A 72,089-nucleotide genomic window follows, 5' to 3' on the forward strand; every position below is an offset into this window, starting at 1 on the left:
AGAGGGAAATGAATAAAATTAGAGAAAAACTTCTCTCATAAAATACAATAAGAATCAGCTAGTTTTGTATCAGAAGCTACAAAAATGTCCTGCACATGAAAGTATTGGATGATTGACCTGATTATATACTTGAGACATAACTGAGTCTAACTGATATCTCTTCTCACTGTTAAATAAGTAACAACTCCTCAACAGACAAACTAAATATCCTTTAACTGTAATATACACATAATATCCCAAACAGTGCTGCACCATATAAAATAATATGATCATTTGTCAGTTGTCTGGAGGACGGAGGGTGTGGAGAACATGGCAGACGATGACCTGTATATCTCCTCATCTAGTTATAATGTTGACTTAAGTATTCAATATTAATAACCCGCTGTCAAGGACACTGGAAGGACATCTCAATTTGACACTTATAGGCCCAGCATGAATATGTATAGGCAGCGAGACGCTTCAGAATTACCAAGTAAAATCATGGTCCACACGTGGGGACTAATGTGATGTGGCACATGCATTCTGATGAGCCACAAATACAGCGGCTGATAGGTCTCAAAAGACTTGTTACAACTCGGTATTGAACCTGAGAACAGTCAGCTGTGTGTGTGTGTGTATATATATATAGAGACAGGAGCTTCATATAAGGCTCTGTACAGACAGTAAACGTCCAGTATTATCTATTAAGTCGTTCTTAACTCTTTAATAACTACATGCAGCATGTACTGTGTGTATATGTGTGGGTGGTTTGTTTGGTTGGATGATTGGAAACATAGGACACTGCCAGTGAGCAAACTGCAGAGCAGCAGGAAGCTGTTTCCACACCGACGGCCCAGTTGGTTGGTTTGTGGTTCTCTCTGTCTCTATTTCTGTGACTATTCATCTCCAGGCTGCTGCTGGTTTGAAATCGTGGAATAGAACATGCAATACAAGCAGAGATTTGATTTAACCTACACTTTGAGACAGATTCTGTTTAAATCCCTGTTCAGATCATATCAAGCTCTACAGTATTGTTTACCCAGCTACTGGTCTGTTTGCATCTGGCTTTTGTCTCGTCTTGATGACCCCTCAAAGTGCTTCACCCGTTCACACTCACATTCATAAAGTGCATCAATGTGCAGCACTATCTCTATCACACATCACTCACACTCGAGCAGCACAGCTGTCAGGGGCAATTTGTGGTTCAGTGTTTTGCCCAATGGGCGACGCTGGGATCGACCTGCCAACCTTCTGGTTAGTGGACGACCCGCTCTATCTCTATAGAGCTGCTTGTACAGTGTTAGTCATATCCTCTGTGTTCTAGCCATCATTTCTCTCTGCACACATAGTAATAGATCGAATGATGAGGACATTTTTCTGAGCATTGGAATCACCATAACCATCATAGCTGTTGACCTCTGGCTAACAACTGCTAATGTGTTTTGATCAAGAGGAGTTTTTCAGACTGCAGGGTTTGAGTGAGCAGTTTGACCTGAGCAGCTGAACACACTTTTCAATGAACTTCTGCTTTCAATTAGAGAAATAAATAAAGCAAAGTATAAGGTTAATGAATTTAAAGTGGCAATAGACGACCTTTCCCCCCCTCAATGTGTCCAAGTGGTATTAATGTTGGCGCCAGTGTCACAAAGGCCAGATCACTTTGCATTCAATCAACAGAATATAATAATTTTCACTGGTGCTCAGTTTAGAAAGACCAGGAAAGGTTCTCTTTATTCAGATTATCAAACAGACAAGGAATCATTGGTGACTGTTAGCTGCAGCATTAGCAGCGTGGCCACTCATAGGCTGTCTATAAAGGTGGACAACGCCTCTCTATTTCCTCCCACTATCCAGAAATGAACTACTACAGCACATGATGGCATAGTTAGGGGTACTGGGTTTTAGCTATCAAACAAGCCGTCACACCGTTTTTTTGTATCATTAAATAACGATTAAATCAAATTTATCGGAACAAACATCAGTGTGATGAGAACAACCTAAAAAGACGGAAACCATTTTAGCGAAAAATGTATTTGATGAGGTTTTGATTTTTTTAGTCAAATGTCCATGTCCGATCTGGAGACATGGAGGAATTGGGGTTTATGACCCATACTGCAGCCAGCCACCAGACCAAACACCTTGGCCTCACTTTTGGGGAGCCGACATGTCGTCCATCTTTATTTACAGTCTATGCTGCCTCTATTACCCTGATTACGAAATAAAACAGGAAACATTTTAAACTAGAAACCTCGATCTCAATGCCATGGTAAAGGCAGAATAACACATGTTGTGGTATTAATAAGTGGGCAGGTTGATTCTCACCGATCTAATTATAATTGTCCCACAATTCTCTCCATAGTCGGATTGAACATCAAGGCGACTGTAAACGCCTTCATTTTTTTCAATAGATTTTATTCCTAGCAGCAGACACAATTACACCGAGTCTTATAGTTACCAATCTACTGGCTTCAGATCAGAAACTGAAGCTACGGGAAGTTCCTGCAAACTGCCAAGTCTCTTTAATCACTGTAAAACTGAAAGGTCTAATTACATTAATGGCATCAAATTAGTTCTTTAGAGGTGCTGGTAGATGGTGGAGTTACTTTTAGACAGAGAATTAGTTTTGTCCACTCTTCTCCAATCTTTGTCCAATCTTCTCCTCTGACCCTCAGCAAGAAAGTGAATGAGCTTATTACCAAAAATAGCTGATTCTTCTTTTAAAAGATTATTATCTAGAGTCTTCGATTTGTCAGCGAAAGACTTGTTTTTTCTACTGTCAACAGTTTCAACTTATCTGTGATCGACCATTTTGTCATTGCAAGTCTTAATTTTTTTAAAATATTGAATTCCTCACAAGTCTTGTCATCTTCAGTCAGCAATCGTTAGTTGTGTGTTGTTCCTGTAATGAGCTTGATTTTACACATGCAGAATGTCCACATGCCGCCCCACCGCCCCGCTCAGTGTTAACAATCCTTCAGGGAGTCTGGGTGCAGGTAAATCACAGACGCTGTGTGTAGTGACTGAGCTGCTGCCCAGAGGCTGCGGGGCCACTGTGGCGTCTCAGAGCTGGACGACATCAAAGCTCTTGATCCAGAAGAGCCTGAGGCTACGAACAGCCGAGAGCTCTGACTGACAGAGGAGCTGCAACATGAATGTCTGAGACAAACCAATATAGTGATGTTAGATGGGCCTTTTGTCTGAGCTTTGTTTGTCTGTGCTAGAACTGTGTTAGAATCTCACACTTTCAGGTCTAAAAAGATTAAAAGTTCACTATGCCACACAGCTCACTGACTTACACAGTAAAATGATGGAGGGGACAGCAGACCTCGTACTGAACTCTGGAAAAAACTGGAACAATCACAGTCGTGTTTTTCAGTTTGTTGCCATATTTAAATCTTTTGAAGTGTTTATTTTTGTCTATAGCTTTTGCTCTCCACAACAGGCAACATCCATTGATCCTCAGGATGTGAATGATTAACTTGTTCCTTTGCATAATTATTTAAATGTATTACATCTACACCATTAGAAGGTTGTAGTCATGAAAATAAACTCCTTAACTCCAGAGATTTTATTTTTTATTTTTAAGGATCAGGCTGGATCAAGTTAAGTTTTTGTTAGTATAGCAAACCTCATGGAAAAAGTCAAAACTGACTCCAGTATTTTTGGACCTTTCCCACCTGCCTGTGCCTCTCAAACCCCAGTGCATTACTAATTTAAAAAAGCAAAAATAATAGAATTTTTCACTCAAAATGTTTGTGTATACTGCATTTGTTTGGGACTATTTTCAGTGGTGGATTGATCCTGTGGTGCAGCACTTTCTTTTTTGTCCAATGTACCTCAGTACTAACAGATCAACTCAAGCTCCGCTACGTCAACTCCACTTGTTCCAAATTTATTTCCAATTATTGATTTTATATAATATTAATGATCAATAGTCAATTTATATATATATATATATATATCGTTCCATCTACAACTTGTATCTATGTCTTTAACCATTTATCATTTAAAAGCCAGCTATTCTAACTAACCTTTACTTCTATTTGAGTGTTTTTCGTGGTCTGATCATAATTTATATTTTGTCAAATCAGTTGAGCTACCGTACTGTCCCCATGCAACAGCTGGAGAATATTTATATAGCACTTATAGAACTGCTTTTCCAGTGTAATAGTCCAGTCAAAGCACTTTACAGTTCAAGACACATTCACCCATTCACGCACACATTCATAAAGCGCTTCTATACGAAGTGCTTCTCTTTGCTACTCTTTTACTATCACACATCATTCATACACATTTTAAGGTTCAGTGTTTTGCCTAGGGACACTTTGGAATGTGGACTGGAGGGATCGAACCACCAACCCTCTGGTTAACTCCTGAGCCAAAGCCGCCCAGTCTGACTCAAAACTGGGTGAGTTCATGCTGATGGAGGAGTATGGATTCTGTGCAATGAGCTCTGTAGCTCAGAGGAATCAGCTTTTTCAGGCTTTGAATATGAACACATTGCTAAGTAAGACAAACCCATGTTGTGTTTTAGTTTTGCTTGGATTTATTAGATTTATAAGTCAAATGACATATCATTGACATGTTTTTACACTCAATCCATTATCCTCTTGCCTTAGTTGTGAAAGAATATAACCAAAACTTGTACTTTTGATTGAGCTACTTTATTTTCTTGAATGATAACTTTAATCAGAAGCTTTGTTGTTAGCAGCCATAGAGCCTGTTGATCCTCATGACGTCCCAGTAGGACATGCCCTGCCTCTGGCCGATCTGGACGTTGGAGTTGGGGATGGGGGTGATGCTGTCCCTCCCCTGCTGGATGGAGAAGGCTGTTTTTCCGTAGTGCATGATGGAGGAGTAGTCGTAGGGAGTGTTCAGGTTGTTGGTGTCCTGCTTGTGGAAGTTGTAGGCCATCCGCTGGTTGATGTTCTCCCAGTTGATCCTGACGTAGCTGTCGCGGTCGCTCCTGGTCTGCTCGTGCTGGAAGCCCAGAGCGTGGTTGATCTCGTGCTGGATGATTCCGTGGTGTAGGCAGCCCTGCCTGTTGAGAGAGAGCACCTGTCTGCCTCCCACTCTGCCCAGAGAGGAGAAACATCCACCTTTGTTCTCGATGCCCATGTAGTCGTACTCGTTCTGACGGGGGACGAAGCGGATGCAGGTACTGCTGTGGAAGGCTTTCATGGCACGGTCGACCTTCTGCCTCTCATAGCTGGTGAACTCGCTGCTCACGGTGAAGGGGATCACCACCTGACCGTTGGAGGCTTTCTTCCACAGGCAGCTCTGGGACCAGCACTTCATGGCGTTTCTGGTTTTCGGAGCGAGCAGGTCTCCTTCCAGCAGGATCTCATCTGTGGCGTTGTTTGAGGTCAGAATCCTGGTGGTGATGTCCATGGTGTCCTCTGGGATGTCTTCTTCAACTACCTCCTCCTGGAGAGGATGAGCCTGAGAGAGGCCGAGCAGGAGCAGCAGCAGCAGGCTGACACTGGGAGTCATCTTCAGGGTGGGTGTGGAGGCTGTGGAGCTTCTGTGGAGAGGAGAGACTCCTGATGCTTTATGTTTGACTCAGTGCTGTCCAGGCTCTTTATACTCTCCTCTACAGGTGTGTCTGCAGGATTATTATGGGCTGGGGTCCACACTGCTAGGCCTAAATAAACCTTTGAAGGGAGGACTCCACTGACAAACCTTCTTTTTAAACATAGCATCTAATCCGCCAAAGTTTTTGTCTATTTTGTCTTTGTGTGTCAAATTACCCTTTATCTCAGCTGGTTTTATGTCCCTGTTCTTTACAAATGGCTTTTTAACAACCTTTACCGAGGCATGTACGTATGTAAAAATCTAATTTGTGTGACCCAAATAGCATTCCCTCAGTTTTTGATGACCTGCGTAATTGAAATCCCCTGTGCACCTTTTATGACAAGCTGTTAAAGTTGTACCAAAAGCTGCGTGTCCCTCTGTGAGGATGATAGACGGCCTATTGAAACTCTTGCATATGTAGAAGATGGTAATAGGTTCCTGTGGGACATGTTGCTGTGGCCGTGCCCGAGACGGCTCTCTAGTCAAAAAAAAGAAGAAGAAGAATACTAAATTGTGGGGAACAGTCCAGTTCATTGTATAAAACCATCATGGCTGCCCGTCCATCAGGGACACTCAGTGTGTATGCCAGTAGCATTTGTTTACCGACGCATAAATGCAAATGTATTATGTTTTCTCATTAAATTTGTTTTCTATTGTTTAATGAATCTGGGTTTAAACTTAAGCATCTTTTATTTTCTTCTTTACTTTATGTTTTATTAATTTTAACCGAATGCGTCCAGACTGATAAACGATTTTAATTTAATGTCAGGTCTAATCTAGATTTTTAAAAGTAAAGAATTAAATGTTTTCTTGGTTCATAACAATATTCCCTGAATGTAATTTGTTCTCTCGTCTCTAGAATATATGAACTCTAATTTGTTCGATTTAATTATCACATATAAACCTACTACACCTCCCTTGAATCCTGGCCTCAAATAAAGTGTAAAGATGAATTGTGAAAAGAATGTGTTTTCTCTCAAACACCCCCCTCCCTCTCTCTCAATCTCATCAGCCCTTGTGATTAAGGTTTGGCATTGGGGATTGTGCTGTCTTTTTGGAGAGATATTTCAGCTGCATTTCTGACACTCTGAAAGGAGAGGAAGATAAAGGAGGCGTCGGGGAAAAAACTCCTTCCCGTTGTGTGAGTCCTAGAGAGGGCCTTGAACCCTGCCATTCACGCCTTTCTCTCCATCAGCTGAGTCTAATTGCCAGAGAGGACAGGAGACCCCGGGCCCGATCGTTCCTTATCCTCTTTAGCGCTTTCAGGCGAGTGAAAGGCGAGCTTCTGCTTTTGATCTTTTCTCTGATTCGCTTTTTCTTCTCTGTCATCCCTACCATCCTCTCCTCAGGAGTGACACCAGCTCCTTTCACTGGCTGCCCCCGTCTCCATCTGCCCAAAATAATGACCAAGGCCCAGGCATTATTAAACAGAGGTGGAGAAGGGAGGTCAGCACTGGGAGAGGGAGAGGGGAGGTCTGGATGGGGACTCCAAACTCGTCTAAGCAGGGGTGCCCCCATTTCCAAATCTACTCGGTAGCCTCTCTGTGTTCCCCCAGATTCATCCCGTAAAGTTTTCATGGCCTTAGCCTGCAGAAAGCCCATTCTTTAGCAGAGCATGGACGTGAAGGTTCGTCCTTTCCCAGAGGCACTGCTACAATAAGACCCCAGGCTGTTTGAGACAATGGGGCCTGTGTGATCTCTCAGCCAGACTCGGGATGAGACGATGCCTTGCTTGCCAGTCCCATGGGAGGGTAGAGCCAGTGGTCATTGTTGACAGCTAATAGACAGCATCTTTCCACTGGCAGGCCCCCCAGCAGACTGTGTCATTTCAGGTTGCTTAATAACAACACTCTGGCCGGACCCACGCAGGAATTCTATCGAGAACAGCAGTTTGTTTGCAGATGAAAATCATTCCCCTCACAAATCTCAAAAGCCAACACTGGGGGGTGATTGGATGAATGCAGCCAGTGAGCAAAGGCAGCATTCAGCGGGGGAAATTCAATATAACATGTGAAAAGAGAAACTGGTCATATGTCTGAATAGAGCAGAATAAGAAGCACGTCATTCAGCAGGAACAATAATACAGACGTTTGGTTTTTCTATGAGCGGAGCTGAGGCATACTGACAGCTAATAAACACGCTGACACACAGAGTGCAGAAAAACGAAACATAACACTGTGCAAATCCACTTTTAAACAAATTGTAAATGCAGACATTGTGTTTTGAATGAGTCAGATCAGTTTTAGAGATGATGTAACTGCTGTCATCTGTCTGACAGCTGGTCTAGTTTCCCGTTGGGATGAAGTACATGGGCTCTTTGGGAACGTACAGGGACACAAACTGTGGCTTTGACCGAGTCGATGTCCTCGTTTGACTTTTCAGACTGTTCACGGCCTCAGTGACACCTATGATGGACATATGTGACATCTGTCCCATTATTTGTGGTAAAAATCCCAATATTATAATATATCAAGCATTAGCTGTAATGTTGTCAGAGTACACAGCACTATCTGGGGTTCCTGAGGAGCGGTCAGGCCACGTGAACATTTTCATCCCCTGCATAAAATAACATAAGTCTTTCATCTACTCTGAGCAGAAGATATGGCACATCAATAATTTTACATCTGTTCCTTAAGCCATTTTACTTTTCTGGTGGTCTGAGAGAGAGCCACATTTTCACAACAACATGTAAACCTCCCGAAAGTCATCGTCCAAAAGCCCCATGCCTACAGACCCCCCACAAAAAACAGCTGTGCTTTGACTCCAACATTGTAATCTACTTTTCATGTGGATGAAAGCAGATTGAGAACTGAAGACAGAAATTACTTTTCACATCAGATCTTTTACTTCAGTTGCAAAATAAAATAGTCCAATAAAAAGTTGAGTATAGAATATCTTGCTTGACTATTATTAACTGAACATGCTTCAACTATCCCATTTAAAAGTACTCAAAGCAGAGAAATCACCTCTGTGAATTATATTACTGGATCATTATCACTGATGCATTCATAGGTCAATATCATTTTTACTGTTGTATTTGGCTGAGGTGCAAATCATTTTAAGTATTTTATTATCTGTTACTGAGTGCATGACATGGAAATTCGTACAAGAAACCAAATTTTCACTTACGTACAAAAAATCTAATCGTGGTAAATTCCACCACTGCTGATAAGACAAGATAAACTTTATTGATCCCACAGTCGTTACAACAGCAGATAGTCAGAATGATGTAGACGAAAGAACATGTGAAAGTATAAAAATAGAATAGTTAAAACAATAGGAAATAGAAAAGATAAAATAAATAAAAATACAGAGAACATAATATGCACCTTTCACAACATATGGAAATACTGGTTGTAGAGAAATGTCCTTGAGTCAAGTTGCACAGGATGATTGCACGAGGATGTGTACTGTATTTGTAAGGTAAACAATATGAATAGGAGTATAAAAATGGTATGGGTATAAATTCATAGTTGTGCACTAAATAGCTGTATTCTATATATAGTATAATGATATAAGGATATATATATATTATAATGTAATGTAAATAGTGTGAGATTTTTGCAGTTAAGTGTTTATTTCATGTGCTGTTTGTTGCAGTTGTATTTTTCTCTGTGCCTTCAGTGTTTGTGTTTCCCCCTGTTTTTTTATGTGCAGTAGTAGTAGTAATAGTAGTTGTAGTGTCAGTGAGTGGCTCAGGCCAGAGTGTGATGGATCCTGGAGTGCAGGCAGAGGCGGGGGGGAGAGGAGATGGAGGGTGGGAGGAAAAGGGCAGAGTGTTAGGTCAGGCTGATAGAGATGTCAGCGCTGCTTCAGTAATCTTGTGACGCCTAAGAGACCGGCTAAAAAAAAAAAAGAGAGAGAGAAAAAGCAGGGAGGGAGCAGGGCGGCTGAAAGACCAGCGGCTTGCTGACAGCAGAAACAGGGACCACCCCAACAACAGCAGCAGGGGATGCTGGGAGGGGAGGGAGGGAGGGCTGGGATGGAGGGGAGGAGGGTGCAGTTTGGTGGTGGTGGGGGTGGGGGGCTGGGGGGGGCTGAGGAGGGAGTAGCCTGGGGGAGGCTGATCTTCAGTTACACATTATAGCTGATAGTTAACCCTCCTCCTCTCTGCAATGTGTTGGAAACAGAGAGGTTGGCGAGCCAGTCGTCGCCACAGTGGAGGATTTAAGCCCTGTCTACCTCAGTTAACGTTTCCAGCAGACTGCAGCTCTCTGTTGTAGCACCCACTGCAATGTACCTAATGAACAACACGCCAGTAAGGACGCCACAGGAGATTAACAATCAGGAACATGGATTCTGAATAATGGAGCTTTCGTGCAAACGCCCTCTTTATACACATACAACCTCTCTTTTGATTTCAGGTTTAAATCTGACATTTGAATATATTTCCTTAGGTTAATAGTTTTTTTGAAACAGTTTTCCTCAACAATCCACACACACACACACACACACACACACACACACACACACACACACACACACACACACACACACACACACACACACACACACAAACACTATGTTTCCCGTGTTATACAAAGTAAAATCTCAGAGCAGAAACCCCATGTTGTGTATTTGAGTGTGAACGTGGAGCTTTTGCGGTCCACTGTTTAATGGCCGCCCCAGTAATGAAATGTGATTCAGGTGGTAGATGGATATCTGCAGTGAAATATCTCTCCTCATTTGCTGGCTGCTGCCCAGACATCGCCTTCCGCTCGCTCCGGCTGTAAAGTGTGATTTGCGGTGTTTGGCCTTTTGTCAGGGACAATTATGTTCACCATTAACAAGCTGTCTTCTGTTATTGTTCATATCAATTAGAGGTGGACAGTAATTTGAGCTGATGGTGGAGATGGTGCTGAGGGTTTGGTTTGGACGAGTATGGGGGACGATTAATGTCACAACAAAGTCCAGCTTCTGTTCAGATCTTCTGTGGCAGCGCGTGGACGTGAACATTCCTTTGTATTTACTTCTTCTCTTGTTCAGACCAACACTGTTGCTACATTTACTTACTCACTGTACTTAAGTATATTAGTCTTGTATCTGTAGCCTACTTTACTTAAAGTATTATTTGTGGTACTTTTTTCAGGTACTTTTCCCTTTACTTATCAGCAAATAACTGTACTTTTTACATTTTTACAATGCACTGTGTTACGTGTTCACGTCGTTTTTATGCTTTTATAAGTAATCAATAACAAGGGGGAATAGGTCCATTGATCCAATCAGAGCCATCAGGTAAAATTAGTCCCCGCCTCCTGCAGCAGCAGCCTCACTGAAATGGATTCAGAAGAGGCTAAGACAATATATAAAGAATTGTTTTCTGTAGCATCATCTGCAGCATTCTTTCATAATACGACTAAGTATTATTCTTGTAGTAACAATACAATATACACAAGAAAACCTGATTCTGACCGCCAGTAATGTCAAAAGATTTAATCTAGTTTATTTAATTGATTTTAAGGTGTAATTGAACCTCACTTATCTTTTGATAGGAATTTGAAAAATGTTCTGCACCTGTTTAAAAAAAGTTAATTTAATTTAATAAAAATTCATAAGAAAACGATAGGTACAATTTAATTGTCACACACTGCCCTGTCTGCGCATTCGCAGACAGTTGCCTTTGTTGGCGGCTTCCTTGTGCTCTCCCTTGTGTCGGTTAATCCTTGAAACAGACCATTAAAACCTGGATTTTCGGTAAGTAAGGAATTTATTACAACCAATGGTGTGTTATAAATGTACTTAACCACGGTTATGATTAAGTTGAAAAGGTTTTTTTCTATCAGATGTGTGTTTTGATAATTAACATTAGCTAATGTTACAGTTGCTAATTTAGTTTAGTATAACTTTAGCAGAGACAGGGTCACCAATCTGCAGCCTGAAAGGAGCCCTCCTCTATAGTTTGTTTGCAGAGTACAGAAATTCAACATTATCGTCAGCGTGCTTAGGAGTGAGTAGATATCGTGATTTGGTGTGAGCAGACAATTTATCAAGAGCTAACGTTAGCACAGTTAATGACGTAGTTGACCATTGCAGTAGAGAATAGGCCACACTTGGCAAGTACAAAGTACTTTGACTTTTAATGCTTTAAATATATTTAAAGGAAGTACTTATTTTTACTCAAGTAGAACATTTTGTAGGCCAGACTGTATGGTACCTTTACTTTTACTTGAGTACATTTTTGTCCATTTATCAATTATTCTTTTACTTAACTAAAATATTTGCATATTTCCTCCACCTCTGGTCCCAACGTATCCCGACCTACAGGACCTGGTCTTCGAAGGTCATGTGTTTAGAGACCACGAAGTCTGAACCTAATTGTTGCAGCCATTTTGAGATGTCTGATTATTCATGTCACCCTTTTAAATATGTACTCCTCACTCTGTGTTGTCTTCAGTGTTCGCTGCCATATTTTCCTCCAGAAAAGTGATTTGTCAGTGGTGCACAATGAATCCTGGGATAAGTTGGCCCATAGAGGATCCACTCATTGGATTCTCTCTTGCTTGGAAATTGAAGGATACATTTTGAAGGAACCTTGAAATGAGACAGCCCAGTCACGCTGCTGTCATCCAATCATTCTTCAAATGCAGCCCCCAAAGGACGCAGCCCCGGAATTGGGACACAGCTTATGTAAAAAAGACATGGCCATCTTACTTTAAAAAGCACCAGTGCTTTGGCACTGCTGTACACAGAAATACATAGTATTTGTCAAAGCACAGCAGGAGAAAACTCAGAGAAAAAACTAAATTAAATTCAAATAACTAAAATGAATAAAGTGTTTCTAGTGGAGATGTCTGCAGCCAATAAATAGGGAGCTGGTATCAGGGACATCGAGATAATTTAAAGGATGTTAACTAAAATTCAGCCGATCAAATGCAGATCCTTTTTTTCATATACTGTATGTTTGACTATTCATTTTTCAGTAGCACTGTATAAAACTGTCAGGTAACGTTCCCATTTTAAGTGGCACTAACTGTTGCTTAGACCACATCAAACGACATTGACTGCAATTATCAGTGACCCAACACATGTCCTCTATGATGACTTTCAGTAGCTGCCATCAGCCTGTGTGTAAATCAAACAGGAAGAGGTTTGGGTTTATTCTAGAGGCCACCAGATTGGTGAAGAGTAACAGTAAAGCCGATGGTCAATGCACGTGCACTTTAACCATATCCATCCTTGAGTTGGGATTTTTTAATGTGAAATTTTTTGTAATTTTTCCTGAACTTGTTTGTATTTCTAAATTTGTCAGTAGTTAGTCTTGTCCCTTATGTGTGTGGACGAATTGTCTTGAAATGCCCCTTGTTAATGAATATATTATTTTGAATTGAATTGCTGTCGGCAGGTCGCATCATCTGTCACTGCTTCATGTTAATTAGTGGGTAACTTGATGAGGGTCCAAAGGGAAACTTGTGTGTTGTTGGTTTGCTCTCTGTTAAGCTACCCAAAGGTGTGGCTATGTTAGCTCGACTGTCTCCCACCCCTGTCCGAACCTGAATGGACCAACAAATTCATCAGAGTGACACATCCTGTCTCCAGCTTGATCCCAACACTGCTGTAATTTATACTTCTAGACTTTATAGTTTTTAATCAGTTTAAATATAGTTTAAATGCTGTTGCAGTGTAGGCTGAATACAACAGTGCTCTATATTAGATACCAATTATGAAAAGACTTAGTACTGTTTGTAATGATACTGAGTGATCATAGAGTTGGAGGGTAAAATAACAGCTGTCAATGTAAATTCCTTGTGTCTGATCACTCTTGGACCTGCTCTACAAACTGGACTTCCTGAATCGAAGGCACTCTGGGTTTCAGAGGGGAGAAGGGAAACAATGAATTCAGAGGTTCTTCTACCAGAATAAATTAAATGCTAATGAATGATTTCCACCTAGAAAATAAGTAGAATTAGGATCATCTACATCTGCACATTGAAATCTAGTTAAAAAAAAACAAAACAACTAATTAACTGCATAATTAATGCACTATAATTTCATTTATTTTCCTTGACAAAGACCTTATACTTAATAATAAATATACATAATAAAAACACAGAGCAGTGTCCAACTGTATGATAATTGGTCTTCAAGTCCAGGTTGTAATCAGAGGAACGTTAACTGTTAAAAGGAAAAAGAAAAAAAAAAGACTTTACTTACATAACATTCAGAGGAGATTGACCTTTTTCAGCCCAGAGCAGTTTCTGTATTTAGCCCCGGTTTCTGTATTTATTTCTTATACAAGAAGATAAAAATACGTGTATTTTTCCAGAAACAGCACAGAAAGTAGTTGCTCCTAAATAAACCTCAGCTACCACACAGCAATAACTTAAGGGGACTCTGTGTGTGAACATTTTTGTAAACTCAGAGCTCCTTTCATCTTGATTATAGGGATAGCGTGTGTATAGATCTTATTAAGTAAATAGAGGTGAAAGTTTAAAAGTGGAGGGAGGCTTTAAATAAAATGAGAGGGGAGGTCCCTGCATCACTGTTTGAGAATTATTACCTTGTCTTGGATTAGATTTCCTTTTTAGACCAGGGCCTGCAGAAACATGCCCACACTGGTGCTGATTTCAGTGTGGATGATTGGTCCCGCTGCACTGTGGCATTAATAACACCTCATACATGGGCAGTAGTCCAGTGCTGGAGCCTCCTCCTCCTCCTGCCCCCTCCCTCGTCTTTGCCGGCGCTGCAGAGAGGGCTGCAGGATGCCCATCAGTGGCAGGGCTCAGATAATGACTTATTGATATGAAAGGATGCTGAGTGACCCCCGTGTGCATTAGCATGCCAGCTATTGGCACTGCCACTGCTTTACCACTCAGAGCTTTGCTAATGCAATTACCTGTAGATGACCTGTACACACAGGTTCTCCTGCTGACACTGTATGTTGCTGTTTGTGCATCTTACTCTTCCTTGTTCTTCGCCTTCATCTTCTCCTTCGTCTTTTTTTAAAAGACACCAGTATCTTAAATTTTGAGTGCCTCACATATCAAACACCTCTAACTAGAATAGCTAGTTAGAGGTGTTTGAAAATCCTGGATCCGCTCCCTGATCTGGATCTGCAGCAGAATTTCACAGGTTCTTCCCTGACCCATCCACCAGGTTCAATCCGTTCAGTTGTTTTTGTGTAATCTTGCTTATAAACAAACAAAGGAACAGGGGTGCTGTTGAGCTGTTGAGCTGTTGAAGGTCTTGCTGTTCTGGGTTTGTACCCTCATGGTTGAATGCACCTATTGTAAGTCGCTTTGGATAAAAGCGTCAGCTAAATGAAATGTAAAGTAATGTAATGGCTGACAACAGAACCTTCTTGGCTTGGATATAAATGGTTTATACAGCTCAGATTTTCAACTGAAAAGTTCACACTTTGCTGTTTTTGTTTATTTCTTTGTGTGGTTTCTTTGCCAGATTTCCTCAGTGTGCAGCCAGACAAATTTTTGAAACATGCTGCACTGACTGTAGACTGACATGCATCTAATGTAATGAGCCTTTAGTTTTCAGATAAGGCTCAAAAAACACATTTCAATTTCAGGATCGTGGATGATTCTCCAATAGATATTTATATTGATATAACCACATGTAGATGTGGTTTACAGATATGTTTTTGACTGATGTTTTGTCTCTGATGTGACAATAACAACAAAAGAATTCCTTCATGTTACCCGCTTGAGCTTCCTCGTACATCGAGATGAAAAACATTTCTAACTGGGCCAAAGAAATAATTCAAGGGGGCTTGGGAGAGAGAGAGAGAGAGAGAGAGAGAGAGGAGGTGGCTGCTAGATTTCCAGCATGTCCACATGTGACAGTCCTTCGCCCAGGGCCGCCCAACGCAGCGACATTGTGTGCCTGTCATAACTGCCCTTCAACGGCAGATGAAGCTGTCAGCAGGACGATGACTTTATTCTGACAGCTGCTCCGCCCTCTCTCTTCAGAGCTTTGCAAATAAATATGTTGGGTTTCAAAGCTGCCAAGCCAGACGTTGGACAGTGGGTCAGGGGGCCAAACGCAGTGCAAAGGCATTCCCTTCCCCTCGTAACCTGCTCTCAATGAGCCTGCTCACCTCGCCAGGGCTGCCATTCAGCATGAGCCATCCAATGGGCCCCGGGGCCCCAGATCTCACACACACTGCCCGCCCAGGGGAATTCTGAGAGCCCCTCTCTCTCTCTCTCTCTCTCTCTCTCTCACTCTCCCCATGACAGCCATCACTATCTCTCCCTCTCTCTTGCTCTTGTCTCTGTGCATCACCAGAGAGCCAAAAATACCCTGTGCAGAGAGAAGCCACGTATATACTGAAGAGTTCAAACCAGCGATGACAGAATGTGATTCAGTCTGATGAGGATGAAATGATTTTCCCTTGCTGACTCACCGTGACAAGAAATACAGTATTTATTTATAAGGTTTGGCCTGATGAAACTTCATCATGCAGCTAACAGAGAGGCCCTGCTTTATGTTTTGCTGTGTGAATGGAGCTGACAGATCATCTGCACAGTGAGATCCTCTGGACTGTGTAACGCTCTAAATCACAACACTTACAGATATAAATAAACATAAATACAAAAAGAGCATTCAATTTGTTTCAGCTGTTTAATAAGTGGTTTCACAGTGAGTAATACAAAGTGAATAATCTGCAACATTTTAGATTAAATAACATGAAATTAAAAGTTATCTAACCTTCAGTACAGTTTATATCATGGCAAATAAAGATTGATCTTATATCCAAGCCTCTGTGTGGTATCAGAATTAAACAGAAACACTAATAAATAAAGAATGGTACTCAGTAGAGCCTCACACCTTCACCATGCACCGACAGCACAACCCTTAAATTCAAACAAGCCTTGTAGCTGAGACCACATTATGCTTCTCAGCTACATATATGTAGTAGTTACAGGTTTCTAATCCTATTTGTTACCATGCAATGGCTGAAAAAAACTATTCTATAAAAACACATTTAAATCCACTAGATCCAGATTTTTATTTGGATCTGCACAAAATTGCACACACTCATAAACATCAGTCCCATAAATATGTCTGAATTTTTTCATCATGATTTACAAATAATTATCTGAGAAATCAATACAAATGTTGGAAAACATCCTGTCTCACAATGTTAAAGGAAGTGATTCCTGGATTTGCACCAAAATTTAATGAGTTTTTTTCTTGACTCATACCACGTCTTTATACCAAGTTCTGTATTTTAAGTCCAGTAGTTTTTGCTGAATGCTACTAGCAAACAAACAAATGCAGATGAAATCATAACCTACTTGGCTGAGGTAATTAATATGTGAATGACTCAGACCACAAAAGCCCCATATTATTGATTGGTTCTATATTGATGTGTCAGTTTGTGTTTGACAAAGCAGCTCAAACTGGCACTTGATAGAACTCACACCTCCAACAAAAGGCCCTATCTCGCAATGTTAAAGAAATCCCTGGATCCGCCCCTTTGTCCGGATATCAGCGCCAAAATTTGTTACCGTACAGCAGTTGAATAAAGCTTTTACAAATCCACTAGATCCAGATTTTTATATTGATCTGCACCAAATTGCACAAACTCATAAATATCAGTCTGTTTAATAGTCCAGATTTTTTTTCTTTTCATCAAGATTCATGAATTGTCCCTAGGGAAACAGGCACACAATGTTAAAGAAAGAGAAAATTAATTGTGCAGATTGACACTAAAATGTATTGGGTTCTTTCTTGGCCCATGTTCCATCTTTCCACCAAGTTTCGTGGAAATCGGTTTGGTTGTTTTTGCTTAATCCTGCTGACAAACAAACAAAACAACCAACCAACCAACCAAAAACAGTGATGTGCATTTTACATCAGCTTGTTTATTGCATTACTTGGACTCTATATTGGCCACATGTCCTGTATGTGTGGTTCTATATTTCTTGTGAAGTGTGTCAGCATAAATAAAAAAAATACACCAAAATGTTTATCAGAGATTTCAGGATTTTTGATACACATTCCCAATTTGTTTTCTTCAATCAGTGAGCTCAACCCAAACCCGATTCCCCTCTCTGTGTTGGGTCAGCCATGTCATATTCAGTTTTTTATGCCTATTGTTTCCTCTCAGATACATTCCTCCACACACTGAGAGGCCACCAAGAGAAGCCTCTCTGTCTGGAGAGCCAGCTATGTGAAGCTCAAATGGACAACACTGGATACAAAAAAAAAAAAGAATCAGTTTTTGGCTCAGAGCAAAAACATCACATCAATATTCTGTTTAACTGCAACAGTGAAATTGTTTCTTTTCCCTTAATATTTTATTTCTATGCGTTTTTACCATTTTATGAAAACACTGTGACAATTGTGTCAAAATAAATAAATCAGCCACATTTCATACCATGACCTCTGCTGCAGCTTTAAACCACAGTCCACATGGGTGAGGCTTAATTTAACATTGTGAAATTAATATTTAGTTTTTACTTAAAATTGTTTGCTCTCCTACAGATGTTAAAGAGAAAAAACCCAATTGTGGATGTGAGAGAAAAAACAAATCCTGGAACCCTCTATTTTAAGTACATTTCACTTAGTCTCTTATTATATAACAGCTTACAGCCTCCCATTACATAACACATCTAAAGGGAGATACTTTGCACGCAAACCCAATGCACAAACTGGTGGATTAAGATTCATTTCCCCTCATTTGTGTTGACATCCTGGACTTCAGGGTTCAAAGGTCAAGGTCACTGCGACCTCAATAAACACGTTTTTGGACACAACTTAAAAATGTAAAGTGCTAATTATGACAGAAGACAGTTAATACTTTTTATGGAATTCCTTCAAAGTCTTCACTGTATATAATACAAAAGTGTGGAGAATTATAAATGTGAACTGTAACTTGAGCAGTTGGCGGTGGTGCACGATCATGAGGTGATGAGTCTCAAAGCATCAGAGATGAGCTGAGGCTGCAGCAGTTTATCGTCACGAACTTGTAAAAGTTTAACAACATTCAAGCTGTTTATTTTTTACACTCTCAGGTTGCAAAGCTACATATTGTATTGCATTTTCTCTCACTTTAAAATAGATTTTCGCCCCACCCCCATCCCATATGTCCCAGCAAAAAACAGTCCTTAGCAATAAGAAAATAAAAAATCTGAAAAACCAACAACTCTTGTATTAAAACAAGTTACATTTGAGTCATTAAGCTTATTTACACATCCGCTCTCTCCAATTGCCTCCACAGCGAGATCACAAACAACCAGTAGTCAGGAGATCAAGGGGTCAGAGGTCACAGCACACGGACAATATTCCTGTGACCCATGAATGATCATTGATGATTTACAAGTACTGAGGAGGAATCAGAGTCTCCCTGTCTTTGTTGGGATTAGGAACAATGCTACGCTGTAGGCAACAGCAAACACAGCAGAGAAATGTACACGAGGGTTCCCCCGTGTTATCAGTGCACCGACACGTCTCTACGGGCTCAACAGGGTCCTCACGAATCACCCACCCCTCCCCTCAGTCACTGAGACATTCATCTCTTAGTTTGGTGTCCCCCTCAAAGTGGCCCTCGGTCCTCAGAGGTCACAGAGATAAACCCTGAAACGCAGCTGTTCAACCTGTTTAATGTTCTTAAAAAACTTGAATAAAAGCAATACAAAATTATTCAAACTGCCCAAAATACAATATATGGATAGACAGTGTTTATTAAGAGCAATGTTATTATTTTAGCTGTACATTTATATTGATTCTATTTTTAGATGTGTGGTTTCACAGTAGATAGTCAGGATGTTGTAGTTTGTCATTAGAGCTGAAACTCTCAGGAATCAGATGTGATACAGTGTTTTTTTATGCAAGACTTTTTCTGAACAGAGCTGAAACAATGAAGACAAAATATTTAACAGTGAAATGACCAACGTTTTGGATTTAATGTTTACCAGTGTCTCAGTGGTGCAATTCATGAGTGAGAGATGATAAATATTGATCCAAACCTTTTTTATCGGATATATTTATTTGACTATTATTGAACCTACAATTAATTTTGAAGATATTATTTCCATAATGGCCACAAGGTAGCAGTTTACATATGATTACTCTGAGTCACATGTGCCAACACACTTTCAGAAACACATGACATAATAGATCAAATGTCTGAACTGAGGAGTTGTTGAGCTTTTCATGGTTTGTCAAGAACATTGGTTGCATATATTTGTCCGGTTCGAAATATTTTGCTCGTTATAGTGCAGCTTTATTAAGAAAATAGTGTTTTCTAAGTAATGTACAAAATAAACAATATTTACTTAATTATTTCCATCAACTGCTGTTTTTCCAGTGAAAACAGTTGCTGCAGTCTGCAACAGAGAAACTCTTCATTAAACAGAGAGGAGCTGCTCTCTATGATAGAAAAATCTTTTGACATATTGTTGTGAGTAAGAAAAACATTGATTATGGCAGCTTTAAGTAGATGATTTGAAAACCTCCTTTACAATCCAAGTGTTTGCTTGGTGTGTGAACTGTTATGTTGTGAGGTTTCGACCTTAAGTGCCTTGAGGTAATGCATGTTGGGAATTGGCGTTATACAAATTAAATTGAATTGAACTGGACTTAAATTAGTGTCAATAACACAGTAATAGTGATATTCGACACTGACATTCCAGGACCTTTAAAATAAGTTATTCGTTAAAAATGGATCTACTATCTGTCATGACTATTTTTAAAGACTTTAAACAACATGTATAGATCTTCAACAAGGAGCCAACATTTCATTTAGGTCTTTAATAAAACCAGAACTCCAGTGAATCCTGCATTTGTCTCAGACTCTCTCATGCTGCCATACTGTCTGATTTAATTGTTGGCATGTTTTTCTTTATCCCAGTATGATTTTTATCCTTTTCACCCCAGTAGCCTGCCAGAGAGAGAAAAAAACTGTCCAAACAGGAAGATTTGCATCTTAATGGATCTTAGCAACAGCAGAGGCCCTCTCCTCACTGTGCTGTTCAGTGTCACATGCACTGCTGCAACAGTAAGTATTAAAAATAAACAAAAAAAAAAGACTATTTTGCACAGGCTCAAAAATCTATTGTGCCCTCATTTAGATTAATACCCGTTCCAGGAAGCTTGTTTGGATCGTGTTGTAAAAACAGATCACTGATATAGCAATGTATTAGTCGGGGGGGATTAACATGACTTTCGCCCTGCTTTTTGTCCACAATAAAGCTTTAATCTAGGCTCTGACTATAGGAGGCCGGGCTGCCAGGACCAGGCCAATGAGGTGCCACCCTGTCTGTGGCGAATCCCCGCCCCTGCAATGGGTGTCTCCTATGGTGGCGTTGCTGCTGCTGCTGCTGCTGTGGCCGGGCCTGGCAGCAGACTGCAGTGACAGACGCTCCCCTGGGATTCCACCTGTCAGCCACAGACGCACTAATCGACGGGCCTCGTCTAAACTGAACTTCCTGCCACCTCTCTGTCAGATCTTCATCTTCTCATTCGTGTGACAGAATCCCTCTGCCTGTGCGCCCCACCCTCTCCTTATCCAGCCCAAACTCCGCCCACACACCAGCAGGCACACAGCACACCAACATCACAACCGTTCAAGCCTGCTGCACCCAAACCACATTCGTTCTCTCTGCTAAGAAAAAAACAACTCAAACTGGATTGTTTCTGGGGCGGACAAAATAACCTCAAATCTTCATGTGCAGCTACTTCTTAAAACATCCCCCACCTCCCTCGCTTGCAGCTTTAATGTGATGGAGGTGGGCTTTAATGTTCTGTAGTAATTGGGAAGGAGAGGGAGACTGTTTAAGAGGAGGAGGAGGAGGAGGAGGAGGAAGGGTCATGGTCAGGTTTCTCATGGAGGTTATTCTGCATCTGTCTCTTAGCAACAACAGACCGCTCTTTGTACACTCCTTGAGTTGATTGGTGCTTCCCCCACCCCCACCCACAACCCCCCATTGCAGAAATATTTTGCGAGGGGGTTCCTCAGCAGACAGGCTTCCTCCCATATTCACTGCTTTTAAGATTTTTGTTTCCATGAGATGGGCTCGCTGAGGCGTGGCACAATCGTTGGAGCTGAGCCTGCCTCACTGTACATTTCAAGAGAGAGAAAGAGAAGAGAAAAAAATGGCGGATAAGACCCAATTCCAAGCAAAGCACAAATTGAATTGTGTCAGTGGGCGTTTGAGGTCAATGTTCCTTTAAAGATGATTAATACAACGACCTCACTCGTCAGGTTTTGGTAAATAACATAAAATATAATGTTGACTGTACGAGATTCTGGTGGCGTGACTCCCCTCGGCTCGTCGTTCCTGAACAACTCACCGTGATCGTGTCACCCTTCACTTTAGCCAGTGTCAGGGGAAAGGGCAGCCTGGGGTCAAAGGTCAGTGGAGGGAGCCAGAGGAACCTCTTGATTCACCGTGTCAGCTTGAAGACATCAGAGCAGGGAGCCAGGGTGGCGTGATGTCAGTCTGACACATAGAACAGGATTAGAAGGGCAATTTGGGGACAAGGAGAAGAAAAAAAGAAAGAAGGAATGAGCTTGTTCTCTTTTCTCAGCAACTTAAATATTCCCATATATGTGTGTGTGTGTGTGTGTGTGTGTGTGTGTGTGTGTGTGTGTGTGTGTGTGTGTGTGTGTGTGTGTGTGTGTGTGTGTGTGTGTGTGTGTGTATATTATATTTATATATGAAGACGATGAAAGAATGATTTTGAGTTTGACCTCACCTAATTCAGAGAGGCAAAGACTAAAATGTGTCTTGTAAGCCACTGATCACCTGATGAAAGAAGGTGTTTCTCTGATCTGACAAGGTTTCATAGATTTTCTTTCTGCACAAATTGTGAAGCTGCTTCTCGGATGAATTAGCCTTCAGGTCTGTTTAATGGCAGCTCCCAGTAAAGATGGAGCGCCATGTGAGCAAAGTGCTTTTAATTGTCCTGAACGTCCAGAGTCTGACATAGTGACACATTTACTGAAGCCACCTCCTGCAGGGACAAGCAGCAACTTTTACTTTATGGCCTCTACAATATTTAATGTGGTTGTTTAGACTCCTGTTGTGGCAAAATAAAATAAATGTAAATCTGGCAAAATAAAAGATTATTTATTAATATTATTCTTGTTATTTTGGCTCCAGGCCTCAAGTAATGGTCTGTTTTTTAATATAAGTACTATAATACAAGTTTGAAAATGTACAGTTGTTCCTAATCTGCGGCGCTTTGTCACCTTTACAATCTTCACAATGAAAGCCCCCAAAATAGATTATTAAATAATCAGATAGATGCAGAGATACAGAATTGTATATAATAAAATTAAATACAAATACAATACCACCCGACACAATAAAAATATGTGTAAATATAAAGTCATGAATACCACAGTGTAAAATTAAAAAATTGTAAGTGCCCAAGCCACACACACTCTCTATTATTACACTATTTTTTAATGTTTATTGTTTTTTAAGGTAATGAAAGTGTTTCCATAAAGAAAAAAAATTTTGAATTGTTTTTCACAATAGAGACTGTGGATTAAAATGTAAAAAAAATAGCTTATGCATATGATGAAAAATAATAATAATAATAATTGTCATTTAAAAATAAATCCAGGTAAAAAAAGTTTCCTATTTGCATGACCTGTGGAAGAAGGAATGAAGCAGCTTATTATAGTGCCACACTGTAAACTTGAAAAAACACCTATAATAGAAATAATAATAATAACATTGAAACTTCTCTCTTCACGTATGTAAATGTATAAAATGAACGGTGGGTGTTAGTTTAGATCAGACATGAATTAAGTTCTTTCTCAACTCATATTTCAACCTCAGCTCTCATCTCGAGGCTCAACACTATTCTACAGCGTCATAATTATCAACTTATTTGTTTTATACGTTTTCCGTTACAGTTATTAAAGGGCATGAATCCCACAATGAGCTCAACTCTACCACAGACTGAGAATAAAGACCTTAAACGAATGAATTGCTCAAAATAAAAACGGGAACCGGTGAGAAAAAGCCAACGGACAAGTCGGATTTTCCTCGTCTGCTTGTTCAAGGAAAATAAAACGAAATGTGGGATTAAATATTCAGGTTTTCACCACTGTAAAGCTCCTCTTACTTTACAACAGGTAATGTAGCCATGATGACTTTGTGCACAGTTAAAACAAACTTAATTAAAGCTGTATTTTTCATTGTACTTTTGTACACAAATGTATTTATTTGTTTATTTGTTTATTTTGCATTATCCCATTATATATATATCTGTGATAATGCAAAACCGACTGTGTGTGTTGAAATGCCGGCTAATTATATGTGAGAGTGGTAATTGTCGGTTTAAACGTGCCATTGAAATGATTTCAGAAGCTCCAGTGCGCATTCATGTCACATAACAAATAAACTTCAGTAGAGCAGCCACCACCAAGTATATTTCATTTAACTTTACATAGTAATTTATACAGGCAATATTATGAGACGGATTCTTATTTTACCACTCGGCTGAAAAGCTCAAATATCAGAAGGAGGAAGTCAAACTTATTTGTCAACATATCTGCAGTTAACACGAAACAGGCAGCGATGCACACGTAGGCAGTGAGAGATCAATACAATACCACATTATTACTATATCTTCATACAGCCTATATCACCTCAACAATATTTGATGTTGGGCTGTTTCTAATTCACTCCTGAAATATCTATATATGGTTTTAATGCCACATGTAACTCGTCTTTAACACATTTTTAGTTTTCCACTAATTTCCAGAAGCGTCCTCAACAACGCTGGAGAACTGCATTATAGTGTTTTAAGTAAAAATAATAATAAATAACATTACACACACGCGCACGCGCGCGCGCACGCACACACACACACACACACACACACACACACACACACACACACACACACACAGAGACTGAAATAAACATTTAGGGTGAATATATAGTTTTGATTATTGACAGCTTGATTATTATTATTTGATTTGATTCACGTTATTTCTTATTAGATATAACATTGTTTATATGCTTTAAGTTGAATGGTAATTCCTCATTTGATTTTAGGGAGTATCTATATTTTAAAATTCAGATTGGTTGCTTCCTGTCCTGACAGCTGATTGGCTGAGTGTGAACAATGCTGTGTGATGACTGACCGGCCTCAGCTCCGCACAAACAGTAGACCTGGACCAGTCTCGAATGAAAATCCACTGGAGCAACAGTTGAGGGTCTTCTAATGAACTGGTCCTCCGTGTTTCTCCATGTGGACCTGTCCGTGTGTGGGAAAGTGCTCCATGTTTCATGTTGGCCCTCCGGCTCGTCGGGGAGCTCGGGGCCGTGCAGCGCCCAGCTTCATCCTCCTCAGGGTAAACTGCAGTGACAGAGCACTCGGGGGCCCCTCATTAGCTCTCTGTCCGCTAAGAAGCAAAGAAGCTGCTCTAATCCTCTCTGTCCCTCAATCTGCCAACACAGACACCATTAGAAATCCATGTTCATGCTGCTCTCCTCCCTCATGCACAGTTTAACCACCTCTATCAATCAATGGATCACTGCACAGTAAAACTGAGTGTTTGTTAAGAGGTGTTAAGTCAGTGATAAGTCGAGAAAACGGATAACAATAGATTTTTAACTTGAAAAATAAATTTTATTGCTCATATTTTGGCACTGTTTAACTGGAGGTTGTATAGTTTTATGCTGTACCATAAGTGTTATATCTGGTCCGTCCCACAATAATATGTGTTTTTTTGTTTGTTTTTGTTTGTTTCACTTTTTTTTTAACTTTGAATGTTGATTAATATGCACAAATTTACTTTGGTCCCGTAACTGTCTAAAGAATAAGATATGAAAAACCAGCACAAGATCTAAAACCTGCATCAGCTGCTGGGCAAAAATATAATGAATGCATGCAGGGTCAACAGTATGTCCCTAAGTGTTTCACAGTTTTAAATGTGTTTCCGTTGGTTAACTGCCTGATCAAGCCCAATCTAGCGTTACAGTTGGAGACAAGTTAAATGTTTTCCTGCAGGAGGTCTTCAAATACAGCAAAATCAAATAAATCCTGACACACACATAAAGCCTCTCAATGGAGAGCAATTAGTTTGATTAAAATGTCTGATTAGTGACAACATTACAGTCAGAAACAGGCTCCAGAGCAGCAGACAGCTATGTGGGACTTTCATTTTCTCACTCCGTTTCAGCACACACTCTCGTGTGTTTAGTGACACATACATGTATAAAACACACATTTTCTTTCAGGTGGGGTGGGGGGGGGGCAGTCACAAACAACACAGAACTGAAATGGCAAAATAAATCAAATACACTTTATTTATAAATCTTGAGTTATAATTTAATATGGTACCAATATGTTAACCAATATGCTTTCACAGTACATCAGAGTGGTTGTCAAAAAGAAGTAAACACAAATACACACTCATACACACACGCACACACACATAGACACACATTTTCAATTCAGCAAATATACCCTGCAGTGGTCAATTGTGCCATTTAGCGGCCTGGGCTCATAAACGCATGAATTCTAATGAAATAGATTTGACCTGGGAAGTTGTGCACAGTTCACACTGTAGTTATACATCAGGCCCTGTGCTCTTTAAATCTCTCTCAGACAGTCAGTGTAAAACACCTGGAAACATAAATGAATTAGAAGTGTGTGGTAATGCATCACTCATTAATCCTGTAGAGTAATGTCATTACTTTTCACTGTAAAAAGTTATATGAGGAAAAAAAACAGTTTTCTTCATTTCGCGCCTCTAAATATTAAAATGTCACATTAATGTACAGCTTAGCAAACATTCAGCCTCCAACCTCTTATTAGTTTTTGCCACATTTAGCCTCATTATAAACTTTGTTCAGATGAGACATGAAAAGAAAAGCTGAATTTCTCGGTTCAATTCATACATGTGATGAGAAACCTGGTTTCTGATCATTCAAGGGAGAAAAAAATAAACTTTTCTCATGTTATTTGTAGAATGCAAAATAGTAGAAATGGAAGAAATTATTTGATCTGCCAGAGAATAGTAAAATATTGCAGGAAATATTACGTAATGATACTATCTATGCAAAGATTAACAAGTAATGCATTACTTGGCGCAACCTAACACTGATCATGAGAAGTGCAGTTTCCAAAGTTACTAAAACACAGCATTAATCTCACCATTCTGTTGGTACACATTTAGGCTGGGTTTCAAACACTTGTGTTAAATCTTTCTGAAACGTTCCTTTAGTCCAAAGTGCCAAGTCTGGAAGGTATGAAACAAACAAAAGAAAGAAAAAAAAAACTGATCGACACGAGACAATCCCTGCAGTTTTCTCACTGGCCAGGTCAAAAATACATGAAACATTAAAAACATAATTTACAAGCACGATAAATATACACAAAGGGTTTGAATAAATATTGTTTGTTATTCCAAAAAAAACAGACTGAGTGGTCACCACACTATAAAAAAGGTCCATCATTTCATCACATGAATATTTTTTCCCTCTTTGAACAAATTAAAATTTCTGCCAGTGTGGTCGGGTGATTCCTCACTGCCCAAAAGGTGAATTTGTTTCACAGATCTTTCTGGAAACATAAAAAAACAGCATAAGGCAGGTCACTCCTCAGGAATCAAGAACATGTTCAAACTAAATAAAAAAATTTACTTGAAAATTTCTGTTATTATCTCATTTCACTGGCAGTTTATTTTTCCCTTGTTCAAATCAACAGATTTTAAGCTGCAGCCTCTGAAATGACTCGGTTTGAGGTGTGAGACCTTTCCTGACCTTAGCAGCACCACTGCCGCCTTCTCCTCTACTGAATGGGCATGTAAGGCCAGTTGAAGCTGCTGCCGGACAGCAGCATGTCCCTTATCAGAGTCTCTATGGGGGTTTTCCCCACCAGACGCACGAAGAAAAGCTGCTCTATGACAGAAGACGAGACAGTGCGGAGGGAAGGCAGGCGGAGCAGCAGCTTCCCAAACCTGTTGGGCTGGTTGGGGTACTGGCTCCTTACGTACTCCTCTAAAGCGCACTGGGATTTCTCCTGCAGACCCTCCACGTGGGCCACATCTGAGAGACCACAAGCATCTACAGACAGAGAGCACAGAAGGAGAAGAAGTCAAGACCAGTGGCTCAGGCATAGAAAGGATCAGCAGCAATATTCTAATTAGGTCAGTGACTACACAGCAGAGGAAAGACAGGAGGAAATCAGTGGCTAATTTAAAGTTTAATGAAAAATGGGTGAACTATGATCATCACAAGATGAAAAAACTACCAGAAGCAAACATTAGTTATATGTTTTGAAAAATCACTGAGTGAGGTAACAGCTCTGATTAAGAATATAAAGGAAAAGACAGGACAGCGAACGGCAGTTTATCTTGTTCATCCTTAGTAACAGAAGTAAGAGATCAGTAGAGTGGATACATTACTAACTGTGTATAATATTGAACAGAGTAAATCAGTCAGTCAAACATGGTCAGGTAATATTATACAAGTGCAAGGTTGTTAAAAAGTAAGAAAAATGAATTTGCCCTCAGAATCGCTACTGTGCTGAAAACACAATGGTGGAGAAAAACAAATCTGCCTCCAGTTGACCTATTGTGATGAGTTGATATCTAATCAATCTGTGGCCATCAAGGATCAAAGATGACGCTAATCCTACCATCAAATATAGAAGTTCAGAACATATAGATAAGGAAACAATGCTGATGTATCAATAGTCCAGCCACATCATCGACTGCGCTCCTTCCTTCACGTAGTATTTCCACACACTACGTGTGTACACCCTGTGTTTGTACTGTAGTGCTGCAGGCCGGATGGCAGCAGGGGTTAAAGAATGGCTACTGTGTCCCAGTTTAAGGACACGTGTTTGGATGTGCTCATGGGGACTGAAATAGACCTACATGAGAGACCTGTTTTATTTTTTACTCTGCTGCCATTTGTCCTTTGGATCCAACAGTCAAACATTGTGACTGATGAAAAAGGCTCTGAAATAACTAGTATGCATTCATCAATGCAGTGATTATCAAGGTCTAAGAGTTAACTGTAAGCTAAATCCAAAGACGTAACAATTGTATAGTATGAATAAATATATATCATAGCATTTGTGTCATTCATTTTTAAAGCAACTGAATAACATTAATAAATAAATAAATATATTTACTTGCAAAATTTAAATATGACAAATTATAAGTGAATTTAGGGGTTTTCTATTTGGAGAAAATTATATTTGAATTAGGTAAAGACTCTATTTAATGAAATACTCATCAACAAAATAATTAAATATTAAATGTTAAATATCAGACGCTAAATAGCCAGTCCTGTTTCATTTGTTCACTGGATGATTCATTCTAAGTGTTTTACATTTTAGTGGCTGCAGGGATTCGATGCTGTTTGTAAACTCAACTAATCTTAAAAGCAGCCCCTTAAATGTTGGAGTAAAAACACACTTTACAATTCTGATGGGAGTAATTGTGCTTCTTTAAGGCTGTATGAGCTTATAATTTTAATGTTGGTCTCAGTAGTAAAGAAAGTATGTAAGTTATATGAAGAAAATGATTTTCAATGAGAAAGAAAACAAAATGAACATACATATATATTCTTTTTTTTTTCTTCTTTTTTAACGTTTCGTTTTCGTCTGTATAATGACCCTGGAGGTCAGATCACATTTTAACTTTATTTTAAAATAAACGTTTTAAATGTATTTATTTATTTAATTTACTTATTTAATATTTTTTAAGTAAGGAAACCCCATCTGAAAACACTAGCCCTAATTTTAACAACCCCAATTTTTTTATTAAACGTGGGGGACATTTATTTATTTTTAATTTTTTTATAACACGAAAATACACATTCTGTAGGGCATTGGTTATATACTGTATGTTGTTGTACAACAAATCTAGGTAAACAGGCTATTCAGGGATTTTAACCAGCTTTTGTGTCGTCAAGTCTTCACACCACCATCATTATCTAAATATTTGTTCTTTACAGAAACCTATTGTATTTAACTGATGGTGATCTCCGTTACAAAATGATTTATTATGTGCGACGCTTTTCTCAACCACTCAGTTCGGCCATGTTGTGCACAATGCAGCTTAGACTGATATATTAATATACATTTATTTGTCTTTCTCCCTTTAACTACTTTTATTTAGTTCAAACTGCTGTTGGACATAATTTCTTCAGCTCCTGCAGCAGGGCTCAGCCTGAGGCCTCCATGTTTGCACGTACAGACAGACAGACAGACCGACGGAGGGTTTACCTGTGGTGAACAGCACGATGGCCTTGATGCAGCTGTACTCCGCAGAGTCCACGTGCAGCACCTTCAGCTTCTCCACCTGCTCCTGGAAGACCCGGATGTGGTCCATGAAGGCCACCACCCGGTCCGCGGACATCGGCGAGGCGTGCAGGCCGGCGGCGGCCAGCAGCGGGGCCACGTGGACGGGCATGGAGCACTGGGCGGCGTTCAGCACGAACAGTTCGCTCCAGGTGAGGCGGAGCAGGGCCACCTGGTCCGGCACCTGCAGGTCCGGGAAGAAGGGGATGTTGCGGGCCCACTCCACGGCGCTGAAGAGCATGCGGGCCGCCAGCTCGCAGATGTTCTCGATGCCCATGAGGTTGTTGCTCTGCAGACACTGAGAGCCGAACCTGGAGGTCGGGTAGGGCTCGGCCCGCAGCAGCAGGGAGATGTATCCCGATAGGTAGGAGTGACACTGCAGAGGGTCTCCGTTCGTCAGGGCGAACTGGCCGTGGTAAGACTGGGTGGGAATCCTGCCTCTCTGGACAGCTGCAACAAATAAAACAAACCAACCAAAAAGTCAAGAAGCATCACAGATGGAAACAGAAAGAGTTAAATACATCTTTCAAAAAGAGATGTTTATCAAAACTGTTAGAAATCATATACACCCCCATACACACACACCCTCTCCCCCTTTTTGTAGCCATTATAGTTGAGTGGTAGCCCATGGTGGACTGGCTCTTCAGACATGGACACCAGTCACTTTCAGGCAGCTCCAGGACAGACATTCAGCGTTGTTAGGAAATAATACATGGTATTTTATATATATATATATATATATATGCATGCATTATTTAATAATGGAGGTGCTGCACGAAAGTCAGCCTGTTTGTAGGCCACGACCTGCGAGGTGTTTCAGCCGGGTTGTGGGTATTTTTTATTTTCCATCCTAATGTTTTAAATTCAAGGCCAAAACCGCAGATACCTATTTTTTTTAATGCTGTGTCAACTTTAATTGTTTCCTTTGATAGCCCATACAAAGCGTGAGTGTTTTAATCTCCTTATTTTATTACTATTATTATTTGGTGTTTAACTTTTTATTAAAGTTTATTTGGATTGGTTTAAAATAAGAAAAACGTTTATTATATAACTCTTCTATTCTGGAGGCTGTAATGGTGGACTACAGTCGGCTACATTCGGGCCTGTACGACCAGCATGCATTATGAATAGCCTACGCACAAATACACACTCACACACACTTACTTACACATACATAAACACGGCCCACATGCGCACACATAATCCGAAAACGTCACGCACATAAAGGCAACAATTTAACGGAAATAACATGGAAACCTAGAGTAAAAGGTCGCAGCTCTGGTTTGGTATCCGAACATGTGACATTTAACGCAGCTCCGGGCTGTTTCTGACACACAATGGCCGCGTAAGACGGACACAGGAGGAGCCACAATAACACACTCATCATGCTAGAGGATGCTAGCTGAGCGCACTAATCTGTGGGATATGAGGACACAGAACACACACCAGAATACAAACAGAAGAATAATATATGTGAGAGGCTCCATCAGAAATAACCGGAGTCTGCGCACAAGACAAAGGCAACATGCCTGTGTCCAGACGGATGGAGATACGAGCTAGCCTATACACAAAGGCAGCATGCGCACAATTAGAGTTTATTGTGTTCAAAGTAAATAATGTGGACAAACGCGCAGTGCTGTGTGACACCGAACATTGTCTGGACAGTAAGGTGTGGTGCTGAGCGGCTCATGTGTCAATACCCAGAGCAACAAGAGGAGGATGCCAGCGCGTACCTTCCCTCCTCATGCCGACTTTCAGGCATTTCTTGAGGCGACAGTACTGGCACTGGTTGCGGTGGTGCTGGTCCACGGGGCAGGTCCTGTTGGCCCTGCAGGTGTAGCTCAGGTTCCTCCTGACGCTGCGCTTGAAGAAGCTCTTACATCCCTCACAAGTGAACTGTCCGTAGTGCTTCCCGCTGGATTTGTCCCCGCACACGATGCACTCGATTTGCTGGCTCTGCTGCTTGTCCATGGACGAGGAGGAGGAGGAGGAAGAGGAGGTGTTGTTGTTATTGTTGCCGCCGCCGGTGGTGGTGGTCGCGGTGGCGGCGCTGGACGGGTTGGGCTGCGGTGCGCCCTGGGGAGCCGCCGGGGGTAATTCCAGAGAGGGCGCCGGGTTCATGTGTCCCGTCATCTCCCCGGACAGAGACAGAGGCGCGACCTGGGACACCGGGGAGGAGAGGGTCCCCTGGGTGTCCCCGACGCCCTCGGTGCTTCTCCACGCCACCATAGCCATATCGACCGTCACCAAAACTTTGCGCGCCCAACTTTTTCTATTTTTACGCAATAATCAACGCACGGGATTTGTTGGCGTGGGCTGCTAAAACGCGCTCATTGAAACTGCGGCATCGTGTGGTAAATATCAAACAGTCACTCCTGGAATGTAACGTGAAAAAGGCGCACAGGATAACGCTAATAAAAAGATCACGCCCGACTTCACAATTAAAGAATGCGCAGTCACCAGAAACAGCTTGGGCGCGAGGCGCATCCAAAAAACAAGCTTCATTCAGACGCAGAGAATATCATCCACCGAGGAAACACGAAGACGCACAACACTGAGCCAAATCCACCACGGTATCCCAAACACATCTGAAGTGTGATCCTCTCTGTCCGCTGTGTCCAGCTTTAATGAGAATAGCGTGCGAGCCGAGCAGATCCCTCCTCAGTGATGGAGTCTCCGGACCAGGCTCTCCAGACGCTGCCTGCTCCCCCGATCAGTCAGAAGTTACATTAAAAAGACAGCGGAGAGAGGGAGGAGAGAGAGACCGAGAGAAAGAGAGAGGGGGGAATGGGGGTGATGGATGATGATTTTGATGATGCTCTGCTCCGGGACGGATGAGGAGAGTGGTGCGTCCACACGTCACGGCTGTGATTTGGGTGACGTCTCTGTTTGTGGGGCGGAGTTAACGCCAGGGGAAGCTGGTCTGGGAGCAGCGGCAGCGCGGGGCCTCAGCAGGACACCCTGCAGTGTGTGTGTGTGTGTGTGTGTGTGTGTGTGTGTGTGTGTGTGTGTGTGTGTGTGTGTGTGTGTGTGTGTGCGTGTGTGTGTGTGTGTGTGTGCGTGTGTGTGTTGGTCTGTCAGACATCTGTCATAGCCTAGTCCGCCCTGAGATAACATACTCACACTATTAGTCTCATATATAGGAGAAGAGACAGAAGCTGCAGATTCTAACTGCAGTAATTTGATGCCACCTAGTGCCATTAAAAATACCTTATATAGCACAGTGTGCACTGGACTCTCAAGGCTTGATGAGATACATTTCTAATGGCCAACATATGGTATGTAACACTTTATTAAAAGTGTTTATCAAACATATATGGACAAACACAATGTGTTTAATTTGCTTCTGCTGTCCCACATCTGCTGCTGTTTTTTGTTTTTTTTCAAATAATAGTTTATTAGTATCCAGAATAAAACAAATTTCAGAAACTGGTGCATAATAAACAAGTGGCTGTGGCTCAGGAGGTAACCAGACGGTGGACGATTTGATTGCCTGTCTTCCTTTTTCTGCTTGAAGAAGTGTCCAGAATTGCCCCTTGTGACGAGTGTATGAGTTATGCATAATAGAGAAAGTACTGCATATAGATGCACTGTATAAATTTAAGACAACAAAAGAGCTCTATAAATACAGAGCATTTACCATAAACCAAACCAGTCAGTGAAAAAGACAGAATAATATGGATTTGTCATTTTCTGTTTTGTCTTGTTAATATTTTTTATTATGAGGATGCAATATGAACATTGTCTATGTTTTCAACTTGCATGTGTCAAATGGAATTTATAATAGTTTTTCAAACATTTACAGTGTGTTGGTGTAAATAGTGACAAGCAAGTTATTTCTCTGAGAATTACAACCGTTTTTACACTGGCGATGTTTCCTTTACTTAAATATAATGAATCTCCTGCATCTATGGCACTTCTGTAAGTTCTGGAAGAGGGATCCCTCATTTGTGACTCAGAGGTTTTTTACGTTTTATTTTCCCTGTTAAAATTAAATTTTTTATATATTTTTTGTGAATATTGGCTATTGGCTATATAATTGTTTGATTTAATTGAATGATTAATAATTTTACCAATATTTGTGACAACCTCTAGTGGCCTAATTATGTTATTGGTTTTCATGCCTGTCCCTGCTGTAGTTTAAAAAATATTTTCTTTATCATTTATTAAGATTCTGACAACCACCAAAAAGATTAAACGTAAAATACAAATACAAAAATAAATAATTGCATCATGCTCTGTGTCTAAAGTCAATATGAAATCTAATAAAAGTCTGATCTTATCCATTTCCTTAACACCAGAGACACCCTGTAGTCTCACAAACATAATGTTTACACACACTGGACTAACTCAACACACACATTATGTTTTGTATATTTTTCCTGTGTCTAACTTGGAGGAAAGATTTAACATGTCTCGCATTGAGTATACACTAATTATAATCAACACAACTTATATCACATTATATTGTTTTATGATGCACAGTATAATGATGCAGCAGTAGCAGAAACCTGAAACCTACCACACACAATGTATGATGGCACATACTAAATACCAAATTGCACACTTAATGAACTTATATAAAGAGTGGAAGATACATACCCTGACCTCTCTGTCTCTAGTGTTGTTGGTTGATGTATCTCTGCAGCGGTGTCACTGTCCATGCTCTTGTATTCCTTTGATTGAATGAATCCTGATTCTCATGGAAGCCTTTTAATAGCAAGTCATTGCTGGGTGAACATGTCTGCGCGGCCATTCCACTGTTGACTCATGCTCCATGAGTCCTGTGGCTGAGCGTGCTGTCATGTTCTTCCAGACGGCCAGCACTGCAGTCATCCAGCCACTGCTGCCTTGTCTGCTAACAAAACACAAGGCTGACGTCCAAGACCCATCAACAGTGGAAGGTCGGGGCTAAAGTGTTTACCACACTGGATAGGGATGATTAATTCCTCCACCGTTAAATTCACTGAACTCTCCCCTGCCTGTTCTACCCAGTGACGAGCCCAGTTAACATTAATCACAGATTTAAAGATGATAAATCCCTGCATGTTTTTGGTGATCTGATGCCCTGAAGACTTGTTACCAGTGGGGAGTTGAAAGTGAGCTAAACGGAGACAAAGTGAGGCCGAGTACGGCCACGAGAGACCTGCTGTGTCTGGAAAAGCACCAGGATGTGACTGTTTACAGCACAGTGGGAGGCATGGCTGGCTCGCTGCTCAGAGATTTGCAGCATTTTTATTTTTTCACACGTCGAACACAGGTCCTTACTGTAGCTTGTTTACACCATCTAACTATAACCATTGGCACTACATGGTGATCTGTTAAATCCACCCAGTGTTTAAGTCATATACAGGAAATACCTCAGGTCTGCTCAAGGTGAGAGAGGATTACACACACACACACACACACACACACACACACACACACACACACACACACACACACACACACACACACACACACACACACACACACACACACACACACACACACACACACACACACACACACACACACAAACACAAATTCATGTCTCCATCACTTGACACATGACTTACATTGATTTCCCGAAGACTTAATCTAACCTTAACCAAAGTTAAGTTACTACTTTACTTGCCTTACCCAAACCATAACCCCCTAACCTTAAATTAGACACCTAAACCTAACCTTAAAAACATTTGGTTACTTTAAAATTCAGTGATTTACGTGATGGGGGCTTACTTTTTGTCCCCATAAAGAAGACAAGTCCCCATAAGGTGACTGTGTAAACAGATATAGGTCCCCACAACAACTGGCTAAGACAGATGTCTGACAGAACAACACGCACACAATCATACATGAGATTTTACAATACTTACCATTAACAAACATACAGTTGGTAATCTGTATCATACTCAACATGAGGGTGGCTCGCAGTTTTCCCACAACCAAAGCTCTAAGACTTTCTTCATCATCAAATCCAAACCCTGAGACTGATGGAGAAGCTTCTTGTTGCATCAACTTTATATCTCATACAATATATGTAGTATGTACAGTAATATGCACTCGCCTTCATAGTATAAAGTTTTTTCAAGTTTTGGATACATGACATACACTTAGCTACCAGTTTGAGGTCAGATGAAAACAAAATTACAGTAGTAAAATGCAGAGGAGCTGAATACACTTTAAGTCTGGACACAGGTCCACATGCTGCAGTGACAACAGTGTAACTAAATCAAGGGATCCGCAGTTTATTTTTCAAAGTTGGAACCGTCTGCTCCTACAAGATTTGCATTGGCAGGTCAGAGCAGGGAGAGGCACGCAGTAAATTCCAGCCGGAGTGGCATTGTAGAGAACAGGACCACAGTGCTCATTGCCATGAAAACATCCTTCAAGATTGACTGTCTTCAGAAGGAAGGCAGGGTTCAGCATAAACTCAGGAGATACCATATTCGGTGTTGTTGCCCACTCCCACCCTGACCAATCAGCTCCAAAAGTTAAAAAAGTTTGGTGAATATGACCATTACCATAAGACGCACACACACACACGCATGCATAGAGGGTTAAAAAGAAAGTACCACACACAATAATGTCCGTTTGTTAAGAATTATTTAGCATGGTAAAATTTGGTGTTTCAATCTGTATTCCGTTTATCTAATGGTGTAGGAGAAATAAAATAATTTTTAATGGGTTTAATGACGTTATTATTATAGTATAAAGAGTCATTCTATGACTGTGCTCATTAGTGTTGTAGTGCTGTGTGGTGTAAGCTTGTTACGTTAATGAGATGAGTGGTTGTGATCTAAAAGTACACTGCCGCCTGTCGCATATCCTCTGCTGCCAGAGCCTCGGCGAGCATGCATATACATGTCACAGCCCTGCTTTGAGGTTGTAGTGAAATCGAACAACAGCATAAGATACTAGCTATGATAATGGTTATTAGTTGTTTGATAGTTGATATTTGAATATATTGTGTTGCACAGTGTAAAAAAAATGTGGCAAGCCAGCAGTGGAGTGAGAGAGAGAAAGAAGACCTTGATCTTAAAAGACTAGTGGGAGAGTGACCACATGAACACAACTGCACTATCACACAACGCACCTACCACGACCTGAAGGCAAGACAAACACAAGCATATTACCTGGGTGCATTAACAGCTTTACAGACTGAGTAAAACTGAGGGACTGTCTGATGGATGTCGTTCATCATCATCATCATCATCATCATCATCATCATCATCATCATCATCATCATCATCATCATGAATCTTGTCATGGCTCAACACAAGACTGAAAATATACAAATTGTGTGAATGAGTCAAAAGTTTGTTACCATGTTTATGAAAAAGTCAGTTGTTCCAAAACTAGGGGTCAAGACCATACAGTCTATGGTCAAGACCCCCAGGGTGGTCATGGGGCACTGAAGCGGGGGTCCCAAGATGATTTCCAGAAATATACAGATACAATTTAAAACAATTTGAAATGGCATATTTTAACCATACTTTTAACAAAAGAAAAATTATTTAACTGAAATTAAAACTCTACCTGACCTGTAAGATGATTATGAAAAATGTGTGACAGCATCAGTTGCAGCAGGTCAAGGCACTACAGGGAACACTGCAAGGTAAACCTTTGCGGACTAGATCAAATCAATATCCTTTGTATGCTTCAATCACCTCCGGGGATATTGGGGGTCCAGCGTGTCTGGCACCTTCACAGGGAATCTTTATAACTATAGTGTGATAACTTTATAAGTTATCACACTATAAAGTGTAATGTTTCAAATTGACATATGGTGTAGATGTGTTGTTGAGTAATAGTAACATTAAAAAGGAAAGTATACCCAAAATGTAATTCATATGGACAATTACTTTATATCACTAGAAGTACAATAAGTGACACAGTCAATATACACAGTTAAGTATTACACAAATTAGACAATGGACCTGGACAGTGAACAGAGCAGGATACGGTATATCCTTTGTGTTAACCTTGGCAGTCATTGAAACAAAGCTGGAATCACTTAGGCTCCCTTTAGCAGGGTCAGGTCCCAGGCAGAGAGCAGCAACAGTTTAGTCAGAGAGATTAGCACACTTCAGCCTCTGCTTCACCTGTGACATCTAGGCCGTCTCTCACCTTTCATCAACCTCAGACCACTGACCCCTGACTCTACCAGGGCTGCGGAGGAATCCTTTCATGAGGTGAATTTCATGCTTGAGAGACACATTGTGCTACAGGCCTGTGCACAATGTTAACGCACCACCAATAGTCTTATGAACAGAACAACCCTGGTAAAATGCTGGATCCTTATACTTAACCACTGACCTCACTCAGAGTATTATTTACACACAGCTTCAAATTAAAACAAGGTATTATATTATATTAATAATTGTCAAATAATGAATATTACTCTGATGTTTTAACAGCGTCGGACAATATGTGCTGGTTGCCTTTATAAATACAAAGAGGTGTAAACAGATCATCTGAAAAAAAAACTGGTTCATTTATTATATTAATATGTTTACTGACTAATATAGACATTAAGAACTTTAAATACTGCATACCTCTATGCTAGATGGCCAAATTCACAATATCAGTTATTTTTAGGTTGTATTAAATACCAAAGGTTATTTGTGTTTTAACTGTTATAACTGTGTTATATTTGCAATATATTACATTTAGTACTTACTGTGTTATTTGTACCATTTCCTGGTGTTTTTGACATCATTTACATCAGGTGAAGTACATTCTGCTAGTATGATCAAATTACTTTAGCACTTGCTAACATTAGCTTGCCAGCTAATATTGCTGTATTGAACTGTTGTCATAGCTAACTGCTGTAGCAGTAGTTCAGCTCACTGAGTAACTTAACTGAGAGACAGACTATTTAGTGCAGACAGGTTTTCTTGCTCATTGTGGGAACTGTTGGGTTTCTGTATAATTTTTAAGGTCTCAACCTTAATATGTAAAGTGCCTTTAGATAATGTATATTATAATTTGGCAATATACAAATAAAATAGGATTGAAAACAATTTACAAGTTTAGACAAACATTACAAGAATCAATGTATTTCAAATATTTATTATCAGCAAAATGCACATATATTTATTCCATATAGTTTTTGAAAGAGTACAGGTTTTGATGACCTTTATGCATGTTAGTTTACAGAGTGTTCCAACATGTGATATGAGTCCTTTAGTTCCCCTGGTGTCTTTTTCTCCCCTGGTTGATGAGCGGCAGTGAAACTCTCTCAGTAGCTGTGAGGCTGTTTGGACTTGGTCAATCGAGGACGCGTTTCCTTGCCCTTGATCTGTGGATCTGCAGCCTCTGCAGGGAGGTGGTGCTGGGCTGCTGTGATGTGCTGGGTGTTACATTGGTTCAGATGGCTGTGTGATGGCCAGAAGGGACACAGGCAATTGGGGGCTTGTATGAATGACATGGAAACTCAAAAAAGAAAAAGAAAACCACGAGTCTTTCTTGGTGCTTTTCAAGGTCAGGTGGCATACATGAGTGTAATTCAGAGAGACTGTCACTGTGGGTTTGTCTACATCTGGGAAACGCTGGTAGTTTCGGAGGCAGGTTGCATGTGTAGTCCTTTGAAACAGGATTATGAAAGGAAAGTATAATGAATAATTAAAAGATGAAATGATGATATTTTGCAGCCACTTCTCTCTGCACCACCCTCTTAGCACTGACTTCCTTCTACGTTTCCGCAACACAAACACAACAAAGACACGAAACCCCTCTCACTTTTCCGTCAGAGGGCCAAATGTTAGGTTAACGCTGAGACACTTCTTTTGTCCTTCACAGAAGCACATTTCCACCAGCTATTTTGATTGATCATGTATTTGTGTCTATTCATAGAGGCCAGATTCATCATTCCAATTTGTCAAGTTTCTGGAGTGCTGAACTAATTATGTGCAGGAGAACCAGATAAAAAAAAAAAGAGAAGAAAAGAGGAGGGGCTCCTGTTTAGACCCGTGTGAGGTTTCCCTATCTCACCTCGGCTCCAAATGAGCAGCTGAAGCTTCACCGGGCTACGGGAGCCGCTTGGCACCGTGGGTAATTAGTGTGATGAATGCCTTAGCGGAACAAATAGTGGCAGTCGGCTGTCTCGCTCGTCGTGTGGCTGTGTTGTCATAGCTCAGGGGCTGCAAGCTCATCAGGGTAATGGATGATTCTGCAACAAGACCATCCCTCAACCAACAGTGCCACTGCTGAGCAGGATACACAGAGTTTGAACTGGTTCTCCTGACTGAAAACAGAGTCTCTAGCTTTCTGGACAACATCTGCGCTGGTTATGGATGTCAAGTGTGTGTTGTCTGGTGACAAAAATCTACACTCAAGTAATACTTTTTAAGAAATGAAATGAAAATAAATGAGGGGCCGAATTGTTATAAATACGTAATTGCGATTTCATTCCTCCACACAACCTCTCAGGACTATATATGAGGAAATGCAAACATTGCGTTAGATATGTAATATTAATCCCCTGTGGGATTCTCCTCCATGCCTTGAGTGTGGGGCTGTCTGCTGAGATGATGGATCACATTATTAGATTAGAGGAGAGCAAGGATGCACAGCAACTGGATTTGCAATTCACAACCTTTTTCTGAACGTGGACCTTTTCTGCATGAAGGGGATAATTGGGCCGTTGTCACTGAGTCAGAGTTAGTTTTTTTAACAATGTGGGGAACCTTGCAATAAATCAGGTCAGCTGTCGCAGCCACGTCACAAGACAAGGCATTAGTCAAATATGCAGAGCGACTCTCATGCATACAATGTAAAGAGGAATACATCATCATGGAGTGTGGCAAGCGAACATATCCTAATATTTATTTTACAACAAATGAAGGGCATATGGTGATTTTGTTTCCTGGATGAACCTCAGGCCAGAGGCGGCCATGACGCTCTGTCTCTTTGTGCTTTCATTTCAGTATCAGCTAATGGCCTGTACTTACTCTGTGCCTCGACTTTTCAACCCTCTGTGACAGTGAATAATATGCTCCACATAAGGCTGAATTCTCAGCCATGTCATCCATGTAGCGTAAGCTGAATAGGTTGACTGGCACAGAGCGGTAATCCATAGCTATACCGGGAAGTTCAGTGAATTGTTTCAATAGCAGTCAGACCCACGGCTAACAGAGCGTGAGAGACAGCCAAGGTTGTGGAAAGGTTATTTCTGGGTTCAGGAGGTGAGACTTTGGGGATGCGGACACGTCAGTCCAGCAGAGTCCTCGGGTCAATGTGAAGACAAGTGGAAGACACATTTCTCTGTCAGCACACAGAGAGCCCGCACGGGTTCAGGATTTTGTCGTGAAGTCCCAAGTCATTGAGTCAATAGCCAAAGAACATGACACAACCTCTCACAGTCATTCGGCATCAAGCGGAACAGGGAATGGCATGCTTTCCATTTCACTGCACCGTGGCCCTGGCAAGACCCCGTCTGCACTCGAGAAACAGGAGAGCTCTCAGCGCCGGCACTCGCATAAAAGCAACACTGCAACCTGGCCCCAAACACGTACATCGCTCCCTTAAAGCAGCGGCACGAAGTTGTTCACCGGTCAATCCATAACCGTGGCTATTATCTCTGCTGGCTGTTGTAGCACCACAGGGAGGCCCGTGGAGACCACAGAGATTGGATCACAGGAAATTAGAATCTGGCAAAGCACAAGCACATTTCGATTAAACTGATGTCAGGATTTATCTTCTACTCTCAGTGCATTGAGACAGGAAAAGGAAATTCCTTTCACCCTATCTGACCTCACAATGACTGAGTGGATATAGCCTTTAATTGCAAGGATGGCTCTACATGTCATGTAGAAAAATACAACATGCTGTCTGTGTATGAAATAAAATATCCAAGCAAATACAAATGTAGTCATCTTTAATAAATCATCTAATGCTACCAACTAATTTCTACTCTAATCACAGTGTATGAGCTGTAAACTCTTCAGCCAAAGAATAATGTTTCTTTCTCAGTGAGTTTGAGCTACAACCTGAGAAGGTAAAACTTTGTGGTGATTCACAGGATTAAAATAAAGATTTGAAGTCGTACACGTGTAAATAAATGCATCTTTTTCTTCCTACTAATCTTATCATCTCACGACACCTTATTTTTGACACGTGACCCCCGTGTGGAGGCCGGGCCCCTAGGCTGGGAACAAAAGATCAAGTGGATAAAAGACAACGAGGCACATTCACTAGCATCTGACCGTATACTGGTAATAACTGCTGAGTGCTAACACCCTGTGAAACATGTAGCCCTCGGGATAGCAACGTTTTTATGCTGATTTTATGCTGATCCATCACTTTGGTCATTTTGTACTTGGGTCTATGTTGATGTTGCCTAAAGAATGGATCTCATAGACTGATTCACTGTCTTTTTGGCGCCACAGTGAGGTTGACATTTGCAGTTTTGAGCCAAGTGTCTATTCGATGGATTGTTGTGACAGTTGGTACAGACACTAATGTCCCCCTGAGGATAAAGTGGAGTAATGTTTTATGTGGCACTGACGATTATCATTTTTTTTATTTGTCCAATATTTTGTTCTACTGTTCCTGACACTTCAGTCTTCCTCAGCTGTACCTTATGCAGGGACAGACCCAGTGGCGCTGCCATGGGGGGTCAACTGAAATCTCCTTGACCTGCCCTTGTCCTGTCAATAGCCTTTTTTGGGTATATATACTAGTCACTTAATTACAACTAATTTCAAAAGGATGTGAGGCTTTGCTCAAAGTTATAGAGCTAATAGTAAACAAAGAAAGATATGCACCTTACTGTATCAGGAAGTGTGGATGTTGAACATAATTGGCCTCTTGTGGCCCCTTTACGGCCCCTGACTGGAATAATCCTGGATCCGCCACTGACTTTATGTTAACATGCAAACACACAAAACATGAGAGTGTGGTCATCCATACACATGGCAAACATGGTAGAGGGCATGTTAGCATGAACAGCGTAGTATTTAGCTCAAAGCACAGCCTCATAGAGCTGCTAGTTTGGCTGTAGACTTCTACATAAGTAGCAATTATGAAATGTAAATATGATCAGATGAAAAATATTTATCATATATATTAGATTCTGACAAATGAGGTTTGTGTCAAACTCAGATCACAACAATGATAAGATCTGAACCTTTCAGATGTGTGATAATAATAATCAGACAGAAAATGTCATATTAAAACCAAAAATAGTATATTTAATGTATTTACAATAAACATACAATCATGTAATCTTTTCCAAGAAATATACAGAACATAAAGCTTTTTTAAATATAAAGTTATGTAATTTAAATAAAAATAAAAATAAATAACCAAAGAAGCAGTAGAGCATATCTAAAAGTCTTTTTTGATGCTTTGAAAATATAAGTGATATTTTCTTATTTCATTGCCCTTCTCCATGTCAAAGGTCCTGTCACTGCAAAGAACCATGAAATTCATGTATTGACTTCCACCGACAACATAAGCAAACAAAACACTCTAAAACCGTCACTAACATGGTTAGCACATGGTTTCACTTGAATTAAAGGCAACATGCTGCCTAAATGCTCCAACCAACTGATTATCTGTCTGCATATGAAGAGTTTCCTTCCAAAATAAGATCTTTCCTCTACAAAAAGTGACTTTCCTTGAGAAATGATAATAGCAACATAAGGATCAGATTATGGACGTATTTACAGGATGACTGTCCATTGTTAAGAGACCTCAGATAAGAACATTTTTGCCCACTCATTACGTATTTTGGTAGCAAACTCTTCATATGTCAATACCTCCGTCTCCACAGATCTGCTATAAAAGTCCACCTGCTGTTACCAAAAGGCAAGGTCATAAAAAGAGAATCATGGGAAAAAAAGAGGATGTAAAAAAACCCAAAACTTTTATGCTCCAAAGTTGTTTTCTCATCACAAGGCAAAACATCTCAAGCACATTTAGGTGCCAAAAAAAACAGTCCTGTCGCCGCAGGTGAATACAAGGTCAAGCGAGCGCCGTCACACTTTGCCAGCGCGTTGGACAGACCTACAATATGTTGGCTTCTTCTTGGAAAGTGTTGAATGTTACAGTGCACAGGTTGATATGGCACAACATGGGCTCCCGTCAGAGTAGAGCTTCATATCCAGGCACAGGTGCAGGACTGCTATCAGTAAAGTTTGGCTGATGCTCTACACTCGACCATATTTACTGCACCATGTCAACATTGGCGCCACTTGTTTCAAGCAAAAAGTATTATTTCGTATTTGGACCAAAGCAACAAACAGTAGCTTTGCCACTGATGGAAAGACAAAATTAGACTATAACTTCACTAGTAGAAAAGTCCTACATATTAACAGTTATTACATCCTAAATAATACTGCTCTCTAGACCAAATGTACAATATTTTATAGGCAAAATGTTTTTCGGGACACTTTTGTATGATATGGTGAAAGTAAGTGGAGGGATATCACAGAAAGGCTACATATAGCTGGACGATCTGCTCCGAGCTCCAGCGTGTTGAGACAGCGTTCTCAGCGGGACGTTACGGAACACTTCTATGGTGTCACTTTGGCACTTGTATGGCACTATTATGTACAGAGGAGTCAGCACTATGACACACTGGACGTCACAGATATCAAAGACAGCGTCACCTGTTGGGGAGGGGGTTGCTAAGGTGGAGACGGCGAACCAGCAGGTGATGTTGGTCATAGCCCTCCTCCATGTTAGAAAAATGGAAGCCTCCTTTTTATTTATTTTGTTTAGTTTTTTTTTACATTTCAGCGTTATGTCCGGCTGTCCTGAATGATCCTGCTCGGAGTCAATCATCCCATCAGGGACGATCAAACTGTTTCAGGCACAACCTGTCTCAGTGTCCAGAGAGTCCCCAGTTTAAAGATTCAAGTCTTAATGCAGAGCTAAACATCTGTATTCTCACTGTCACATCAAACCGAGCAGATGTTAGTCTGGTCCGGTTTGAACATAGGTCCATTAAGAGTTGATCTCAAGTATTCTCTAACAACTGTCTGTTCTCCCTATTTGATAAATACTGTATGTCTCCGTGTTTCTTATGATACTAAAGCTGCATCAATGTACCGTAGAGTTTATACTGTTGGTTCAGTGAGGTGCCAAACTAAAATACATCATATGAATAAATCATCTCCACCATTAGCAAACAAAAGGCTCATTAAGCATGGGTGGCAGCATAAAACTAAATAGTAGTTGACTTCAACTATAAAGGAACTATTTAACATTTTGGGAAAAACACTTCTCAGCTTTCCTGCCAGGTGACGAGGATGTTGACCTCATGTCTGTACAGTAAATGTGAAATTACAACCAGCAGCTGGTTCTGCTAAATGTAGGACGTAGATGGAAAAATAGAGGGGGGGAAACCATTAACCTGGCTCCATCGATAAAATCCAGCCATGAGGGCGTCTATGAACATGTTGTATCTCATTACCCGTACAAAAAACAGGTGTAAAAGCTTTTTATGGGAGGGTGGATCATGTGCATGCCTACTTCTTGGGGTAGTGCTGCGTCGCTTGGCAAGAAAGTGAATATGTATTTCCCAAAATGATTAAAATACTTTCAAACCTCCAGTCTCTATCCCCAAAAGGGATTAAACATGTTTGGAAAATGAAATCTATTGCAGTGGTGAGTAGCTGGAAAAACATCCATATTTTTTGATGCAAAACATATTAGATACTTACAAAGTAAGCCTGAAGAAAACAACATACTCTACATAAACTGGATATGTCAGAAATCAGAATCCCATAGAAAACAATGTGTATTTAAAAATCAGTCACTGCAGTGTGAGCGATTATGAATCAGCTGAGTATTTTTTTCATGTTGACATCACAATGCAGTATGCATTATAAAGCTTTCCCGTGGTCAAAAATAGAATTTGCAGGCCATTAGAGTTAAATGTGTATTTAACCATTTCCATGTCCACCAAACTGCAGTGTGTGCAACTTAGTGACATACTGAGTATTTTTTTCTTTTTTATCATTACATGCATTACCAGCATGCTTCTAAAAGAACTAACTCAGGCTGCGTCATGCTATGCTGTGTCTGCTGACAGCTAGCCCACCACCATCATCATGTCTCGCTACGTTGACTTGGCGTTCCACTTAAATGTCTTCGCACTCTCTGTCAGCCTCCACCTGTGTCAGCTAGAGAATGTTCCCTGCTTGTTATTTGTCGTGTTGCTATGTATTCCATGCATTTCTGCTGAGGGCAGTGGAATTACACCACCAAGTCAAACTGTGTTTCTCTCTCCATCTGCCAATGACATGAGTGACAGATGGATAATATTATGCATTAGAAACAGGTTCAGTTATGCTTATATACCTAAGTCATTTATCCCCATCAGATTTAGGTACGGTCGTCATTTAAACAATTGGACTGGATTTTTTTAAATAAATGACCTTTTGAAAATTGTACCTAATTTCTATAAAGGACACAGGGAAAACAAAGATTCATGTGAAGTAGAAAAAAAACAGTTGTGTGGTTCTGAAACATCAGAATCTTGTCCAGCCTTCATCGCAAAACTCCTCAATATGACACAGTAAAGGGATATGTATTACATACTGGCTCAAGGCTCCTCTTTCTTCAACAAATGTCCCAGAATGCCCTCGAGAACTAGAACAGGACAATTCCACTGGAAGCAAATAAGAAAGACAGTCATTTTGTAACACATGAACAACACGATCAGTGTTATGTTTTAGCTTTTAAAAAGAAAATAAACCTACCCCACTTAGGTGTAAAGTAAATGACCACACTGGTAAAATAAATATTGTCATAGATTTAACTCCCGTGCTACTTTGTAAAATACTGAACAATGAAGTTAGAAGTGACATGAGATATTTCATTTATTTTGCACTCATGATTTGGGGATTAAAGATAAGTGCAATTATTTTAAGATGCTTTGGAAATTGATTGATTTGGTTTTGGTGTAGAGTAGTAGATATTTTTTCTTTTCTCTGTCCCTTATTTCCCAAATCTTTAATGATGTGGCCAGAAGAGAGAGTTATGACCTCTCCCTGTGTTAAAGTTAACTGTGTGACTAATGATTTGGTGGGGTTGTCGAGCCAATTACAAGAGTGAAACTCCCTGAATGGAATGATCCCACTTGCACTACAGCTGTATGTTCTTGAAAAGTGCTCAAAACATAAGCTAAAAATGCTTCATCTGACAGCGAACAATCACATTCTTATTCTTTCTATCTGACTTGACGACCTGAGAAATATTTCCTTCTAAAGGAAAATAAACTGTCAAAGAAAAGCTGACGAACAAACAGATTTCTGCTTCTTACACAGCTCTGAGTCTGAAGTTCATCTAAACTGAAGATTTTACTAAATCTAAATCTGTAAAGAAAACAATTCTGTTGGTGTCCTGGTAAAAGGATGCAAAACACTTTACTGCAACATCCCTGTTTAAAATTTGTTGAAGTGTCATTTCTCCTTTCTCTCCCAGTGTTTGCTGTCAATCCCTACTTGGGTGTTAAATAGGTGAAAAAAGCTAAACAAAAATTTAAACATGTATCAGAAAACTAAATAAGAAATTGAGTATAATTGGATATTTTGGGATATTTTTTCCATTGTGTTTTGATGTTTTGGGTGAGAAGAAGATAAGACCCAAACTGAGGACATTCTTCTAAATCAATATAACACCAGAGAAACATTGCACATCAGGTCACTTGCACACTAACACCTCCAGCCTGCAGTCCCCGTGCAGAGCGCCACTATAAAACTGACTCCATGTTGTTACATGTCTCATGGTCCTCCAGGTTGTATATGAACTTTGTCCTGTTGGCCGGGTTCTGCGTTATCTCTTTGCCCAAATTGTCCAGAGTCACGTTGGAAGCGAAGAGTTCGGTGGGGGTGAGGTACCCCTCGCTGTTCTTGATGTACTTCCTGTAGTTCTTCCTTAAACACTGCCATGTGGTGGCGTACAGGATGAAGGCAGATGACTTGAGGACGATGGCGATGCTGACATACAGGTGCCTGTAGGCCACGTTGTCGTACAGCATGCAGGCTCCCTTCTCGCCGCACACCGAGCTCCAGAACAGACAGGTGGAGTCGATGCCCATGCCGAAGATCAGAGGGGGAGGAATGAAGCCTGGGGTTGTGGACAGACAGCAGGTCAATGGGTCAAACAGAGAACCTGTTAGAATTGAGGTTTCCTTTATATTCACACAGACAGAGCGATGAAGTCCATTTTAACCAAGATGAAAAATTGCAAGTTTACAAAACAGAGTAAAACTACAGAAAGGACAAATACAACGGTGTGAGAGTCATTACAGAAATGAAATGATTGTTTCTCTGTGGATATAAGTGTACAATAAGACTGGAGCATTAGAAGTGAATGTTGAGTTTCATACCTATAAGTCTCAGCAGCAGGAACAAAACCCCAAGGGCATAAGACTTCAGCTCTGGACTTACAGTTCTGAAACAGAGAAACATCTGGGATGAGCAAGTGTTCGATGTGAATGCTGCATCTCAGCAAGCATTCATCTGCAGTTCAACAGATGATCATCTGCAGTTAAAGAATAATTCCAGTTTACTGCAAACTTTGACTGCTTTTGTACTTTTGGACATTATTTCTCTTGGTAGTAATAGTTGCGGAATTCTGTGAACACAGGAAAGTCTGAAATCAGACAGGTTGCAAAAAAGCCACCAGTTTAACCAGATTATCTTGAGTTTGTTACTGTAATAATAATAATAATAATAATAATAATGCACTAAGGAAATTAATTCTACACACTACTGGGAGACAGTCAACTACAAACTAATCTTGATGGTATATGATCAGAATTGTTATTGCTTTTAAATCCCTTCTTAAAACATAATTTTTCGAAGAAAGACTTTCATTTTGGGTGAATTTCAATTTATTATGATTACTATAATGATGATTATTATTATTTACTCATTCAGTAGACAAATAGATGCCATTATATAGGTTATCCACACACATCTACTTAACTGTCTACTCTGTACCTTACAGTGTCCTTTTTTACCTTTGAGATTAAGACATAATGTTATGTTAATATTTCTCTTTACCAGCTTGACAAATCTTGACAAATCTCCTCTACACTTGAGATGACAAAACTGAATGTGACTCCATAATTTTTCCCAGATCGCAAACATAAATGCCAACAGCTCCCTCTTTTGGAGATTGTGTATAACCGCAGGTCTCATACCTGATAAGGATGATGACAGAGGGTGTCTGGGCCATGGCTCCGATCATGCTGCACACACAGATAACACACAGGAAGGTGAGGAAGGCCTGCTGACAGCCTGGACTGGGACACTTCCCTGGTAGCGCCACAGCCTCCTCACTGTTGCTGGATATACACGCGCAGCTGGTCAGGTTCTGATACAAAGACAAGAGGAAGAGCTGAGTTACTCCACTGTCTGAATGAATGAAGACTGCTGCACTGTATGAATGTGTCCGGTGGTTATTCATTTCATAAATCAGCTGGTTGCAGTGTTTTCATCTCCACTCACTGGTTTGGTGCAGCCAGCGAAGCAGGCTGAGAGGTAGGTGACTCCATTGGAACCACAGACAGGACTCACTGACGCTGTGTAGCAGTTACAGTTATTGATGCACGGCGATTCAGGTCGCTGCCAGGATCGCAATGTCCTGTGGAGGAGGTCAAAGGTCATATTAGGGAGGATAAACATTTGTATATGTACAATGTTCACGTCAAATGAAAATGATCATGTTGATCAGTTCATTTAAGATTAAACACACCCCTCTATCGGCTGAATAATACACTAAAAGCACAAAGTAAACAATTATGCAAAAGCAAGTATTTCTGACGGCTGGATATGTATTTGAATAAAAGTTGAAAATGTATGTCATCATATTACAGACACAAAGTACAAGGAGAACACACCTAGTTTTACTGTGGACTTATTAATGTATAATAATGTTTATCATCTTATTTCTAATAGAAGAATGATGAGATAAGCTACATGGTGACAGGAATTACAGATTTCTCTTAAGAAGAAGTCTCTAAAAAATGATTTATGAAAATGCAGGGACTATTTTATTATTTGGGGAAATGCACTTATGACTTCTGGACAGATCCAGGCTAGCTGTTTCACCCTGTTTTCATTCTACATGCTAAGATAAGGTAACTGTCTGCTGGCTTTAGGTTCATATTCACCACAAAGACATGAGAGTGGTATTGATCTTTTCATCTAATTCTTGGCAAGAAAGTGAGTAAGACTATTTCCCAAAATGTCCAACTATATCTGTAGGTACTGTTATAATACAGCAGGGAATCGTGTAGATGGAAATTGTGGACATACAAAAGTAATGATAATAAACAGTAAAATTGCATGTTTGTAGTGAAAGTCATGTTTAACTGGAATAGTTTCTTGTGGAAAAACAACAGCAAGGCCCAAGTAGAACTGGAAATCCTTGAAAAGACTCCTTGGTCACATTGGCCTTTTATCACTCTTACTCGTTGCCATAGGCCACAGTGACCCCTGCGACAGGCCCGGTGTCACACCCCAGGAAGAGAAAGGAGACGTAGCAGGCAGTGGACACCAGGTTGACCAGCATGGCCATGCGGACGGCGCCCAGTGCAGACAGGTTCAGCTTCTTCACCAGCAGCCCCCCGAGGAAGATACCCAGACAGGCACACGGGATGGCCGTCATACCTGCGGAGAGAAAGACAGGGATGTCCACTGTTCCCTCAAAAATCCTACTGGTATTTTCCTTAGTAGTGTTTGTAAGCAAGATTACACAAAGAAAACTGAACGGATTTCAACAAAACTTGGTGGAAGGATGTGGTACGGCCGTATGGGTCAGGGAAGAGCCCATGAAAATTTGGTGTGGATCGAATCAGGAGACAGATCCAGGATTTTTTTTTAACTTTATTAAACGTTGCGAAATGGGGCACTTTTCTAAATTGTAGGTTTTTCCAGGGAATAATGTTAAAAGTTGATGAAAAAAGACAAACACGTTTTGGGAACTGATACATGAGTGTGTGAAATTTGGTGAAGCTGGACTGAAGTTAAGGGGACTGTTGGGCCTTGGCAGGGGTATGCGCTCTACTGAGTGCCATTTTACTTCTCTTTTTTTTACCTGTATAACCTTAACCTACTTCTTGTTTAATGGTAAACAATTGGCCTGCCTACCTAGCAGCTGATTGGCTGAGGAGGTGGTAAGGTTGAACTGCTGCTCCAGGTATTTGCCAAGGAAGGCAGCAAAGCCGGCAACCACGGCAATCTCCATGCAGGCTGCCAGTGTGATGCAGCTGAACACCGGATTAGAGAGTAAGTGCCTGGTGACCCGAGGGATTACTGAATCAATAAAGAAGGAGAAAACAGAAAATGGGACAAGAGATAAGGAAATTTTGTTATTTTTCATCTTTTTTCAACATTTCTTTCTCACCATCCGCTCCCTCTGTTCCCCCCTCCTTACTTCTCAGATGCTCACAGACCGTGAGGCCACTGTTTATTTCAAAGCCCCGCATGGTCCCGTTGGGTTTGGAGCCCTGGTATTCCATGGTCAGGGAAGAAGGCAGCATGGCCTGCTCACTCTCCCCTCCACCGTCCATGTCCTGCTCGTCCAGTGCCTGGGGGAAGCCGAACATGAAGAGGGCCGACAGGAATAGTAAGGCACCACAGAGGAGGAAGCCGCCCCACCACGCTCCGATCCAGCGAGGGTCATCTGGGGTGATGTCCAGCTTACCTGAACAAGAGGCAGGGGAGTTTATCTCAATAAATGGATGCTGATTAATGCAGTATGATGACATTTAACAGATCAATGGGAAGAAATCAGGATTGATTAGGAGTAAATTCTGACTATTATGTCCATTTTTAATGCTTTTATTTGAGTACTATGTTGCAGTATTCTTAATTTCCCTACAGTCAATTAAAAATACAATTATTGCACAGTGAACAATATCATTAAATGCAGACAAATAGTAAAGGCCAACTTACTGGTGTCAATGAAGACAGCATCAACATAGACTTTGGTACAGACGGAACCTAAGATGAAGCCACAAGCCGGGCCGAAAACTAAAGTTGAAAATAAAATACCTGCAAAACATAGAAGGACAGAAGAATATAGAATGTCAGTTGGTTAAAATGAAAAGAGCAACAACAACACAAATTCCATGTTAGTATTAATATATATAAAATCTGCCTTTACTTAAATTTTAAGTTTTCTTAGTTTAGCTATAAGTGCACTTCACCGGATCATCCAGCAGAGGGAAGCATTGTATAAAGACTGGAAAGAGTTTATTACTTGACCCTTTAATTAAGTATGCCGTAACATGAGGCCTCCTACCCATGGAACAATTCTGTTGTTAAATCCACAGTATGATTGAGAATCAAATGGGTTCTTTTCAAGGAAAGATTAGATATTGAATCCAAGCCAAGGACGTTAAATTTCACCAGATGTCTCCCACTGACAGATTTAGTCACTGTCACTATAATATGCAGCTCATAGGTTGCACAGGTTAATTGATTTAAGACTATGTTATCCAGCAGGATCATAAATAATCTAGCAGGAAATGGGTTCTCAGTGTGAGAGCAGTGGGGAACCAGCAGTAGTTCACTTCTCTCCTATGAAAAGATACTCTTCTTTGGCCCAGAGGCTGAGAGGTTTGAAGTAAGCAGCAGATTGAGCAGGGCTGTGTGTAAGAGGCAGTGGAACTCAGTTGTACAGGCTGGTGTTCAGTGGAACAATGGCAGTGGTTAATAACAAGAGCCTGGCACAGAAAGGGCTGCTCCCTCCTCACTGAGATGACCCGTCAGTTTCTCTGAATAGGATGTAGTGATTGGTGCTGTGGTTATCACCAGTGAAAAATCTCAGGGCACAATTGCTCATTCAGTTCTCAGCGTGGTATCTTTCATTTCTACAGACGCAGAAAGAATATGTAGATTTGATTTCTGGTCGCTATTTCAAAATCTGGTAAAGCAATGTAACACAGTTTTAGCCATACACATGTTTTGGGGGTCATTGTATTCCCTTTTAGGAGCGACATTGGAAAGAGACAGAGTAAAAAGAGACAGAGTATCAGCGTCTTAGCCCAATCTATGATTCTTTCAACATATTTTAAGTTTAATTGTACAATTAGTAACTCTAATCACTATGTTCACAGATCCCAACCCTAACACTGGACGCACATGTCCACCTTTATTCATATGCCTAAATATGGACTGGCAGATAAAAGATAAAACCAGATACTCATTGTCCGGTTTTCATAATAATGTTTTTTAACAAGACAAAGCTTTGCTCACAGCTATAAAAGTCTGTACATGTACTGTTTACAGTCACTGATATCTCTGACTCAGAATAATACGCTAAAGGCCGATATAAACGTGTTTTTCCCCAGCTAAAGGCTAGTATGCTAATATATGTTTACCATTTTCACAAGCGCAGTTTAGAAATTTAGCCAGCTAATGTTGGCTATTAAGCACTAAACACAAAGCCCTTAGAAATAACATTAGTTGTGCACGTTTGTGGTGTACAATATGCACATTATGTTCATATCAGCATAGTCTCTGATACCAGTGTAGCAGGAGTAAGGTAAGAGATGAGCTCAGAGGTTACAGCAGTGCAGATGCTCAAACACTAACCAATGAACAGCCTCGTGTCACCTCCTCTGCCTGCCACTAGTAGTCAAATCACAGACAAACACAGGACGAGACAACTAATCCATAATGTATGTGATGCAGGCAGGCTGGCACGCACATACACACAGCAGTGAACCAGCAGAAAATGTTGGCTGCCAGCCAGTCTGATACTCAGTGCCCTGAAGTTGCACGTTCCCTCACTTCACTGTGGGCACTACCAGCTCTGCTGAGTCCTCTATAGAGTGGAATAACGTAAGAGCCTGGAGTGGTCCTCAAAGTGATACTGCCGACGTTAATGGTAGTAATAAGCATGATGGAGGAAAATCACACTTAAGCTTTTTTATGCTGTAAGATTATCCTTCAGCAACAGCTGTTCGACACCCACCAGGAAAAAGATTCAGGACTGTCTAATGCAGGGGTCGGCAACCTAAGGCACGCGTGCCAATGATGGCACGTGGCGCCATAATCATTGGCACACTTGTTAAAGAAATGTTCAAAGGTTTTGCCGTCACGCAGCCTGTATTATTTAGCTTGATTAATGTTAACACCTCCCAGCCACTAGGTGCCAGTAATGCGCCATAGGCTCGATGCCAATCGCCATTAAATAATAATAAGAGGAAGCCTCCCAGCCGGCGCTGTTCGCATTTCCCCACATGAATCTCAGTGAAGTGCAGCCGTTCATGTGTATTGGTGATGGCATGCCCGCTAGCTAAAAGAACGAAGACACGGGCATTTCCGCCCTCATGGGCAGAAGACTGTGGCTTTGTTTTTCATAAGGACCATGCTGTGTGCACGTTATGTTTTGAAAATGTTGTGTGCCGAACGTCCAGTGTTAAGCGCCACTTTGAAACATGGCACGAAAGAAGTTTCAAAGATCAGGCAGACAAGGGAGAATCAATCAAACGTGCAGTGTCCAGGTATGGGAAGCCAACTCTCTCAAAGTCTTTGAAGCAAGCTTTTGCAATTCTAAATATGAGTGTGGTTGGTGGGGTTAATGACAAACTTATTATTGCAATCATAATGAGATAAACATGTTTCTTTAAAGTGTTGTTCTATATATAGCCAATATGGATGGAATAAAATGACATGTCTGTTGGAAATATTAATGTGGTTCAATAATAAGACTTAATATAAAAAAATGTTGATACGGCACACTAATTCACAAGAAAATTTTACATTGGCACTTATTGTCAAAAAGGTTGCCGACCCCTGGTCTAATGTTTGGACTCAGCAGTTCAACTCAGCAGTTGGTATTTGAGGTCACTTCCTCAGAGATTACATCAGGGTAGTGAAAATTCACCTTAAAGTTAATGTGACTTTAGCCTTATAATACAACTTGTTATTATTATTTAGTAAAACCTCTGCTGATGCATGCTGTTTCTAAAAGAAATTTAATAAAACTAAAAATAGTGGGTTTAAATATAAATATAGAATAGTATATTTAGACTGTGACCTTCAGGAACTGTCTTATAAATTCAAAAATGTACAAAATATTTGATGTTCTAATTTCATGTGATTATACAGTAGGCAGTTTGTGTACTAGGTGTGGCCTAAACAAAGTTGTCTACATAATAATATATTATTATAATATATAATAACTATTTGAAATCGATTAACTTTCAACTAATGTTGCAGTTTAACCAATATTTTACAGTCAAGGCTCTAGAACTCGTAAAACATATATTAAAAAAAGGCTTTTAATAACCGTAGTAAAATTGGTATTACCTACACATATTATCTGTTTATTATTCTATTATTTTATTCCCTGATCTTATTTGCTTTAGCCCTGAAATGTTTTAATACTGTTTCTACCATGTAAACCACTTTGTAAATGTGTTTTGAAAAGTGCTGTATAAAGTTTATTATAATTATATCATAATGAATATTATATTACTTTTAAGACATTTAACAAAATGTAAAATAACATTTTCAAAGGTTTAAGTTCTTAAACTGACAAATCTATCTAAATTTCAATTACTTGAAATAAATGCTGCTGCATCGTAATTTGACATATTTTGCAAACAACAGCACCCACTGCAACGATTTTCAAATCATGATGTGCATGAATTTTTAATGCACTGATTATAAATCAGCACCGCTGAGATAAAAACATTTTCACAGGATTGGTTTATTAACTTTTGATTGCTCATTAGAGACTGAGTGTAAATCTCTGTGGACGTATTGACTTTGCAGTGATTGCAGTTCTGCCTCAGTGTAACCAAGGATAGAAGCTGTAGATGCACTCTGTGTTTTCAGTTAGAGCCACAGAATCAGGTGCAGCAAGACGGTCATGACTGTTAAAGATTATTTAGTTGTGATGGGACAATTTGTTGCACTTAACACTTCAGCAACACACACGGTAGAATATCGCATGTGCAGGAAGACAGGGACAGAACACTTGAAAACTAGAAGACTTGTCTCTCTGCAACAAAAGCTAATTTCAGCCAAAACAACACAAGTAAAAATCCACTACAAGAAGCACTTGTTTCTATTCCTGTGACAAACAGCTATATGTGACTTTGTGTGACAGAAATGTATAATTCACAGGATCATTTCTTATTATCTTGTAAAGACTTTGAACTGTAGAGCCTCAGATACAGTTAACTCAGATACTGTATCCATGTAACACTGGCAGCTTAGTCTTTGTCTGTGTGACCCAGCCGTTTGGAAATGGCAGGGAGAGACACCCCACTTACACTGAGACTTTGTAAAGGCTCTGACAGTTCCTCCTTGTGTGTAGTAATATCAAGCCAACAGCTAGATATCTAACTGTACGGACTATTTGTTTGAGTACATAATGCCCTGGAGAACTTTTAAAGTTTCTCTTTGCTTTTGTTGTACACTGTGGCTGATCACATGATACTACATATAAAAAAGATAGAAATGATAATTAAATAGAAATGTAATGTTTCTTCTCACAGCCTATTTGCATGTACTTCATACTGCAATCGAATACAGTAGCAAAAAATGTTCTACTAGATTGTTAAAGGCCTGGAAAATTACAAATGTCTCAGAATAAAATGCAATCATATACAACAGTACTACAAACTACAGCAACAAAAAATATCAGTTAAACGGCATGGCACTCAGTAGAGTGCATACGTTCATCAAGGTCCAACAGTTAAATCATGCTTCACCAGATTTCACACACTTATTGTGATATTGATATTAGTCCCCTTAATGAGTCCGATTTTTTTTCATTAAAATCCATCAAATATTCCCTGGGGAAAAAACACATGCTGAAAAACGCCCTACCTACCACACTCAAAATCCTGGCTCCACCAAAATTGATCGAGTTCTTCCTTGAACCATTTTCACCAGACATCAAAAGAAATGGCTCTCTATTTTTTCATTTCTTTGGATTGTATTTCAGTTTTCATTTAAGTTTGTTTGTTATATATCTGAAGAATTTTTTTGTAAATTTTATCTCACAAGCTCATGCAGAAAAAAGGACATAGTCTTGAGGCCTCACATTTTATAAAACCCCCACAAGAGCATAATTGAGGCACCACAGGCCCATTCTATAACTGGAAACATCCAGAAAAGTGCCAAGCCAGAGCTGCTCACAGCATCTCAGATATTACCTATACCTGAGAAGGACTATCCACAACCCCAAAGAGAGGAACACTACCAAGATAACACTAGCAGGATAAGGAAGTCTAGTAAGAATATTATATACAATTAACATGAGTAAGAAAGCAAATATATAATCACGATATGTGTAAAAAGTCCAAGAGATGAGCGTTGGCATAGAAAACACAAACTTGTATAAAGTAAGTTGTTTTTGCATCATAAGGAAAGCTTGGGTCCAGACTTGTCCTGACGTTGAAAAAAGATGCTTCTTCAGCAGCAGCTTGCAGTTCTCTTTCTGCAGCAGCTCCAGTAACTACTTATTACTATTCTTGTGTTTGACGGACTATTTTTGACCTCAACCTTTTTTGCTCAAAGTGGTTGTAATTTAATTATTTAAAATAACATTTATAGGGAGAGACTAATTCTATTTTGATTGTACTGCTTACTGCTGATAGATTCTGCAAGTATAAATAAATGATCTGTGTTTGAAGTATAGATAAGATCTCCTAGATTCACTGTGAAGTTGTTTTATGTTTTGCCAATAACAGCCACACTTTAGTGATGTAAAAACATAGATTGTATGTGCTTGAGTCAGATCCATTAATGAAGGCTCTTATTGGTTGGTCTGGACTTTTAAATTAACATTTCCCTTCCAGCAAAAGTATATTTGCAGCCTAAATGATTTCCAGTTAACCACTGTTACATTTTAGAAGGATAAGTTTTTATTCGTATTCTTAGAGGCCAATGAGAGTGCGAGTAAAAGGCAGGTGGGGAAGACTTTGGAAAGAAGACATTTAGCAGCTGGACAAATCCTGTTCTTGTTCTCGTCTTGTTTTCCAGGATATTTCATTTACCACTTTAATGTGAGGGCTGAGCAGGACTCCTGTACCGGAAGTACTGGAAGTCTAAAAGCTGGAATACTCTTTTAAAGCCCTCTGTTCAATAGGTGAAGTATATTATTGTCAGCTTCTTATTTACTTTTATATATATCTTGCCTAATTTATTATATGTAAATATACAGTCTAAAAATACAATTATCAGCCGATAAATTAATTACCAACAATGTGTAGATGGTGATGTGCTGTGGCAGCCACTCTGCCAAAGTGACAAAAACTGTTACAGAATAACAATACAAATCCAGTAGTTCCAAGCCTAACCTGATGGCAGTGCCGTCCCCTCGTCTGTGCATGTGCAGCAGTAATGAGTGCAGCAGAGGCAAGGTCAAACTGTGTGAGACAGGGCTCCTCTACCTGGTCACACTGCCAGCACATGAATAATTTCTCACTCAGACTCACATTATGGCAATATTCAATCACTGGTACTTTGTATCTTGGCAAAGGTGCTCCTAAAAGGTGCACACATAAAACAACCTGAGCCGGACCTAACGGACAGTGCATGCTGAGTCAGCGTCCATTCCTTCCTCTGCTGTCCTACAGTGGAAGAATAATAGCTGCACTAGAGTGAAAACGCTTTTTGCTGCAGAGGACTCTCAACTTCAAGCCTCACAGAGCTTCATTATGCGCATTACAGCGATGAGTAGAGGGTAAGATATGAGGCGGGAGGGGAGAAGCTGACCCAGAGCTGGACCCCTCGAGCTCCACAGGCTCAGCTGATATTACACTCAGTTGACACAGCTCTTTACAGTATTTAATTACTGTGTTGATCCTGCCATTTGGCACACTGCTGCAGGTGTTAAACATTTCTGCTGTAGCTCAGTCTAAGATCATGTGCACGTTCAGTACAATGAGAAGGTCTAAGGGGGGTTTGCTAGTTTGTCAAAGTATTACCAATGTTGCAAAAGGTATAATGATTAGCTTGACTTAACACGCACTTGCGCCAGGGAATTTACTGGCTCTGTTAAGCTGCACAGTGCTTGGAGCAAAATGTATGTGAATGTGTATGAATGCACTTGAATGTTAATGTGCAGCTTTATTTTTGACTTCACAGATCCAAGTTTCCAAGAGGAAAATCTGCTTTTGTCATTCAACAGAGAAATGTGAACTCGTTGACACCCAATTAAACTGGAGGCATCTGAATAGCCCTCTGAGTCAATGCACTGTGGTGTTGCAGTGGTGCTCACAAAACACTAGAATGTACATTCTGTAGCAAAACAAGATTTACATCTTCCATTAACAAGATACTAACATTTACGCACCACCACATACTAAACCCCATTAAGATGTAAAGCAAAAGCCATACTGTAAAAATGCATAGAGCATGAATACTCTAATTGAAAATGTGTTTCTGTTTGAGGCTCTGTGAGTGATACAATAGATAGGAGGGTTAGTTGCCTTTGCCTTGGGTATCAGTCAAGCGGTAGACAGCAATCAATAATCTAATTACAGTCCACCCTGTACATTATAGTCAACACAGCTCAGGAGCAGGTTGGTCTTTCTCTGGGAAGCCATTTCCTCCTTCTATCAGGTATTTGGCAGAGCTGATCTAGCCGCAGGTTAAATATTAAATAGACGCTTGAAACTTCCATGTGGATAGATACAAATACACATTTGCATTGGTATTTACTACAGCTGCTTAACTTTCTATTAAAAAAGGAACTAAAGATGGCAAGATACAGTAGGTACACTGCATTGTTCTGTTGACCGTCAGTCAGTTCGACACTTTGTGTAGACTGAAGTATCACAACTATTAGATGGATTGCTGTTAAATTGTATACAGCCAGATCTGGTCCCCTGAGTGTGAATCCTACTCTCTTTGGTGATCCTCTAGCCAAAGAGGCACCAACAGGTCAAAGCTTTCCCTGAAATATCTCATCTACGAGATGGATTGTCATAAAACCTTTGTTCAACTGAAATTATTCTAAAATGATTAAACCTATAACAACTTTGAGGTGATACCTCAATTTTCCAGCTAAGCACTGCAATCCCGTCAAAATTGTAATGAGTCCATTAATGTGGTTTATGGTAAATAGCTCGAATTCTAAAGGCATTCCCATCAGCCTCAGCTGTACTTCATGTTTGTTGCAAATCAGCCAATGCTAGCATACTGACAAATCAAACTAAAACTGTGAAAACCTGCTTATCTCCATGTTAACATTGTCAATAACACATTACATTTACACGTTACATGTTAGCAAGCTGACACTGCCACGTACCTGATGAAACGTCAACATTTACTGAGTGGATTGGCACAGAATTGATGAAATTGGTGGTTCCCAGAGGATGAATTATATCACCACCATGAGGTTGGCATTTTGTTTTGGTCCATACATTTTTCTGCCAAATACCTAAAGAACTAATCCAATTATAGCCTCAGCTGTACTTTGTTTGCTATAATTAACAAATGTTAGCATGCTAACACACTAAATCATAATTATGAAAACCTTAAACCTAGCTTAAGGTGTAGTTTGTATTTGCTGCTAACTATATTGTGACATTTTTAACCTGGCCTCAGTTGTACTTTGTTTGGTGCTAATTTGCTAATGTCAGTATGCTAACACACTAAACTACAATCGTGAAAATGGTTAACCTAGCCAAAGCGATACTTTCTGTTAGGTGCTAATTAGCAAATATTAGCATGCTAACACACTAAACTACAATTGTGGAAACTTTCTCTCAGACAATAATTTGATGAACAATAACCAGTAAGAATAACCTCTTTACCTTTTGTGCAGCCTGCTGTCTGTCTCACACTGACTGGGTGCACACATATAAGAACACAGGTGATGGACACTAGGAACAGGCTGCAGACACGGAGCAGATACAGGACAGGTGCATGCTGGGGGACTCTATTACTCCCAGTGTCCTCAGCCTCTCATTCAGGCAGTTTTGGTTTTGGCCACAACACAGCAGCCTCTCGTCTATCATCTGGTTTGTTAGTGAGCCCATGGAGAGCAGCTGTTTTAATATTTCATCAACTGGTTAGATGTTTGCTAAACGACTCCTCTGTCGTGTTGCATTATTCAGGAGGTTTCTTACAATGCAAATGTGTCTTCACACATCAAGCTTGTCAACGCCCCCCCCTCGAGACTAGGAAAAAGAAGCGGCTGAAATACAAATGGCACATAACACATACTGTATAAGGACGGGGCTATATGCATTTGGCTATAGCTATAACAGAAGACCCAGCAGTCACATTGTGGGAGGTAACCATGGCAATCAACAGGCCTGGTTTGTCAATACAGGGAGTACAGAGAGGGGGTGGTGGAGAGAAAAGAAAAAAAGACTATCTGTAAGTGTCAGAGGAAGAAGCTTGGGGGATGTTACACAGTTTCTTACACAAAAGCTAAATCCACGTAGTACTGAGCTAGTACATATTTTACAGCAGTGGACATGTTACCAGAGTCTGAGTCAAGATTTCAGTACAAAATATAGTGTATGCATTAATACAAATTCAGTTGAGGGGTAAAAAAGCAATAAATAGTGTTACCTCTTTAAGGACTGTCTTTGGTTGACTGACCACACTGTCGGATCCAGTCATCACTGATCAACAGTTTTTACACTTAAAGTCCAACTGAACAACACAGTTAATTCACTTTAGTGTCAAAAGCCATGCCACAATCTAGTTTTAAAGGGGACATAGCATGCCCATTTTACCACAAGTTGATATGGTTCCTTGGGGTCTTAATGAAATGTCTGTAACATACTTTGGTCAAAATACCACAAGGATCATTTAAAACAGCACCCTTTTTACCCTGTATAAAACAGCCCTCCACAGAGTGACCTGTTTTGAGTGCCTGTTCCTTTAAATGCTAATGAGCCAGCTCCCCCCTCTCCCCCCATGATTTTAAACGATATAAATTACATATTTTATATGATATAAATTATCAAATATGCATCCCATACTTTGTATTCCCCTTCTGTTGTCCTGGAGTTTTAATTTTCCCAATCACATAATTAAATGTCCCCCTCTGCCCATCCACTACAAGCACACAAGCAGACAGACAGAGAGAAAGAGAGGTGGGGGGGGGGCTATGAAGACCATCATTTACCCCCGAACCCCGACATTCAACGGGTACAACAACAAGCGGAGAAAGCAGAATCGCGGGCTGACCTTATATATACAGTCTATGGGGCTGACCAGCGCGGAGAAATGCTCGTCCCGTGTGAACAGCCAGGCGGCTGCGCGCTGGAGAACGGCGCTGCGCTGCCTGGCGGCGCTTCCGCGTCCGGTGTAAACCCGGCATAACGAGTGGGGGGGCTCTGTGTGTGTGTGTGCCAGTGTTACAGTAGTGCTGAACACTGCAGAAGTCTTCCACACTGCTGGCTGTGTGGCGTTGACACAAATTCCAGCTCACGCACGGGAGAGCGAGCGGTCGCGCCCGAGCAACTGCTGCAGCCTCCCAGTCCCAACGATCCAGACAAATGCCACATGTGAGTGAATCGCGGGCTGACCAGCGCGGAGAAATGCGCCTCCCGTGTGAACAGCCAGGCTTGGGAACGGCTCTGCGCTGCCTCGCAGCCTCGCTGCGTCCGGTGTAAACCCGGCATAACGAGTGTGGGGGGGCGGGGGGGATGAGGTGGGGGGTGGGCCAAGACCATGTAGGGAGACTTCCAGTGTATTGTTACGACACAATACACAGGAAGCTCATTCGAGTCACTCAAGCATGACGTTTCTGACTTAGAGGAACCATAACAAAACGCGCGAGTGTTTTTTTTCCAGAGTTTTTGGGTTGGTAGACATGCCAGATACCCACATTAACCTGTAGAAGCACTAACAAAGTGGAATTTGCATGCTATGTCCCCTTTAATATTTTGGCATTGACGGTCAGAACTTTGAACAGATATTCATGGCCCAAAGAGAATAATTTCTACCAAATGTTGGTCGACTTTTCCTGTAGAGCCACCATCAGGTTGACATTTGTGGTTTTAGGTTCAATGTTTCCACAACCATTAAATTGTCATGAAATTGTATTCAGACATTCAGAAAAAAATTCATTAAATATTCATTTCCATTTTAGAGATGTTTAATGTGTGGTTTTTCTCATGGGTTATTTCATTAAAGAATAAAAATGTATTATTAGTATTAGAGTATTAGTATTATTATAATTGTTCACAACCACAAAAATTCCAAATAGCAAATGAAATATGAAACAGTAACCCAGCATTATTCATTATGCATCACCATCAATCATGGTTAGTTTTGTCCATCACATTCCAGTCACTAACACCAGCACTATAACATTTGGACTGTGACACATGACAGGCTTATAAGTTACAACAATGCTACAAAATGTGGAGAAAGTCAAGAAGGGCTGGGCGATAAAACGATAAAGATAATAATCGCGATATAAAATATCCTCTATAGAAATATAAGACATGGTCTCTATAATGTTGATAGAACTAATCCCATCCATGTTGTGACAGACAACACAAACGCCCAATGACAATGAGAATAGCGCCACGCTGAACCAATCATGTGACTGGAATAGAGTTACAGCCACGTCAGGTTAGGTTGACGCACACAGCGCAGAGTGTAGGAGCAGCAGCAGCACACGTGCTAATGTTTGGGCTCCTGCAGAGAGGTGGACGACTCTGCATCGATACAGTGACAGAACGTAATTGATTCATGTTTTCCGCTACGTTCATAGTTTAAGCGGTTTTCATCCTCTGAATAATAATAATTTAAAAATGTAACTTCTTTGTTGCAGAAGAAGCAAGGCCCCGTTTATCCAGGAACATAAATATGAGTTTTTTATAAAGATCAGTTCTACGTGTGATTGATTAGAAAACATCAGAGGAGCAGAGTCACTTGTTGACCTGCGCAGAGTAATGCGCCTCAGTGCAGTGGTGCTGATTTAATTTATATCATTTTTTTCCATATCGCCCAGTGAATATAAAAACTTTATAAAAATATGTGAAAACGATCCCAAAGAAATCCCAGTTGAGTAACAGATTTGTCAAAGCAACCTGGAAACCTGAAAACTATTAGTAACCGATAAGTTGTCTTTGTTTTTCTACTATGACTGATATTAGCGTGACCTGCATGGTTACATAGTAAATCTCACTCGAAACTCAGTGCATTCTTTAAATGTTCTAAAAGCATAGAAAGTGTCTAACAGTCTAACATCAGGCATCTGGTATGAGTTGGACTCTAGCCAAGCAGGAGGTAGGGTGGGTTGTGTGGTGCTGTGCTAGCCTCATTTGCTCTCCATCCTCTGTCCGTCCCTCCCCTCCTCCCTCTCCTCTCCCCCCTCCTCTCCTATCTCCTCCTCTCTCTGTGCTGCTGGCAGAGAGTGTACAGATCAAAGCATGAACAGAACAAACCGCAGGCCTTCTCACCCTGCAAGAGGTCTGTACTGAAACGCAATACAACTGGCCAGGAACAAGCAGAGATGACTGAGAGGAGGTGCAACTAGCCTCACTGTGGCCAAAAACTAGTACTTTAAAGCACAGAGGAGCTTAATGATGCATTAGCCCGGCTGGATTAAAAAAAACTAAAACATGTACAACTGCTTAATGTCATGTGTACACAGTGGTTGGTTGTTGTCAGTTATGGCTGCATGATGTATACAGTTTTTTTTGTGTAAAATAGATTATTACAATGTGCGCAAAAAAGTCAAAAGGTAAAACAGAAGACAGTTGGCTGTATGAGCTGCCTCGTGTGACATCAGTCTCATAAACTGTAATGTGAATAATTACAGTCTACAAGGACCAACTGACTCGGACGGTCAGGGACTGTCATGACTCGGGGTAGTTAGCCGACTTTGGCTGTCCTGTAGCCAACCTCCAAATATGGGATTTCAGGGCTGATAACAATAACCAGTAATTTCCTCCGCCAAGGAGTTAGTGTTTTCATTGGCATTTGTTTGTTTGTTTGTTTATCTGTAAGTTAGCATGAGTAACAAATGGGATGACCACAAAACTTAGTGAAATAATGCATTATGGGTAAGGGAAGAACATATTAAATAGGGTTAGATTGGAGAGAAAATGTTGTACGGCTAAAGGGTCAACATATTAATATGACAAGCAAAATATACAGCATGCAACATTTGTTATTGCACAATGCTCTAACCTTATTACGGTTTCTTGGACTGTTTGACCTGCTGTATCAACCTGCCTGTTTTATTTATTTTTCTGCTGATATGGACCTATGAGTCTGAAATAAGGCTAAATAATCAGTAATAATAATGATATATACAATCTGATGTAAATTTTGGCTACACATTTTCTCAGTCTTCAGAAGATAATAATAATAATAATAAAAGACTAAATCAATTATTTTTATAAATGTACATTAAAACACACATTTCAGATATGTAATCAGATAATTCATGTTCTGCGCCAAAATCTTTTCTTTGTTTTAGTCATAATAGGAGACTCTTGTTTCTTCTCTCTAGTCTCTCTAGCCTCTCCATCTGCTACTTGCAGGTCGCTGAGCAGTAAGAGGAACAGTAGAGAAAATCCTCCCTGCTTCTCTCTGTACTGTTGCCTTGGCAACTTTGGCAGACAGACTTTAATGTGTGTTATGTCAGCCTCTTAGGTTTCTGTAAAGTGTAACCACAGTACTCTGCTACCGGCCTCTGAACTTTTGCAGAAGTTGGGGACGAAAGTGCTTTGCTCAAGGGCCCCGACAAACGAGGGGCCACACACCCACAGCTTCCCTCTCAACAATGAATAGAGGAAATGGGTTTTGAAATGGTTAGTCAGTTACCTTCTGCTCACAACCTTCTGTAAAGGCAGGGTTAGTAAGTTTTTTATGAAATACTTGTTATTTGATGAAATTACTGTGCTCTCACTGTCCATGATTGGAGTCTTTAACAGCCGAAGAGACACACACCACTGAAGCAGAGACGATAGACACAAGTTATTGAGCGAGTCACAGAAAAGTTGGCTTCCAGCAGTTGTCAGACAGTGTGCGTTCATGTGTTTTGGGGCCATAGATTTGAAGAGGGGGCCGATGGGAGCGGGTGGGATGTATCGGTTGCATTCTTGCTAAGTGTAGCCTGCTCTTTCTAGTTTTTCCAGGATTGCCAACCCTAGATATTATTTTGTCGTTGCACCAGACAAAATTTTTCACAAATGAGCTGTTTCAAAACATCAGCAGTTAGACACAATATCAAAGAATGTATCGTTAAAATGTCTCATCTGTTGTTGCATATAGCACCCAGGGCTTAGACTAGCCTCTAAATACCATGCAACACTGTGGTGCATTAAAGGTAGAGCAAAATAAAGTATTGATAGGCTCATGCATCCCATAAAGTAACTAACATGTTTAACAGCCAGCGATATTTCCATCCATTGTCTAAACTAATTATCTGAGCAAGTCAATACTGTGGGGTACAGTAGCTTAGAGACATGTCGTGTGCTGCGTCTACTGGATGTGGAGGCTGCACAATAACATAACAGTGATAGTTACGTGTTTTTTATATGTATAATTTCAAAAAAATGTGTTAAGATATTCTTATCTACAATGTCCCAAAACCTGTGAGTCACATTCACTAAACAGGACACTGGCACAAGGACACACACACACACACACACACACACACACACACACACACACACACACACACACACACACACACACACACACACACACGCACACGCACACAAGCAGTGATGCTGCATGACAAACGATGGGTTTCTTTCTGTGGGCTAGAGGAGAGGGCAGGATAGGCTGAGGCTTGATACTGTTCAGAACAGGCTATAGCTCAGTATGAAGAAGACGAGCTGAGCAGTTGGCGTGAGCTGCGGTAATAAATGAGGCTGAAGAAGTTCAAGCAAGTGAGTCATCAACTGAAACACGTCCACTTTCAGTAAATCAAGGGACAAATGTATCACGTCAGCAAACATGCTGACTGACAAGTGATCTCTGGGAAGTCTGCTCTGGAAACACCACAGCACTCAGCACTAAGCTCTGGGGGAACACTTTGGGTTAACATGATAATTTGCATTTATCCTCAAAGAATTAGCCCAACAGGCTGCCATAACTCCCAACCACTATGCTCTCTGTCACCTGCCCCACAAGATGAGGATACGTCTACCATTGTCCAACTAATTATGACTAATTGTAAAGATTATATCTGTGAATTTGTTTCATATAATATTGCAATCTTGTAATTCTGAAATTATCCTCTGTTCATTACTGACATTGGATCATTTGGTGCCCGGGTGAAGGATTAATATCACAGTCATGTTTCAGTTATGACAACATAATCATCCATTTACTTTGATAGATACTGTGATTGTTCAGGTTTTACTGAGCCAATAGCCTTTGCTTCTTATTACATCCAATGTTAACCTAAGAGGAGGACGGAATAGACCTGCTGCTGGTAGATTTTTCGTTCAGAAAACAAGGATCTTTTCTGTTTGTATTTTTCTATGCCTCACTCTTCAATCACATTCTTCATCCATGATGACCTATAAATTTAAGGGCCAGTGTTATGTTTCGAATGTCGTGGTCAAAGTTACTCTATGCATAATTTATTCTACCCCACCTGGGCACATCTTCTGCTGCGGAGGGACAGACATCTGGTGTTGCTGACTGTACTAGCATCCAGCAACATATTCAACAGCCTCTTGATAACATGCCAAATTTGATTCCAGTAAATAAACAGTTTTCCTGCAAAAGAAATGAGCATCAGGAGTCACATGTCCCATCAAAGACCCCAGAAGAGAAGAACAACACTGGAGTAAACCACTGTGACTGCCAGGTTCAGGATTTAATTCACTTCTGCACAAATGTAACCACTGTTGCAGGTGGAAATTACAAATCGCTTTGCAGATTTCAATCGTCTCATTCAGATTGGCTCATAGATTTGTAGTCACTTATGATACAGTTCAAGCATTAACACTGCTGATCGAACGCAACATAGTTTAATCTGTACAGAAAGAGAAATGTAAAAAAAGACTAGCTGTGTGCTGTTTGGTCCCGGTTCAGTGTCGGAATCTGAACTGGTTTCAGTCTGTGGCTCATCTTTTTAATAGTACAGCGGAATGACTCATTATACAGTATATTGTTATCCAGGTTATTAGCTCAGCAACCACCCACCTACAACACATCCATCACATCACGATTGTTTCTGTGGCTTCTGTGATCTTTGAGTCAGCTTTCTACTATACATGTATCACGGCAGAGCTGACGACAGAGCTTTTAGCCAACAGTGAGGGCAGCTCCAATGTAAAAAGCTGTGGATTCACTCAGAGATAATAAAGATGTTTTAGTTTAGTTTCTCAGTTCAGCTTGAAGTTTTGGTAAGAAAAAAGAAGGTTGCTCATTTTAAAATAAAACAATAGCTACTATGTTAACAGAATTGTGTCTCTGTTGTAGCTCAGTGGGACTCACCTATATACAGTGAGGAGTCCTTCCTGTGGACATGGTCGTCGATGTAGGACACTCCCAGAGGCTGGACAGGTGTGGCTCCGATGCCCAGCAGAACCTGGGCTCCGATCAGCAGAAGGTACATCATGTTGGTGTTGGCTCGGTTGCCACATTTAAACCCAGAGTCTCGGTTTTCTGACCTGGAGTTGTTGGAGCAGATGTCCCTGCCGTCCTCGGCGTGCCAGGAGTCGCCGGCCTCATACTCATACTGATGGGTCAGGAACTCCGGCAGGGCGGACAGCAACGCTCCAAGAGCCATGACGATACCGCCGCAGCCAATGAGGCGGGGTCTGTGGGCCTTGGCGCCAAAGTAGCTGACAAACAGGATGAGGGCCAGGTTACCGATCTCAAAGCTGCTGGCGATGACGCCCACATCGGCACTCTGCAGGTTGAAGCGTCTCTCCAGAGTGGTTAGAACACTTACCTGGTGGAGAGAGGGAGAGAGAGCAAGAGTTATGAAGTGTTTTTACAACCATTTAGGACTGTCGATTAAACCACAGCCACTAATTTTGTTGAGCAGGTTTATACATGTAATTTTATATAGAGTAGTTATTATTTTTGTGTAAAATATTGAGGCAGAACATTTAGCTTCAGGTGCTATTCAGTAGAAGGGCAGTAGTATAAACGCAGCCATCTGCCATTCCCCCAGAGCTCGTACCAGCCACCAGTGACCTGTTGATACCTCACAGAAGCTGATCCGTTCTGCGGGCTGATCTGCTTCCAACATCTTCATCCCCACACTCCCCCGCCTTCTCCCAAAACAACCCCGAGGCTAAGCTGATGCCAGCCCTGAGAGAGGGGGATAAGTGCATGTGTGTGGCTTCAGGCAAGAAACCTGGTGCAGCTGTTCTAATTATGCAGCGGACACAAACACATTGTACCAGCTGGGTTCTGGCTGTGTGTAAGCGACACACTGGCCCTTACATCAACTGCGTGCTGATATAGGACTCACAAGTAAAATTTAAGTATTAAATTATTTATTAATCATCCACCCACAGCGAAAGGTGCAGTATAATTCCCAAGACTTCTTGATGAAAGAGGAATTTTCACAGGATTATCCAAGTAAAATAAGATGGATCATGTGTCATATCCATTAACTTTTATTTCAGTATTGCCTATCCTGTTTGTCTTTTCAAACAGCAGCGAAATCTGAATTTCGAAGTATAGTTGTTATGTTTTTAACCAAGAAGGGCTACAGCTAATGATTATTTTCATTATTTATTTACTCAATAAAATATCCCTCATTTAGAAAAATGCCTGTCAACATTTCCCAACGGCTTTAATTCTCTTTTATTAATTAAAACAAATAAAAGCTACAAATTAACAATTTAGCAGTTGGAGAACAAAAATAGTTGATAAGTTGTTGATCAACTAATCAATAACTCAATCGTTCTGCTCTAACAGCCAATTTGAGTACTTTGTATGAAAATACCATTTCTAATTTGTCAAGAACGGCCCACAAAGCAGCTTGTACTTCATTTTACCTTTCTAGGGGGTTTTGCAAGAAATAGATTGTCTCTGGGTAAACAAGTCCTACATCTACAATATTCATCCATCAAGGGTTGTGGAAGAGGCGGTCCAACCTGAACACCAGTCCATCACGGGGCTGACATCTACAATATGTTTATTAAGAGGCAATGAATTATATTAATTCTGAAGGTGAAATGCCCTCAGCCTAGTTACTCTGTCCTTTGCCTGACCTTGGTACGCCACCAGAGACATCTGGACAAAGCCAGAAAACTGGTGAGAAAAAAAATCAATGAACAATCTGTACTTCATTTCTCAAATGGTCAAATGGATGTCACAGTTCTTTTTAGTGGAACGCTGGGCTAGTTGTGTTACCATTCTGGCACCACTACAAGACTATTAAACTAACTACTGTGAAAATGACTTTACTGAACAACGTTTGTGTCCAGTGTTCATACAAAATTCTGACACAGAGGTCACAACCTCTGGACGACAAGGCAAAGACTGAGCTACTTTTAAAAGTTGTATGTGGGATCATATCGGATACTGATGGAGAACAGCCACTGACCTTCAGCTATAACAGCTTTCTCCTGTTACACACCTTTAGGGTTTAGTTTAGTTTTAAGGTAATTTACTTGTTAAAAGACAATTGTGCATTGAAAAGAAGAGGAGAAAATAAATGCCCACAGCGAACAAAAAAAGTGGCTGAGTGACAAAAAGACAGGAAACAGAAGATGATGACAAACAATATTTTATACAAGAGAGGGCACACTGTAGTGCTTTAGTCTGCAGAGGGATTTGCTAAAGAGGCACATTTGTTTTGGGATGCTGCCTCAAAAGAGAAACTTCTACTGCAAGAACATTTTAATGCACTTTAAACTTGCGACGTGTACAAAACATGTTTAAACCAAAATGTGAAGTATTACTGTCTATGTGGCCATATTTAGGTCTTTTGCTGATTTTCCTGGACTGAGTCACCCTTTCACATTTAAAAATGGTTTCCCACAAAGCTTTAATAAGCATCTCTAATTGTCTTTCACTGTAGCCTCTAAAAAGCTATAACTCATAAAGTAGAGGTGTTACGTTCCTGACATCAATATAAATAACTTTCAGCCCCATCCTCTTGTCAAACTACATTTATTAGTAGTATCAAAACATCTATAACCAATAAATAATTTTAGAATGTAGGACAAGATGGAGAATATCCCTTGTATCTTTGAAGGTCTACCTGAATACAATGGTATAAAGATCTACAGGAAGTGTTTGGGCCAATTCTCTAGTAAATGTCACCACAGATGCATTACAGGCTGCTCCGGTTGAGGCTTATTTGGCCACACCATAAAGATCAATCATTACTATCACAGCCTTTGCAACGAATCTTACATCATTTTAAGCACATTAGTGTGATTATGTCACAGATAATCCAGTGTTAAATAATTAGTAAAAAAAAAGCATCTTTTCTTAAATTACAAAATAAGGTGTTGTCTCTCTTCTCTCTTGTGGTGATCACGTCATCTCCTATAGGCCTGTATCCTCCAGTGTCAAAGGCCTCCTGCGCTACTGAAGCATGTGGCTGTAGCATGAGCCGGCAGACTGGATGCGCCAGTGTCCCGACCGGTGTTTCATAACCTGCTCTCACCCTCAGTCCGTATATACGCATAGAGAATTCTCCAGCAACAACGTGGAGCCGACGGCCGCGGTGACGCGCTTTGTGTCGTGCGGATGGTGCATAGGCCTGATGGATCATACGCAGCAAGTCATCAATCAGTGAGAGCACCGCGTCCCGTGCTCACTGGATGATGGGATTATTCTAATGTGATCAGAATAACATGATTATTAGCCGCATCAGCGCAAGCGCCGCATCGTTACCCGCCGTCTACCTGTGAATGTTTGAAGGGCGCCGGAGAGACACTGAGATACGACGCGTCCTCTCCGCACCAGCACCGTGGCTGTGGCACAGAAACTCACCAGATAGGCTCCCACCGTGCCCTGAGCCAACATGAGCGCACACTCCGACACCAGGAAGATCTTGATGTTGGAGAAGCACGAGGTCTTCTTCTGGTTGTCATCCTGCTCCGGGTCGTCGGTGCTGCTGCGCTCGGTGCAGATCTGGTTTTTCACCTGCATCCTTCGGCTCAGGCTCCGGTCGGCTTGGACGGCATCAAAGTGAACGGGCTCGGTCCGGCGGAGCGCATCGGGCTCTGGTGACGAGCTGCACTGCAGAGGAAATGCGAAGCTGCTGTCAGGAGCCCGTCTAGGCTGGAACACAGGGCGAGAAATACTGCTGTCCACTCAGCATTACGCACAGTCCGTCAGCGAGCTCTCTTCACCGCCTGTCCGGCCACTGCCTATCGGCTACATCATATTTAAATACGTACGTTACGCATGTATATGTGCGACGGCTTCTTACAGCCGACGTATAGAACT

The 72,089-nt window shown here is 40.7% G+C and overlaps 3 protein-coding genes across 4 annotated transcripts in view; all 3 read right to left on the reverse strand.

Annotated features, from left to right (window-relative positions):
* Nucleotides 1-4,683: 4,683 nt before the first annotated feature.
* On the reverse strand, nt 4,684-5,560 carry LOC118109589 (high choriolytic enzyme 1-like). Its single transcript, XM_035156845.2, has one exon. It carries the CDS (start codon nt 5,470-5,472, stop codon nt 4,684-4,686), a length of 789 nt encoding a protein of 262 aa, XP_035012736.1. The 5' UTR covers nt 5,473-5,560.
* A 20,196-nt stretch (nt 5,561-25,756) lies between these two features.
* LOC118102764 (COUP transcription factor 2) lies at nt 25,757-32,569 on the reverse strand. 2 transcript variants are annotated; one of them, XM_035150445.2, is made up of 3 exons: nt 31,530-32,569; nt 29,722-30,246; nt 25,757-27,548 (listed from the first exon to the last, which is right to left on the reverse strand). In XM_035150445.2, exons 1-3 carry the CDS (start codon nt 32,029-32,031, stop codon nt 27,274-27,276), a joined length of 1,302 nt encoding a protein of 433 aa, XP_035006336.1. In that variant the 5' UTR covers nt 32,032-32,569; the 3' UTR covers nt 25,757-27,273. The 2 variants fall into 2 exon arrangements, with proteins under 2 accessions (XP_035006336.1, XP_035005537.1); XM_035149646.2 differs by having other exon boundaries at nt 31,497-32,569.
* Nucleotides 32,570-42,948: 10,379 nt separating this feature from the next.
* The window catches only part of LOC118112214 (solute carrier organic anion transporter family member 3A1), a 29,222-nt gene continuing 81 nt past the window's right edge, over nt 42,949-72,089 (reverse strand). Inside the window, exons 1-10 of the mRNA XM_035161765.2 lie at nt 71,631-72,089; nt 68,160-68,619; nt 51,702-51,800; nt 51,181-51,450; nt 50,895-51,059; nt 50,216-50,414; nt 49,251-49,386; nt 48,944-49,116; nt 48,125-48,189; nt 42,949-47,862 (exon numbers count right to left, since the gene is read on the reverse strand). The exon at nt 71,631-72,089 is cut by the window's right edge and continues 81 nt beyond it. Of these exons, the coding sequence (XP_035017656.1) occupies nt 47,486-47,862; nt 48,125-48,189; nt 48,944-49,116; nt 49,251-49,386; nt 50,216-50,414; nt 50,895-51,059; nt 51,181-51,450; nt 51,702-51,800; nt 68,160-68,619; nt 71,631-71,789 (2,103 nt within the window). The 5' untranslated portion in view covers nt 71,790-72,089 and the 3' untranslated portion in view covers nt 42,949-47,485. The remainder of the gene's footprint in view (nt 47,863-48,124; nt 48,190-48,943; nt 49,117-49,250; nt 49,387-50,215; nt 50,415-50,894; nt 51,060-51,180; nt 51,451-51,701; nt 51,801-68,159; nt 68,620-71,630) is intronic.

This window comes from Hippoglossus stenolepis, chromosome 1 (assembly GCF_022539355.2).
Source record: "Hippoglossus stenolepis isolate QCI-W04-F060 chromosome 1, HSTE1.2, whole genome shotgun sequence".
NCBI classification, from domain to species: Eukaryota; Metazoa; Chordata; class Actinopteri; order Pleuronectiformes; family Pleuronectidae; genus Hippoglossus; species Hippoglossus stenolepis.

Bases quoted from the DNA above. Each gene is read 5' to 3' on its own strand.
- LOC118102764 (XM_035149646.2), bottom strand. From the start codon at position 32,031: ATGGCTATGGTGGCGTGGAGAAGCACCGAGGGCGTCGGGGACACCCAG. The intron at 30,247-31,496 runs GTATTGACACAT...TATTTGTTGCAG, and splicing joins TCCTCCTCTTGTTGCTCTGG to CTGTCCAGAGAGGCAGGATT. The intron at 27,549-29,721 runs GTAAACCCTCCG...CTCTGTCTGTAG, and splicing joins CATCGTGCTGTTCACCACAG to ATGCTTGTGGTCTCTCAGAT.
- LOC118109589 (XM_035156845.2), bottom strand. From the start codon at position 5,472: ATGACTCCCAGTGTCAGCCTGCTGCTGCTGCTCCTGCTCGGCCTCTCT.